This window comes from Myodes glareolus, chromosome 6, assembly GCF_982192425.1.
Source record: "Myodes glareolus chromosome 6, mMyoGla1.1, whole genome shotgun sequence".
Taxonomy (NCBI): Eukaryota; Metazoa; Chordata; class Mammalia; order Rodentia; family Cricetidae; genus Myodes; species Myodes glareolus.
The window spans coordinates 112906719-112976993 of record NC_142031.1 but is presented as its reverse complement, the minus strand read 5'-3'; the positions used below and the strand labels follow the sequence as shown (position 1 = coordinate 112976993).

Here is a 70275-nt window from a genome sequence, read left to right as displayed (position 1 = left end):
TTCAACTATGTTCTTGGCAGCATTATTTGTAATAGCTAGAACCTGGAAACAACCTAGATGCCCCTCAACTGAAGAATGGATAAAAAAATGTGGCACATTTACACATTAGAGTACTACTCAGTGGTAAGAAACAATGACATCTTGAATTTTGCATGCAAATGGATGGAATTAGAAAACACTATCCTGAGTGAGGTGACCCAGACCCCAAAAGATGAATTTGGTATGTACTCACTCATAAGTGGATACTAGCTATAAACAAAGGACATTGAGCCTATAGTTCATGATCCTAGAGAGGCTAAGTAATAAGGTGAACCCAAAGAAAAATGTATATAGACCCACCTGGAAATTGGAAACAGACAAGATTGCCTGACAAAATTGGGAGCATGGGAGTGGGGTGAGAAGGAAGGATAGAGGGGAAGGGATGGGGAGAAGAGGAGGGTTGAGGAGAACTTGAGGGAATGAGATAGTTGAGATGGAGGAAGGACAGATATGAGAGCAAGGAAAGAGACATTTTGATTGAGGGAGCTATTATAGGGTTAGCAAGAAATCTGGCTCTAGAAAAATTCTCAGGAATCTACAAGGACGACCCCAGCTAAGACCCTAAGCAATAAAGGAGGGGGTGCCCCAACTGGCCTTGCCCTGTGGTCAGGCTGATGATTATCTTAAATATCACCATAGAACCTTCGTCTAACAACAGATGAAAACAGAGGCAGAGACACACATCAGAGCACTGGACTGAGCTCCCAAGTTCCAGTTGAAGAGTGGAAAGAGAGAGAATATGAGCAAAGAGGTCAAGACCTGAAGAGTTCATCCACCGAAACAGTCTACCTGAGCTAATGGGAGCTCAACAACTCTAGCTGGACTGGGAAGGAACAAGCATTGGACCAAACTAGTCCCTCTGATTGTGGTTGACAGTTGTATGGCTGGGGCAAACTGAGGGATCACTGGCATTGGCACTGGGATTTATCTCTACTGCATGTACTGGCTTTGTGGGATCCTATTTTCTTGGAATACATCTTTGGATGTACTCCTTGCTCAGCCTAGATGTAGTAGGGAGGGCCTTGGACCTTCCACAAAGCAAAGTGCCTTACCCTCTCTCAGGATTAGATGGGGGTTGGGTGGGAAGGTGTGTGGAGGGAATGGGAGGAGGGGAGGGAGTGTGAATTTGGACTGACATTTTTTTTTAAAAAAATTAATAAATTAAAAAAAAGAAAGCCAACTGGTGACCTAGAATTAACGTCAGCTCCAGGAATGTGTTGTGATAGATGAACTTACAATGGATTACAATGGATAGTCAACAGGACAGCCAATTACAGTGTGAGGCAGTAAAAGTTAACAAGGACCAGATGTCTCCGAAGACATCCTGTCCCTGAAGATACCAGATTTATGGTTCTTTGTTAGGATTTTGTGTCCAAAATGTGACCAATGAATTCAGACATCTTCTTACACTACCTAAGCCTGAGTCACTAAGACATATATTACCTTAATTGTGACATTTCCCGTTTAAAAGCCTGTCTTTCTCTGAACTCTGGACTGTACTCTCTCCTGACCCACTGCATTGGTGTGTTGGAAGTTTGTGGTCTGAACTTAAGCTTGCTAAACAAAGACCCTCATGTAATTTGCACTGGAAATTGGCTTCGTGGATTCATTTGGGGTTCAGTAACGTGGGTACAAGAAGACATAGAAGTGTTTTACTAATGAGTCCAGGATGAATGTTGCTTTATGCTCCAGATCCAGCCAGCATTGCTTCATCAATATAATGAGTCAGTAACATCTTGTGGCAGCAGAAGGTGATTAGTTCCCTAAGGACTAAACTGTGACACCAGGCTAGAGAGGTGATAGATCCCCGAGGTTGAGTGGTGAAGGTATATCTGTTTTTGTCAACTGAAATTAAGTTGTCGGGTGGACATTGTGGGTAGAGATGACGAAAAAGGTGCTTGTCAGATCCACGGATGCATAAGCAAATACCTGGGGTTGTGTTCATCTGCTCAGGTGATGACATTGCATCTGGTACAACAGCTGCAATTGGAGTCGCTGCTTAGTTAAGCGTGCCATTGTCAGACTCAAGAGCTCATCAGTCTGTCTTTTGTACGAGCCAAGAGGGAACTGTATGGAGATGTGGTGTGAGTGTTTGAAAAGCTATGTGTTTATAAGTCCTTGAAGGTGATACTGACTCTACAACCTTGTCAAGAATTCATCTCCCATTCGGAGGCTGCTGTAAAGACTCTCTGGCCTTTGCCACAACAGCCCTTACTTCACAGCCTACAGAATCAGTATGGGGATCCTGTCAGCTGCTAAGGAAATCTATTCTGGTTATCCATTCCAGCACTGGAGAAGTGACCACAGAATGGGTCACGGACCCACTTTCCCCACTGTGAGTCGGCGGCTTAGCGGAAACTTCATGAACCACCTGACCTTCATAAGGCTCTCCACTGGGTGGGCACTCTATGATGCTTTGGGTCTCATGGAATCAGTGTTGGTCCAGAACCATTACTCCCCTAAGAGTCTGACTATTTCTTTGGCCCCAAATGCACAGTTACACTGGGGAACAAAACCACACAGTTTCCTTTGACAAAGCCTGGGAGAGAGATTAACAGTATAAATGCTTAGGTACTGTGTGGGACCACACTTCTCTAGGTTCTGGTAACTGACTGAGCACCACTGATCCTCTGTCTCTTTGACTGGAGATAGAGCATTGTGCAGCTGACGTGAAAACTTTCTGCTTGTCCCAGATGGAACATGAACCCTGGAGACATCTTATCTGTTTTTCCTCTAGGAACAGTACATTCAGCTCAGTTCCAGCGGTCTCCACAATTGAGCATGCTCTGATCATTGCCTTGTCTTTGATATCTATTTCCGTAATCATGTCCTCTGTGCCTTTTATTCTGGAGTGTCAACGCTTGGTCCCTATCATCCTCAGGTCAAATCATTCTCGTTTCATTTCCAACTGAGAGGCAGCAATCACAGTAAGATCTGGTCAACAGAGAAGAGTGTTCAGAGAGCTTTTCAAGGTGCTGTGGCTCTGTTCAAAAAGTATTGGTCAGAAGTATGTCTCATGAAACTTTCCAGTTTGTTGGAAGACACTGACTACTCCATGGTGGCATTGCAATTTCCCTATACCTTTGAATCCTTTCTATGCTAGCCCAAGATAAGACCTTTCTAACTTGCTCATACTGGCTCACCTTTTGGTCTATGTTTTAGCCAAGCAGTCAAAATGTTAGCCTCATCCTAAATCCCTGATCTACATTATTAAATGCATACTCACTGTCTTGGGGAGCATATCAACAACTTCAGCTAGACCCACACTTGTGTTCCTTCCACAACTATCTCATACCGTTACATCGGCAGGCCTATTCCCTGGGTTTGTGTTGGTACAAATTTAAAAACTCAGATAGTTCTTTTGGATCAGAACATATCTCCTCATGAGTCGGACTTTGTGTCTCACCTTGAGAGGCCCGTTTAACTTTAACTTGTAGGTCTAGAAACAGTGGTGTGTTGAGACTGGGTCCTAGAGAGTCTCAACACTGTTTCCACGGCAACTGCCTTGGGATGCCATTATGGTTTCCAAGGCAGTGCAGGCCTAACCCCTAGACACAGGTAGAAAAGCTGATCCCACTATGTCATAGGTCTTTGCTGATGGGATGCGAGGAGCAGTGGAGGCAGGTAAACCATTTCCATTCATAAGCAAGGCTTAACAGAATTCAGAAAATTCAGAAGTTTTGTCTCCAGCTTCTTCCAGATCTTTCCACACAACCCCACCCGAACTTGCACAATCTCAATTTTTCTCAACCAATGACCTCATCTGCACTGTAGATATGCTCAGAAGTTGAGCATCCAGTGTTCACTGTAACTCAGTAAACTACACAATAGATGTACACTTGGTTTTCAGAAGTCTCAGCCTGTGATGAGAAGGAGGGTTCAGCTCAGGGCACACCTAGAAGCTTTCAGGCTGTGTATGCTGAGCTGCAGGCAGGGCTACAACTTCATGGTCCCTCTTCTCCTTTCTCCCTCTGTCCTGTGGTGCTGGGAGCAGCCGGCGTTGCCATGTCCATTGGTTCTCTACCAAGGTTCACAAACTTCATAAGCCGACCCATCAACTTCTCTCATCCTATAAGTGACAGATCAGGGCACCCAGGACGTTTATTTTGCGTATATTTGCAAACACATCACAGACAATCAGTGCCATCTGCATTTAGAAGTGAAGTCCTCAACATTTTTAGGTCTAACGAGATTAAAGATGAGATTAAGTTTGCATGTCCTTGAATTTGTATCCACCTAGAACCATCCTTGTTTACAAAGCCTGTCTTAGTTGGGGTTTGACAGAGAGACAGAAAGCTGTGAGGAAGGACGTCTTAGACGGAATGACTTATGCAGTTACAGAGGTTGAGAAGTTCCCTGTCAAGTCAAAAGTAAACTGAAGACCCAGGGGTGCTGGCAGCCAGGCTCAGTTCAATTCCAAAGGGTTCAAGACCAGGGAACCAACATAAGCACTCAGTCTGAGGCTGAATGTCTAAAAACCTAGGTGGGCGGCTGGTATGTTTTGGATCCCAGAGGCTGGAGAGCCTGCTGTTCTGTGATTGATAAGAGACCAGCATCACTGAGGTGGAATCTTCCGGGGAGTATTTCCTCAGGGTCAGCATGCAGGGGATGTGATTCAGAGGGTGATAGCAGCCAAACTTGGTAAAGTAGAAGAATCTCCCACGTGGTCCTGAAAGCTGCAGGGTGGGAGGGGTGAGGGAGAGCAATTGAGACTTGGAATACAAGAGGCCAGGGAGGCCATAGAGGAAAGTGCAGGCTCAGCGGCAGTAGCCCTAGGGTTGAAGTGGTCATGGGGAGAAGATGCGCCTTGGCGCCATGGAGCAGGGTTGGAATCTCTGAAAGGAAAATCGCCACGGTGGAAGCACAAGTAGGGACTCCAACATCTGGCATTGTGGGGTGTGGACGTGAGAAGAGTATGGGGTGACCACTAAGTGTAGGGCGAGTGTGGAATCGACTCAGCCTGAGTCTACGAGACAAGCTGTGTGTGCATGCAGAGCTGTAGAGGTGTGGGGTCGGGGGCTGCCCAGCCCTTCAGACCCCAAAGGTTCATGAGTTCCAGGTGTTGCATTCTGAGCTATATACACTCTGGGGTTGAGGTTTGCTTTGATCTGATTGTAACTGTGCTCTGGTTCTTCCCTCTTGGACTGAAAAAGCATGTAACTCATTTTGAATTTAGAGGGATCCATGGTTAGATTTTAAAAGAGAACTTGGAGTTTTAAAGTGTTGAAAAATTAAAAGACTGTGAGGCTTCAAAGGGTGTGCTATGTTTTTATGCTGTGGTGCTCACATGAAATCTTGCTGGAGTTCAACAGCAATGTGTTCATGTGTCTAACTGACAAGTGAATTGTGCCAGTTAGCGCTTGTCAATTTGACACAAGCTAGAGTCATCCAGGAGGGGGACCCTCAGTTGTCTAGCCTTTAGACTGACATTTAGGCAAGTTTGTGGGGGCATATTCTAAGCGATGATTGAGATGGGTGGACCCACCCCTGGGCATGGGATCTTGGCTTATATAAAAAGTCAAGCTGAACGCACCATGGAGTACACAGCACACCTCCTCGTCCTCTGCTTCAACTCCTCACTCCAGGTTCCTGCCCTGCTGGAGCTCCTGCCTTGGCTTCCCTTGTCTGTAAAGTGTAAGACAAAATCAACCCTCTCACCCCCCCCCCCCCCCGTGGCTTTTGGCCACAGCACTGATCACAGCCACAGAAAGCAAAGTAGGACAAGGGCGGAGCGGGCTCACTCCCTGTCTGTCTCTCAGGCTCTTGTCAGTTTTTGAGACAAACGGGTCTCTCCATCCTTTAAGAACTGGCTTCATGGTCTGTGACCAACTTTATCTCCATTTTACAGTCCCCTCATCCGTGTCTTCCACAGACACTTGCTCTGTGTCTTGTGCTTCATGGGGACATTTTATTTATAACACATGAGGAGCATTGTGTTAACAATGAGAATGCTAGAATTAGTTTCAATTCGCCAGCTCTGTGACTTTTCCACGCTAGGCTTCCTCAGATATAAGGTAGAGTGAGAAAACCCTGGCTCTGCCCATTGCGGTGTGGGCTCAAGTAATAGGAGCCAGTACGACGCTCAAGGACGAAGACCCGAGTGTGTGCAGGGTAGGGAGGAGGGAGCAGTTCCCCTGAACTTAGGTGTGGCACTGATTTACAGTGTGTTTTCCAAAGACTCAGCCTTCATACTGGGTCTTGTGAGGCCTATGGGTGTGACTTTGTGCTAGGAACACAGGTCAGGGGTGAGGAGGTTATTATGGGCCAAGGGACAAGCAATGTCAGCAACAAAGATCATAATGCCATCGACAGAAGGGTGGCAGGGTAAGTTGACTAAGGTCTGTCCAGCTGGAATATTACTCAGCAAACCAAAGAAACAACCTGTCACTGCTAGGCACAGCCTGGACCAGTCCCAGTGACGCTTTGCTAAGGAAGGGAAGCCAGATTTAAAGGTTGAAGTGCTACTATTTCATTTCAGAAGGAAGCGTTTGCCTCTGGTGGGTACAGTGAGAGAAAACTTCCTGGGAAGGGGCCTGAGAGAACTTTCCCAGGGTGCCGAAGGATTCCGCATCCCGAGGGCAGTTTGGGATACCCAGTGTGAACATTTGTAAAAACTCATTAAATGATGTGGTGGAGGCGGAACAACGTGTGTGTGTGTGTGTGTGTGTGTGTGTGTGTGTGTGTGTGTATGTGTGTGTAATAAAGCAAACAGAGCAAAATGTAAAGTATTTAGTTGGTGTTTTCACTTGTCAGGGTGTAAGCTGCACCCCAGAATGGATTTTTTTTCCCATGCTTTTTACATTGTTGGGACAGGCTCTGGTTATATAATCCTGCCTGGCTTGGAGTTTGTTTTGTTGACCAGGCTGGCCTCAGACTTCTGGTAATTTCCCTGACCCTGTCTTCCAGGTGCTGGGGTCACAGGAGTGCAGCGTCATGCCCGGCTCCCACACCGAACTTGGTGATGATCACTTGGAATGTCATCAAGAGCTGCTTTTGACAGTCTCATTCTTTGGAGGTGAGAGAGAAGTTCAGAACTCCTGCAACAAATATGGACTTGAGAGACAGCAGGAGACAGGAAAAGCAGCGAATCTGAGTCTCCACTGTTAAGGCTCCTGTTCTGAAAGGGGAAATGAAGTCTCTGAACAGACAGTAACTGGACTGTTTGCTTGAGGGAAGGATTAAGGAACCTCCCAGGAGCTCGAGTTTTGGTGGTGTTTAGATTCCTACCTGTGAAGACATTTTCTAGGCGGTGGCCCGGGAGCAAGTGACTGAAGTCTCCTAAGTTGGAGGCTCATAGCGCTGCTGGGAACACTGTAACTAATGGGGTGGAATTATTCTCCAGAGTACCTGGTACAGTGCCTGATGGCTGACAGTGCTGCTGAGATGGTCGGTGTTGTGATTGTCTGCCGACTGCTTCTCAGTCAACAGCAGAGCACAGGCGCACGGGAAGCTTATCTGCACTCCTGGCTCATACTGTTCTGCAGGTCTTCAAAATGACCAGTAGGCGCCATATTCTGCCAGACAGCTCACTGGAGAGATGACTCAGCAGTTAAGATTACTGGCTGCTCTTTCGGAGGAGCCAGCACCCACAGGGTGACTCACAGATGTCTTTAACTCCAGTCCCGGGGGATCTGCAGCCCTTCTGACCTGCATGGGCACCGGGCACACAGGTGGTGCACACACACACACACACACACACACACACACACACACACAGAGGCAGAACACTCAGACACATAAAACAAATGAATGGTTTTAAAAGGAAGGAAACTCACAGGCGAGTCTAGACGGTTGGGCACTCAGCACCACAGCTCCGGCTCCCTAGCGGGGTTCCTTTCCTTTGCCCTTTGCCCATCCCAGAGGCTCCTGCCTCACGAGAACTGAATGGAATGCATTGCCTCTCTGGTGGTGGACGAAGGTTTCCAGACTTGCCCTTCTCCCCTTCCTACTCCCAATGTACTAGGAAGCCATGTTTGCTGTTGTTGATGGTGGTAGGGGTCGTGTGTGTGTGTGTGTGTGTGTGTGTGTGTGTGTGTCTGAGGACGGTTTTACTATGTAGCCCAGGCTGGCCTAGGACTCACAATGGAGCCTCCAGTCTCCAGATCCCACAGTGCTGGGATTGCAAGGGTGCCCAACAGCAGGTTTCTTGGAACTTCGTTTTTCTCTCCCACCAGCTACTCTCCTATTTTGTTCTGGTTTGTTTGTGTCTGCCTGTGTCCCAGAAGCATCCCCCACTGACCTCCTTGTTCCCAAGCTTACCACCCCTACCTCCTGTCCTGGGCAGAATGAGTTTTCTGCAGTGAAAACCCAACCCTCTGCTTCCAGACTCCGGCCCCCAACAGTGTCCCTGAGTGTACTGACTCTAGCTCGTCCCTGCAGTACTGACCACATGGCCTCCTTGAGTTCCCCACAGCTGCCTGGAATCCTCCCTGCCCCGTGCCTGGAGGTCTATGACTGGAATGCTTCACGTGTTCATTCCTCTCCATCAGCTGTCGACCTTCATCCTAGACTCGCCAGGCCTGGTGGTCAGCTGGTCCCCTTTGTGTCTCTCATCTCTGTGTCCCTGAGCTTAGCTCGGAGGCTGGCTCTAGGCGTTATGTTTATGTGTGTATAAGAAGTGGGATTGGTCTCATGTTCAAAAGAGAATAAAGGTGAAGGAAAAGAAACGTCAGTGTGTCCAGCGGGGTCCTATTAGGAGGCAGATGGCATTCTTGCAGGCAGAACAGAAATTTACAAAGAGGAGCAAGGTTGAGGAAATTGGCAAGGGCTGGTAGACTTCACCTCTAGCTGGACAGACGGGTTTTGCGGAGCAGAGTCACACTAGATGTTGGCCCGGCACAGAGGAAGCGACTGGAGCTTTTTCAGCTGCCATGCTACCTACAGGCCTAACCCCAAGTCAGTGCTGTGCCTGAATGGAGTCCCTAAAAGCCAGCCTTTGGGGTGCAGGGCAGAGAGAGCTGGCTGGAAGGCAGGTATGCCGAGAAACACCACCACCAAAAATCACTAGGAATCACCAGGAATACCTTTGTCTTCCTATCTAAGCGTGAATGAAGGCAACTGTACTCATGAGCAAGGACACGGCACCCCTCTTCTCCGGAGCCATGAGGGCAGATGACAAAGTCAAGATACACTTTCTCTGGAGTAGCAGTCACTAGGCTCCCAAGAGACATTTTCTAGTTTTACTTCCTGCCCTCAGTTTATCCCATGAAGAATCGTTCTGGTGTCCCAAAAGAAAGCTACAACTGAGTTTACTGGTCACAGGAATCTCAGGTGTGTCTATAGCCCGCAAACTCCAAACTTTTCTTTCTAAGAAGGTCCATGCACCAAGTCTCCAGGGCACACCCTGATTGGTGTTCATGACCACGAGCTGAAGACAAGTAAGTGTGGCAGAAAGCCTGGGACAAGAGTACCCGAGATCTGGCGTGGTGACTCACACCTGTAGCCCACCACTTGGGAAACTAAGGCTGGAAGCCAGCTGTGAAGCCTCAGCCAGCCTAGGACTAGAGTCAAAACCAACAAATAAAACACCACGCCTAAGGAAAGAACAGAGTCCAACAGGAATTCGTACCCCATGGTGCTGCGATCCAGCAACACTCTTTCTAGGGCGTTGGGGTGATGGAGAGTATTGAGGAAGCCGGTTAGATTTTAGAATGGCCTAATTTTCCAAGCCGGCTGGACATAGAAGTTAGTCAGGGTAGCACTGGATGACATCCACCAGCTAGGACAACTCAAGTGGGAACAACAGCCCGGAGGCAGGCTAGGCAGAGGGGTGAGGCTCAAGTCCCACAAGTCAGGGGAAGGGGAAGCGGCAACAGGAAGGGCCTTGGTCCTGCCTCAAAGGATGTGACAGACTTTGTCAACTCCCCATGGGAGGCCTCACCCTCTCTGAGGAGTGGATGGGAGGTGGGGTGGGAGGAAGGTGAGGGAGAGGGAACAGGGATCAATATGTAAAATAATAATAATTAAAAGAAAAAAGAAAGAAAGGAAGGAAGAAAGAAAAAGAAAGGAAGGGAAAAAGAGAAAGAGAGGGAGATAGGGAGGGAGGGAGGGAGGGAAGGAGGGAGGAAGGGAGGGAGGGAGGGAGGCAGGCAGGCAGGCTGGGCCGCCTGTTGGGCAAACACAGAAATCCTTGCGCCAGCAAGGGGCAGCCATAGAACACAGAGGGACCGCGTTGGCCCGGAGCCTCCTCTTTCCCTACCGCGGGTGGAGGTGCAGGCCCCTTCTCCAGCCCGGGCTTTGCGGAGAGAGGCTGGACGTCGGGAGAAGCTCTGCTGAGTTTGGGGTCCCCAGGGTTTCAGCTCTCTCTGTCGGGGCCCATATTTTCATAGCCAATCTGCCTGCCACTCACTCTGTAGCAGCCAACAGGCGCATCAGTCGCGCGGTAAAACCGGTTTTCTTCTGTATGAGGAGAGCAGCGCCCCCTTGTGTCCGAGCGGGGCAGATTAAAAGAATTTGACAACCTTACTGTTGGATTTGGGATTCCTACAAAATACTTAGCGCCCTACTGTGTGCAGGCTTAGTAGCAGGCACTGACTTTTCCATAGTAGGAACTGACAGGGTGTTTCTTAAGCTCTCTAGAACAGTACCGCTTTCCCAAATGCCTCTACTCGTTCACCTGCCAGGGGGCCAGGGAGCAGAGATGGGTTTTTATCTATTTTGAGACAGGTTCTCACTATATTGCCTAGGTTAGCCTTGAACTCAAATATGTACTCTAGGCAAGTCTTGGACTGGCTTACAATCCTCTTGCCCCAGTCTCCCGAGTAATGAAGCTCTCCTGGCTTATTTCGGATGTTCAATTGAGAGTACAATCTGTAAACTTCTACCCGACCTACTACGCTGCTCCAGTGGAATTTCCATCCTTTCGTCTGCAGGGTCTGTGCAGAAGCCTTTGACCCCCATAGAATCTTGTGTTCAATACCTTTTAATAATGAGATATACGTAAATGAAAAGTAAGCATAGATTTGAGGTCCTGTGGACAAACACAAAGCAAATCAAGAAATGGCGCATTGTTCCAGGTCTTCTTCCTCCTGCCACACCCGATCCACACGACCTGTATGTATTATCTCTTTCCCTTGCTCTGGACCAATTTCTGGATACATCCCCAGATATAGACTGGCTTTGCATGTGTTGAACCTCATACAAACAGAATCTTAGTGAAGGTAGCTGCTTGCATATCTTTTTATATTTTTTTATTGCTTTATAAATAATACCATTCAAAATTTTCACTTCCTCCCCTCCTCCCATTTCCCTTCTGTTCCCCTCTCACCCTCCCTCCTCCCCTCCAGTCCTAAGAGAGGGCAGGGTAGCCTGCCTTGTGGGAAGTCCAATGCCCTCCCCCCTCCATCCAGGCTTAGGAAGGTGTGCTTGTATATCTTTTATGTTTTGCTCAATTTCATGTGTCCACACACACTAATGTGTGTTTTTTCACTCTGGGAATCTACAACTGACATATCCATTTTACCAATGGTTTGATTCCGGATTGGGGGTATTGCCCACTGTGATCTATGATCACACTGGTGTGTGGGGGTTGGTGGGTTTGTTCCACAGCGTGTTGATGAAGTCGTCAGTGGCAGGTTGCAACTTTATACTAATGTGCAGTCACTTTTCAGTGTGACTACACCAGTTCCTGCCAGGGGCATGAGACTGTTCATTGCACCACCCTTACCATCTCTTGATAATCCCAGAAAGGGCGTTTTCTTTTGTTAAATATGGTAGATTTGGTTTATGTTTTCTTACTGTGGTTGTAATTTAACCCTATTCAGTGTCGATACTATTGAATATATTTCTTGTGTTTACTGGCCATTTGGATTCCTTCTGGTGTCCAGCGTCTATTTAGCATCTTGGCTATGTTTTCTGCAGCATCATCTGCCCTGATGAATCACATGAGCTCTCCCTATGAGATGGTCAGTGCTTTACCGTCTTGGTCTGACCCAAGTGGCAATTTCACACAGTTCCACTCACAGCGTCGGAATACCCGCCCATTGTTAATCACGTGCTTACAGACACCCTCTGACACTGGGTGGGATATCTCTTCATTTCCTTTGTTCATTTTGGGGTATCAGGCTTTTCTGCTTCCAGTGCAATGAACTTTAACAGCACCTCATTTTAGGGTTGGTGCCTTTGTGTCCTGGTTAGACCTGTGTCTCGAGGGTGGATGTGACCAGATGGGCACTTGACTTGTGTTCTCAAGGTCTTCTCTTGGCCTTTGTTCACGTTGCTTCCACTGGTGTGGGAACAGTTTCTCTGGCCTCTGTGTGGTGGGAGGGAGGTGACTATTTTCAGGAAGACGCTTCAGACTTGCACTTCCTTCTTTTGGGTGAAGGGTCCTCTCCATGAGATGCGGGTCTGGGTCAGAACAGGACTGGGCTGAGGCTCTGTGGATGCTGCAGAAGGGCGAGCTGTGGTGGGGTGACTCCTCCTTAGAGCTAGAGAACCCACTTCCTGAATTGTATATTCCAAGGTGAGTGGGTGGATTAGGAGGAAATGGGTGAAAGATAATGGAGCAATAGGAAAACTTTCCCTGCTCTCTAAATCTGGGACTGGGGGCTCAGCTCCAACAGCTGGCTGAGATACAATGGGTGCCCGGGAGGGGGAAGCCTTGCTTCTCAGCATCCACAGGGGCCAGCACAACCTATCCTTGAATTTCCAGGGCCGATGGGACCTTCTACACAGGAAGCATTAGGAGACGGTTGCTCAGTCGGGAAGTGAGCACTTTTGAAAGAGCTGCAGAGAAAAAAAAAATGACATCTTGAACTTTGCAGACAGATGGATGGAGCTAGAAAACATAATTTTGAGTGAGGTCACCCAGACCCAGAAAGACAATTATCACATGGACTCACTCATAAGTGGCTTTTAGACATAAAGCAAAAAAAAAAAAAAAAAACCAGCCCACAAATCACAATCCTAGAGAACCTAGATAACAATGAGGACCCTAAGTGAGACATACATAGATCTAATCTACATGGGAAGTAGAAAAAGGCAAGATCCCCTGAGTAAATTGGGAGCATGGGGACCTTGGGAGAGGATAGAAAGGGAGGGGTGAGGCAGGGAGGGAGCAGGGAAGAATGTAGAGCTCAATAAAAATTAATTAAAAAAAAGGAAGAAAGAGCTGCAGCTGGGGTTTTCAGTCAACTCCCCTTCGCAGGTTTTTGTTTTGTTTTGTTTTGTTTGTTTTGTTTGCTTATTTTTTAGTAGCCACTAGATGGCGGGTTTAGTCACATCTGGATGCTTGCAGCAAAGGGTTCAAGTAAGGGAAGGAGCCAGACATTGGGCTTTAAATTCAGCTTCAATTCTGTTTGTGAACACATCAGTCCCAGATCTTTAAGCACATATTTCCGTAACGAGCACTGCCCAGTGAAGCTGTGGCAGCCACTGGTGTAGTACCTCCTTTCCAGGCTTTTGAAAATGGTGTGGCTTTGGCTTCTGCATCCGCCCTTTTGTGGCCAGACAGTAAACATTCAGTTAAACAAACGTCAATCAAATTGTTCTGCTAGGAAGTGGCCTTTTACTGGCAGGATCTGGCAAGCTGCTTTGTTTAAGGCCTCTGGAGAGTTCAGACTTGGGGAGCGACTGGCCATATGCAGCCTGACCCTGCCTTCCATCTCCTGCCTCTCCTTGCTCCTCTTTGTTAGTCCCCTCCACTACCCTGCTTCTCCCCTGCAGCCCCAGAAATTCCTGGATCTCTGGTGTTCTTTTCTGTTAAATCACACCATGCCATTCTTATCTGGTATTGACAAGTAAATAAATCAAAAGCAATTTGTGCATTGGAAAATGCAGCCAAAACCTCAGCCCCGGGGTTCCTGTCTTGGTCTGGAAGGTGAGCACACACATTTGGGAAGAACTTGGAGTGTTGTATTGGTCTCTTTGCTTCACCATGTCTGACAGAACCATCTTGAAGGAGGAAAGAGTTCTTTGGGCTCATGGCTTCACAGGGTTTTAGTCATTGCACTGAGGAAAGTTTGTGGGGTGGCTCGGTTTACAGTGGGAGCAGTGTGTGTAGATCCGTCATATCGCGGTGGGCCAGGAAGCAGAGAGAGAGAGGGCCAGGGGCCAGCGACTGGGTGTAATCTGTAAAGACCTACCCCCAGGGACACACTTCTGCCAGACCCATCCCAAGAGTCTGCAACCTTTCAGTATGGCACGGCTAGCTGGGGAAGAAGTGCTCAAAAATTAGCTTGTGGGGACATTTGTGATTCCCACTATAATAGACATGGAGAGAGAGACAGGGCAACGATTTCATATGCATCAATGACTGTTTAGTAAAACTCACTTTTCCCTTCTTCTGTGTATAGGTCTGTGAATTTTAACAATGAATAGACTTGAGCCACGGGCCCAGGGCTATCCCATCATCCCCAATTCTCCCTGTGAAATCCTTCTGCAGTTACAGCCTCCTCCTCACCCCAGGAAGTCATTAGTTCCCCAGCATCACATGGAGCCATGCAATATGCATCCTTCCGGGATTGTCCCCTTCGGTAAAAAGACCTTAAGATGTGTTGTGCTTTGTGTCCTCAGTCGTTTGATTTAATTTTACACTGGGCTTTGCAGCCCAGACAAGGCTCAGACTCACGATCCTGCCTCAGCTTCCCAAGAGCAGAGATAACACCTGGCATCACACCCAGAGAGCTTCTCTCTTTATTTTTATTTACTTGCTTCATGTGTTTTGTGTGTGTAGGCATGTGTATATGGAGGACAGAGGCCAAGTATCTTCTTCAGTTGCCCTCCACACTTTAAAGAGAAAGTCTCTCATTGAGCACACAGTGTGCTGATGGGGCCAGCATCAGTTTGACTGGTTAGCCAGGAAGCCCCCAGATCTTTGCATCTCTGCCTCCCCAGCACTGGGGATGCAGGAATGCACTGCCACACTCACCATTGTATGTGGGTGCTGAGACTCAAGCTCAGCTTCCTGCTTACTCTGCAAACCCTTTACCAACAGAACCAACTCCTCTGCCCTATTCTCTCTCTCTCTCTCTTCTCTCTCTTTTTCTTTCTTAAGAATGATTTTTAAAATTTCAATATTCATATTTCCAGTTCTTGAATACAAAGTATTTTCCTTTTGTGTTCACTTGAAAATACAAAATAAAATTTAAAAAAATAAAAAAAAATTACCCATGTTGGAAATTGGTTGCCACTGTACTTAATATCCTTTGATAGAATACATTTTCTTTTCTCTAATTTATTCCCATTGTAATGTATTGTTTTTTCTTTTTTTAAATTGTTTTGAATTGAGCTATACATTTTTCTCCGCTCCTCTCCCTTCCTCCCCTCTTCCCGTCTACCCTCCCCCTTGACTCCCACACTTCCAATTTACCCAGGAGATCTTGTCTTTTTCTTTCAGTGTAGATCCATGTACGTCTCTCTTAGGGTCCTCTTTGTTGTCTAGGTTCTCTGGGGTTGTGAACGGTAGGCTGGCTTTTCTTTGTTTTATGTCTAAAAGCCACTTCTGAGTGAGTACATGTGATATTTGTCCTTCTCGGTCTGGGTTACCTCACTCAATACGGTTTTCTCTAGACTCACCCTGTTCTTTCTTTTCTGAGTAACACGTTAGTGAGCGACCGTCCGAGAGCTTGTTTGTAGTTTTTCTTATGGAAGGACATTTGGGTTGCTTCTAGTCTGAGGGCAATCACAAAGAGAGCTGCCATGAACACTCCCATGCAGGGTTATATAAGCTTTAGTCTTCTAGGATAAATGCTCAGGAGGGAAGCCGCTGAAATGTACGATGTGGGCTGAAGCTTAAGGAACTGCCAACCCGGCTTTTCCAGTCACTGTGCGACTTTGTGACCCACAGAGTGGGGTGCTCTGTCTCCGGTAACCTCTGGAGCTTCCCTAGCTCTCGCTCTTGCTTTCTTGCGGTTCACTGCCAACTCAGTGATCCTTTTCCTGTCCAGCTTCTCACAGCGTGGATTTCCCCCCATCTAATTTCCTGCTTTCTGTTCCACCTTTGCCTTTCTTCTGCCTCCCTCGGCTTCGTTTAGCTCTCTCCTGTTTCCATTTCCTGGCATGAAATTTTTATATTACTGATTTGAGAACTTTATTCTTTGGCCATGCAAACATTTTGCGACTTAAATTTCCTCCTCTGCACTTCTCACTGTATCTCACAGTTTTAGTTTTTAATATGTCAGTGTGTGCATGTGTGTGAGGGCGGGTGAGTTCCACAGGAGAACTTTTGGGAGTGGCCTTTGCCCTCCCATCTTGTTGAGGCAGGACTTCCCTTGCTGTTTCTGTTACTCCAGACTAGCTCTCCCTAGCGCTTCCATACCAATCTCCTGCCCCTGCCTGTATGTCATTAAGGAAAGCTGAGATTACCATGTGAGCCACCACTTCCAGTTTCTTGTGGATTCTGGCGAATCAAACTTAGATATCTCACAAATTTACAAAGATAGAATTTGTGTGTGTGTGTGTGTGTGTTTAAAATATTTCTTAATTCCCTTGAAATTTCTTTGATCCATGAATGACTTAGAAAAATATTAGTTTTCAAATGTTTGAAAATTTTCTTATTGTCTCTCAGCTGTTGCTTTCTAGGTCAGTTCCTTTATTCTCCAAGGAGATGCTCTGCCTGCTTTCAGTTCTCTTCAGCTTCTTGAGGTTTGGTCCTGGGACAAGTCTGATAATTCTCTTTTAACAAATATTGATTTACTGGGGTTTGGGGTATTCCATAGCACTTCTGTGGAAATCGGAAGACAATTTTTGAAAGTCAGTTCTATTCTTTACTTTCACCAGGTGTGACTGAGGAATTGAACCCGGGTCTTGAGACTTGGCTGCAAGTGCCTTACCCATTGAGCCATCTTACAGGCCTGTGTTAGTCATTTTCAGCGAACGCTGAAAGACTGTGTCGCCTGTGGTTGTTGAGTGTCCTGTGGGCTTATTAGGAACCAGTTGTTGACATGACTCCATTCCTCTGTGTCCTGCATTTCTGTACGCACATCCTTTTATCTGTAATTGCTCTTAGAGTGTTTGGTGCTGAAGCTCCTAGGCAAGCACTCCACTCTGGTGACTCACTCACCCCCTCTCATCCTGTCTGTGCTGAGAGGGGGATGCTGCAGTTTCCTACCCTAAGAATGGTTCCTCCCTTCAGTTGTATGCACACTGCTTCATCTGTTTCGAAGTCTGCTATTTGTTACATTTGTATTTAGTTCAGTATTTCTGTGTTGGTGAGCCCACCCTTTAAAAATATTCATTTTTAAATTTATTTTCTTTGTATGTGGGTGGGTGTTTTGCCAGCATCTATGTCTGTACATGCTTGATGCTTGTGGAGGCCAAGAGAAGGCATCCGATCTCCTGAACTGGAGTTACAGACAGTTTTTACCAACAGTGTGGGTGCTGGGGATTGAACTTGAATTGTCAGGAAGAGAAGTCAGTGTCCTTAACCTCTGAGCCATCTCTTCATTCCAAGATTTATTCTTAAGTGTGTGTGTGTGTGTGTGTGTGTGTGTGTGTGTGTGTGTGTGTGTGTCTTTCTCTTTGTGCATATGTATCTGTACATCTGTGTGAGTGTATATGTCTGTACAGGTGCCCCCGAGGTCAGCGAGTATGTTGGATTCCCTGGAGCTGGAGTTACTGGTGAATGTGGGCTGCCTAGCGTGGACCGAGGTCTGAACTTCTGGAAGAACAGAAAAGCTTTTAACAGCTGAGCCATTTCTCCGGCCAGGAGCCCTCTCATTAGTATGTAATGACTCTGCTTAACCCTGGAAATTTTCTTTGTTTTGAGGCCCACTTTGTGTGGTATTAAAAACACCTACTCCTAGTTCCTCTTGATTAATGTTCGTGTGATATATCTTTCCCACCCTTTTGCACATATTAAAATTTATGCTATTAAATTTTAAGTTAATTTTTTTGGATGAAATACAAGTTGGGCCACTTAAGAAAGTCACTGTGGACGGTCCGTCTTCTAATTGTGACTAGACTGTTTACGTGAATAGTGTAGGTTAGTTCTGGAGTTCATTATTTCTTGTGCTGCTTATTGTTCTCTCTCTCTCTCTCTCTCTCTCTCTCTCTCTCTCTCTCTCTCTCTCTCTTTTTTGAGACAGGGTTTCTCTGTGTAACAGTCCTGGTTATTCTGAAACTAACTCTTGTAGACCAGGCTGTCCTCGAACTCACAGAGATCCACCTGTCTCTGCCTCCCGAGTGCTGGGATTAAAGGTGTGCACCACCACAGTCTGTCTCTCTCACTCTCTTTCTTCCATGTCTCTTACCCCCTGTTCTTTTTCAGGTCACATGAACATTTTTAGCACTCCATTTGAATTTGTATAACATATTTATTTTAACTCTGTTTTTTTGGGGTATCATTACTTTCTACTGTAGGGATTACAATGTGCATGCTTAACATTTTATAGTTTGCCTGAAATCTATCTTTGGTTACTTCAGTAGAAGTAGAAGTGTTACCAATACACACCCCTTGCCCTGCCCCATTTATGTCCTGTTTGTCTTATATGTCACCTCTACATCCATGGAAGGTCCATCAGATATTTTCTTACTAGCTCTCAAGTGTATCTTACAGAACTCAAGAGAGCATATTAAAATCCACAGCTACCCTCCCCACAGCTATCCACCCATGCCCTCCCCACAGCTGTCCATCCACACCCTCCCCACAGCTGTCCACCCACACCCTCCCCACAGCTATCCACCCACACCCTCCCCACAGCTATCCTCCCACACCCTCCCCACAGCTATCCACCCACACCCTCCCCACAGCTATCCTCCCACACCCTCCCCACAGCTATCTACCCATGCCCTCCCCACAGCTGTCCACCCACACCCTCCCCACAGCTGTCCACCCACACCCTCCCCACAGCTATCCACTCACACCCTCCCCACAGCTATCCACCCACACCCTCCCCACAGCTGTCCACCCACACCCTCCCCACAGCTATCCACCCACACCCTCCCCACAGCTGTCCACCCATGCCCTCCCCACAGCTGTCCACCCACACCCTCCCCACAGCTATCCACCCACGCCCTCCCCACAGCTGTCCACCCATGCCCTCCCCACAGCTGTCCACCCACACCCTCCCCACAGCTGTCCACCCACACCCTCCCCACAGCTATCTACCTATACCCTCCCTGGGATGCATGTCCCAGTGGACATGGCCTCTGGTGTTGTGTCATTTCCCCTGACTTCATGGTTTTGCCAAGTGCTTGGATTACTCTCCCTGTCAGTGGTTGGCCACTTTCCGCTAGCTGAATCTTTAATTGTAGCCATGTGATTGAATGGTTAGCTCATATTTCTTTGACTTTCTTCCATTTGAGGTACAACAAGCACCTTCAGCCTTTAGACTTATGTCTTTAACCATACTTGGGAGTTGCTCAGCCATTGTTTCTACACAGAGAGAAAGGGCTGTAGACAATTGCTCCGGGCGCTGTCCATTCACCATAGTTGTTTCCTGCCTGTCTTCAGCTCCCCGTGTGTCCCCTTCCAGAGAACTCATCTTTGATTTCATATCCAAGGACCTCCTGTGGGGTCTTGTCAACAAGGACGTTCAGGATTGTCAGGGTGGTTTAGGTATTTGTCCCATGGGATCCTTTATTCCAAAGTCCTGTCAAGTTGGCTGTGCCTCCGCCAGCTCCTGTGACTTGAACAGCTATAAGCATGGGTGTGCAAGCATCTCCGTGATGTATATTTGAGTAAATACACAGAGTGCTATAGCTGGGTCATAAGGTAGACCTATTTTCAGATATTTGAGGAACCTTGACACTAATTTCCATAGTGGCTGAACTAATTTACATCCACACTGACAGCAAATAAGGTCCACCTTTCCCCTAGACATCCTGGTCATATTTTTTACTACTTGTCTCAGTAATTGCCATCATGGCTGGGGTGGGTTAGAACCTCAGTGTAGCTTTTTAAAAGATTCATTGTATCTTATTTTATGTGCATTGGTGTTTTGCCTGCATATGTGTAAGTGGCCAGAAGAGGGCATATGATTCCCTGGGACTGGAATTAAGAATGGTGGTGAACCTAAGGATGGATGTAGATTCTGGGAATCAAATTCAGATTTTCTGCAAGTACAATAAGTGTTCTTAATGGCCAAGAACACCTTGGTCCCTTTAATACAGTTTAATTGCATATCTCTGGTGCCTAAGGTATTGAACATTGACTTTCATTGATCATTTATATAGCATCTTTTGAGAACTCTGTTTAACCAGGAAGTGGTGGCATATGCCTTTAATCTCAGTCCTTGGGAGGCAGAGGCAGGTGGATCTCTGAGTTTGAAGCCATCCTGGTCTGCAGAGTGAGTTACAGGACAACCAGGGCTACTCAGAAAAATCCTGTCTCAATACGAGAGAAAGAGAGAGAGGAGAGAGAGATAGAGATAGAGATAGATAGATAGATAGATAGATAGATAGATAGATAGATAGATAGAGAACTGTCTGTTCATTCTACCAGTTGTTTGGGGGGTTTTGGCATTTTTCGGGGGATATGTATGTAGTCTAGATAGCAATCCAGATATTTATCTGACGGTCTTTTCTCCTATTCTGCAGGTTGTTTTGTTACTCAGATAACTCTTTTCTTTGTTATGAAAGAATCTTTTCAATTTCATGCAGTCTCAGTAGATTCTTGGTTTTAGTTCCAAAGCTATTCATAAGGCCCATAAAGTCATAATCTTTTAGAACTAAACCCCAAATTCCAAGTGTGCACACACTGTTCTTTCTCCTTTTTTTGTGGCTGTGATAACCAACCCAACTATAAACATCGTAGGGATTTGTATGTCTGGGAACCATTGTCATAACCTGCTTTATCTATCCGACATTCTCTGCTGAGGTTGGGAGTGACCATGGACTGCTCTGACGTGTTATTCCTGTGGTGAGAACGTTCATGTGATGATGTGTTAACTGACGCAATGAATGACTTTCCCACAAGCCCTTGCTTCTATAATTGTGGCATTAACTCAGCACAGGAAGCTGTGGTGTGTGGTTTGTGCTGCGATTATGATGTTCACGCAGTAGAGGGTATAAACGTGTGTACAGCTTCATTAGCAACACATATGCCCCTCCTGGGTTAAAAGTGAGGAGGTGACCATGACTGTAGACCCCTGTGTATTTTCACAGGCCAGTCTCTCCCTTGCCTTTCGCTGACCTATGCAGCAAGGAAACTGCTATTCTGATGTCCACATTACATCTCCTCCTGCCTTTGCCTTTGGGCTGTGAGATGTATGGTGGAAGCAACGTGTCCTTCGATTTAGAAGCAGTGAGAAGCAGCGCACAGCTGAGAGAGCTCAGAAATGTCACTATTTAGAGAGCTGTCCAGTTTTCCCGGGAGTTCCTGCAGGTGGAGAGGGAGAAGTACAAAGGAAGTGCAGGCCTGGGGAGCCAAGAACTGTTGAAGCTGTATCAGGGACTGCAAGGCATGTGGCCAGAGAGGCACCATGTCTGACCTCCCATTCATCACACTAGAAGAGACTAAAGAGCATTTCTGAGGGGCACTGTGAGCATCCTCTGCAGTGGCTGCAGTGGTTGCAGTGACTGCAGTGGCTGCAGTGGCTGCAGTGACTGCAGTGGAAGCTAGGGAGGGCTGTGCACGCATGGAGAGCAGTGAAGTGGAACACAAGCCCACATGTCTTCCTATGAGCTCTGTTCTGTCCACGCCTCACCTGTCAGTACCTTTCCCAGGGGTGCTGGCTACAGTCTGTACCCAGTTGCAGTGAGCTGTCATCAGGCATGCCTCACAGCTCCTTCTTGGGAAGACACTAATTTTTTTTTAATGTTTTAAATTTTATTTATTTTTATTTTGTGTGTGGGTTTGTCTGTGGGTACGTGTGTCCACCATGGGCATGCCTGATGCCTACAGGGGACAGAAGAGGGTCTCAGATCATTTAGAACTGTGAGTCATCATGTAGGCAGTGAAAATCAATCCTGGTCCTCTCAAAGAGCAGCGGAGCCATCTCTTCAGCCCTGATCTTCTTCATCGTCTTTTAAATGACGAATATTTGTCTACAGTGTGATGTCTGGACAAGCTCAGCTGCCACTCTTCATGAGGTGGAAATGGCTTCTGACAGAACACACAAATTAACACAAGTTTGCCTCTTGTACAGACATCTAACTAGACTCCTCAGGATCCACGTGTTGTGTGTGTGCTTTCCCTCTCCATTGTGACGTCACCCCAGTGTGCCTTGCTCCAAGGCCAGAAAGGCGAGCAGAGGGGATCTGCCTCCTATGTGCATCCAGGAGGTACACATAGGACTAATTCCTAATCCGCTTACTAGAATTGACTCACCAAACAACATTGGGAAACTCTGTCTTCATCCTGAACAATCAGTGTCCAGGGTGCATATTACAGGGACTAGAGAAAGAATGAAGATGAGGGAACAATGCCAGTTTCTGCCGGTGGCTCACTGATGGCGGTCCCTGTGCCTTGAAGGCACACTTTCTGCAGTGTTTGCATAGGTCAACCCTGCTGACCGTTCAGATGGGTTTCCTAGTGCCTGTTCTAGAAACTTGAAAGAAGAAGGTTATTTTAATTAGTGAACTCTGTCCTAGTAAGGAGAGGTCCTTGGAATGCTTGAAATAGGATTATTTTTGTCATTGTTTTACTTTTTGTTACTCAAGGAGGAAAAATCTGGGCCCCAGAGCTTCACCCATTGCTGCTTATCACTGGGACAGAACATCATGGCAGCAGGAGTGTGTGGCAGAAATGCGCTTTACTTCCTGATAGACAGGAAGGAGAAATAAAAGGGGTATTTAAAAAACTCTGTGTGTGTGTGTGTGTTTGTGTGGGTATTTGCATGTGAGTGCAGTACCCACAGAAGCCAGCAGATGGTGTCAGTTCACCGGAGTCAGAGCAGTAGTGAACTGCCTGACTTGGATGATTGAACAAAGCTCAAGAGCTGTACACACTTTCAACCATGGAGCCATCTCTCTGACCCGTAGGACTTTTTTTTTTTTTTTAAAGCAAGATCTTATTTTCCTTCTTTGAGAGTATAATGAACATGGTCACACTGTAGGTAAAGATGGTAAAGCTGTGGGGCACAGAATATTCTGAAAGCCAGTTTGGTCCCGAGTTGCGATCTCTAGCAATCTGTACGAACATACGAGAAACAGACGAAAAATGCCAAGTTCCCTTTAAAGTATTTTTAAGAATAGAAAAACAGGATCTTGGAAATTCTGGGTCTTTCCTTTCCTTCCCTGTTGCAAACTCTTGCTGCGGTGGTTGAGTTTGCACAGCATCTGCAGGTCAAGTGGGTTGGGTGAATCTTTGTGTTTGTGACCACATTTTGGTTCTGAGATGGGAAGTGGAGGGTGAAGAGGTCACAGTGACCTTCTGGTTTTGAAGTTTAATTTTGTTGGTTTTGCTGCTGTTCACCCTCATGGATTTCCTGCCTGCTGACGTTAGCCCCATCTTCAGAGCCCTCTTTGGCCTTGGCTTTCTCAGTCTCCTCTTCTCGACCACCCTCTTCATCATTGTGGGTGGCTTTGATTTTGTTTGGCTTTTAGAATGTTCTTTTGCTGATTTGGTGGGTTTGTATGCCCAGGCACCAAATTCCACAGTATGAGCTTGCCTAGCTTATGCAAGCAATGGGATTTTAAGAGAACACCTGCTCCCTCCTAGCTCCCAACCCAGGAGTCTGTTCTAGTGGAGAGAGAGGGCACCCCAGTGTCCAGCCTTCAGGAAAATCCATCTTCTAACCTTACAAGAGCTCCTCTGGCAGAAGCAGGCCTGCATCTGGGTGGCCTCTCACCAGAGGGGAATATCAGAAGCAATGTTGGGTTTCCCTAGAGCCCACCTAGAATGTCTTCCTGGCCTTAATTCTGGGGTATATCCTCTTGATGGTCTAGGTTATCCATGAATACAGACACATGCTGATCCCTTAGGCCCTTCGGGAGGAACCCCAAATGTGCAGGTGCTCATGGGACATTGACAGAAGACCACCTCAAGACTCAGCTCTCTGGATCCATCCCCCTGCCTTTATTATGGCCTTTGAGGTTGTTCTTATTATCTTTATACTATTTTTACACACACACACACACACACACACACACACACACACACACACACACACAATTTTTAAATATATGAGTCATACGCTGTCTAGTTTTAGGTATTTTTATGGGATAATTAATCTGGGGTTTATCTCACCATATCATTGGATCACTAGCTTGAAAAAAAAGTTTTCAGAGCCAGGATGGCAGTACACATCTGTGATCCCAGTACTCAGGAGACTGAGGCAGGAGAATCATGAATTCAAGTTCAGCCTGGGCTACATAGCAAGTCTCTATCTTAAACAGCCCAAAAATAAATAAATGAGATTTCTGAAATGTTTGTATCTTGGTTTTATGCTGTCTGTGTCTTGATTTTGCTCAACAGTGAAAATAAGAAGCCATCCATTCAACTGCCAGACACCCATCTTCTTATATCAGAATCTGGGGGACAGAGTCTCTTCTCCCACACCCAGCACCCCCAGTCAGTTGTTTTCAGGTTATGTGAGTCTAGACCTGAGTAGGAGGTTGCAGCTATGTGGGGCGCATTGTAGGCTTGCTGTCCTCACCTTGCCCTGCCTCCCAGCCAATGAGAACTTTCTGGAGTGACAACGCAAGAATCTGCAGCCAATGCCATGAGACTTTATTATCAAGCCACTGCCTGAGAAGGAACACGGGATGGTGAAGGTGGAGAGAAATGAGTGAGTGAGGGCTGCTGTGAGCGACAATGAAGCTGGGTGGAGCTAGGCAGGGGCACACCCTGTCAGTGGGGTAGGGTCTATTTGCTCTTGTCCGACTCTTCTTTCAGGCTTCAGAAGGAGGAAGGCCCAGAGCAAGGGAGAGGCAGGGCTAGATCACATTCGCACCCAGCAGTTTCTTCTCATCTGTTTTCTAAGGAAGAGGCCAGGGCAAGACGTTAGTGACAGGGAGAGAAGGGACAGCAGGGTCCTGTGTTCTAGGCTAGCTAGTTCTGGAGCCAGGCAGAGCCAATCTCAACTGTATGACAAAATCTCCACAGGCCTGGCATAGATGTGGCCTTCAATGGCTTCCTGGGGTCTTTGGATAGGGGCATTGGTTGCAAACGGACCTTGTGTAATGTGACAGAAAGACATGACTCTTCCTAGGACTCACATAATGGTCCCCTTCTTCCCTAAGCATTGATGTCTCATCTGAACATGCCACTGCCCCAAACACACAGCTCAGGGACTTACCGCCTTCGTGAGGAATCTTTTCCAGAGGTAAATACACACAGGGGTGAGAGAAGCCAGGAGCAGCAGCACCCAGACACCCAAGAGCATTGCCTGGAGACTGATGAGCAGGGGCTGGGAACACATGACAAAGACAAGGGTGCTGGGGTGATGGCCGTGGTCCTGCCCCTTTCCATTCTCTCTCCCGACAAGGGTCACTTTCTCACCCTCATCTCCAAGTCTACAGCTTCTGGACTACAGAGAGATCATGGGTCCAGGGGGCAGAATTCACCAGAAATGTTTACCACTCTCTCAGAAGCTGAGTTGTGAAATGAGTGACAACCTCAAGGAGGGCATACATTTACCACGTTGGTAACCCTTGCCCCACTTGCAGCCCTGGGTCACTTGTGACTTGTGGCTGGCAGTATTCCTTTCTGAACAGGATGTGACAGCCACAGCAGTGGGGACAGTTTCTGGCTGGCTCAGTCCTGCATCTTTAGGAACACTCACCAAGACTAGGGGGAGGGGTACCTTCTCTCACCCATCTTTGTCTCCCTGCCAGTGTCTGCAGTTGCCCTTCTCCATGGCCACTTACCTTTAGCATGCTTACGTAGAATATGCACAGGCTTATCCTATCAGTTTCCTCAGGAGATGGGGTGCTGGGGGGCCGGGTAGGCCAATAACCTGAAGATCTGGTTACACAGACATCATCTCGGAGATAGTATCGGTAAGTGTGGAACTTACGAGCTCCAAGAACAATGGCAGCCACAGCCATGCAGAAATTTGCCAGCACAAGAAGGGTCCTCAACAGGGCCTAGATAGAGGAAGAAATAGAGGAAGACCTTGAAGATTCAGAATTACCCAGCTTGTATATGATGGGGCAGGAGGGCTGGCATAGCCTTGAGGTTGAGTGTGGGTCTTGCCTGGTCCTAAACTCACCCAGCAGGTACCCCCACGTTTCTTGTGAAGGAAGGCAACAGCTCCAGCCAGCATAGCCTGGGGAGAGAATGAACAAGAGTCAGCATAGGAAAGGCAAATGTCCATTAATTCCCTGCCATATTTCCCCTGTGACTCTTATCTGTAGTGCCAGCCACATGGCCTATACCATTCTAACTGCATTGTCTGCGGTGGAGTAACTGCAGGGCGATGAGCCTGGAGCTCATCGATGAGGGCGTAGGACACTGTTTTAGTGACACCTAAGTGCACGTGGTTAAGCCATGTGTGAACCTTCTTGTCTCTTCCTACAGTCTTCTTTTGAAAGCACACCAGATTCCTGATGAAAGTTCCAAGGACCAGGGATCTTGGGGATCAAACTCTCAAGCTGTTAGAAAAGCTGTCAATGCAGGATGTGACTTTAGGCAGCCTCAGGTCCAGGCACCTGCACTAGCTGGTATTGGGCCCCTTTGGCAGAAGAACAGAAAGTCTGGTGCACACCATGGACACATGGGTCCTGACCCTATTTGACTATTCTAGAATTAATCCGTCTATTTCTGCCATTGGAAGGATTAGCACAGCCCCTTTCATCTCTGCTCTCAATGAATGTGTGTGTGTGTTTTGCTTTTCTGAGTGTGTGTGCTTGTCAGAAAGTTCTCTACCCTCCATGCCCAACCCAACCAGCTGTCATTAGAGATAACAGCATGTCGGATCCCATCGGATGAGTAAAGGGAGGTAGGAGATGCTCCCTGCCTGCCATGTTCCACTTCCCCCGTCTTGAGGCAGACATTAGAGATGGGTGAACCCTTAGAGCCCTAACTGATGACTGTCATTGATGACGAGGCGTGGCTGTCAGTGTGCTGGCAGCAGCATGGGGCAAGAGTCAGAGTTGGCCTGTGACCGCCCAGGTCACCATTTCCTCACTCCCGTCATCTACACAAGCACCAAACTGGCCTACGTCGTCAGGTCTGCTTGGCTACACACTCTTGACACCACATCAATGGTGGTGGCGTGAAGAAAGCGAAGAGAACTTCATCCCTCTGACAGCCGTGGAGCCTTCATGCTGCCACACTCACCACGATGCCTGTCCAGAAGGGCGCTCCTGAGGTATTCATGGCTAAATATTGGCAGATGCAGAGGGTTCCACCCAGAACCACACTCAGAACCCCCAGCACAATCTGCACCACCTGGAAGAGAGAAGACTTGAGAACACAGCTCTCGAGCAGTGGGTCCACCTGTTAATTTGCTACTGGTTGCTGAGTTTGGACCGATTTCTAATAAGATGATCAAACCAGCTCAATATCTTAGGCAGAGAGGAAAGGGTGGCAAGCAAGAAAAAAGATCGTTCCTTAGCCTGGCTGGCTGTCTCTCCCTAGCCCACGAAGCATGTAGCTACTCTCACCCAGGAGGCCACCAGAAACCTGCTGCTGTCCAGACCCCTGGACGAGGCAGATGCTGGGAGTTGTAGTGTTGACCATACGGCCAGCAGGAGTTTGGCCAGAACAGACTCCTGGGTGATGTGGACATCAATGTGGGTGGGCTGTGGGGCCTCGGGGGCCACCTCACCGACATCTTCAGTCTCCATGTCTGAGGACATCATCTGTGAGGGAGAAAATGAACAGCAGGAAGGAATATTTGACAAGTTTTCTGGCTTATTGGAGCCGGGAACTTCCCTGGCTATGGAGCTGTACCCCTGGTCTCTTTTAGGGAGTTGCCTGTCAGGGAAGCATGTTGCTGTTGGGCCTCTCTTCACCCCACATCTACTTTGTGCTCCCCCTCCCCTGCACAAAGGTCTGCAGGGACCTGATGTCTAGACCAAGCAGGGCCCGTCTGCCCTATCTCTCCACTTCCCTCCCGACTTGAGCCCAAGCCTCAGCAACAGTGCTTCCCAAGAGGCCCATTAAGCTTCGGTTTCAATATCCCTTCCTTATAGGGTCCCAGAGATCACCTCTGTCTCCTTGGGTGAGCACTTAGCACTGACTGACCCTGTCCCCACAGGACTGAGTGGCAGAGATAGAAGCCACACCTGTTCCTGGGGGCCTATCTCAGCGTGCCCATTCCCCTGGCAAGCTCTATGGGAGCTGGAATGGGAGGAGCTGGGTGCACAGGGAAAGGGGTTTATGCTGCATGACCCAGGATGGGCTGTCTTACCTGCTTTCCTCTGGGTCCAGGGGAGTATACAGCAGGGAAGGCCGGGGGAAACAGGGAGGAGCTGGCTGTAGTTGAGAATCTCAGCCCTGAGAGGAGGAAGAAATTGGGTGGGAGCCAGAAGGGGAGGGAGGATGACCAGACTTTAGCACTTCCTGGCAGGCAGCTGGGACTGAGGGGGCCCTTTAGGGCCTTGCAGCAGGGCTTTTCAGTTCCTCATTGGGCACAAGGGAGCCTGGGGCAGGTGGTGAGGTAGGCACTGAGTTGGGGCTGGCACTGATCAATCCTGTGGAATCTTTAATAGTTCCCTCTCTTCCAGTCCTATCAGGGCTCCAGCTTTCTAAGCGACCGTGGGTCTGTGCTCCCTGATGTGTGTGTGTGTGTGTGTGTGTGTGTGTTCCTCTGTCACCTGCATCCCTGCTGCAGTAGGCCTGATCATCTACTCCAAATGGAACCCCCCAAGTGGGGCCCCTTTATGTTAGCTACTTGCTGGGAAACCAAGAGTCTCTGGTAAGGCCCTCATCCCTCCAGGCCTTCTTCCTGCTCTCCCCCAGCTCCTCTACTGCGTGGGATCATTAGCTCCAAGTCAGCTCCTCCCAGACCTCTCTGCTCCAGCCCCACCTCTCCCAGAAGATAGCAGGTGAGACAGGGCCCTTCATAGCCCCAGGGTAGCCCCTCTTGGAGCACAGAGCCCCTTCTCTGGAGGACTCTCCAAGGCAACTCTTCAGTCTCTACCCTAGCCCAGGATGCTGCTTCTTTCTTGGCTCCTTTCCTGTGGGAGTTCAGGGAGGGAGGGACATGTTGGACAGAGCTTGTGACTCTGGAAACAGCTGAGGCTGGGAGCGGGGTGGGGGGGGGTGTGGTGGTGGGGGGAGACTCAGGGCCTGGCTTTGCCTCCACAATTACCACAGCCTCACCCCTGCACACCGAGAGAGTCGGGCCTTTGAGACTAAACAGAGGTGGGATGGCTGCGTAGTAAAGACACAGGGTGTTTCTTTTCTCTATTCCTGGGGACTGGGAGGAGGAATACCCGTGAGCCACTGGGGTGGTGGCAGCAGCGGTGAGCATACAGGTTTCTGAGTGGCCAGGGTGTGGTGCTACTGGGGACCTGGGGGGAGTCAGCATACAGACACAACTGAGATTTCACTCCTGACTCCTGGAACCTCAAGGGAAGGCGAGACCCTGGGGCCTTCACTTGTGTTTCGGTGAAGAAGTCCAAAGCCTCCTCCTCTCTCCTGAAGAGCTGTCAGACTCCATCCTTTCACCTCCGAGGTGCCCAGGTGAGTGGAGGTGAGACGTGCTCCAAGGTGTGGGACGAATACAATTGAATGTGATCGGCGGTGGAACTGGAGCGCTTAGCAATACCCAGTCGAAAAGGATACTTACTCAGATTGCTTAGTAGAGTCCACCTGGGCAGATTTCTTTTGGATCTAAGCAACTGACCAGAGGGGCTAAAATAGCTATGGCAGCTCTGAACGTGGCAGTAGAGAGCCAGGAAGCAGGCAGGATGTGTTCAACTCTATGCTGGTTAGAAGGGTAGCAGTAGTAAGGAGGCCATCGAACATTCAAGTAGGCAAAATATGAAGGCCTTGTGGACCCGAGGCCCTTTGGAAACTCAGGGCAATGTTTTTAGTCAGTGGGAGAAAGGTGATGCATAGCACAGTGGAAACTGTTCTTCAGAGGCTAATACATGGACCAGCACCATGGGTCCCTTGGTCCACATCCGGGTATTATGACGTAGATCCAAAGATCAGCGTTTCTTCTTAAAATGAGTTCATACCTGTCCATGTGGATGTGAGTGTGAGTGCATATTGGCGTTGGTAAATTTTCAAATATACAGAGAACTTTAATGAAAAAAATCAGGAAGTATGAAAATGAAGATCTCACAAAAGAAGGAATAAAAAATGCCTTTAAGAAATAAAAAGACAACCAAGCACATTATGAAAGAACACCAAAACAATTATAGAAACCAAAGTGGAAAAGTGATTTACTGGGGGAGGGAGAATTAGGGAATTTTTATTTTTATTTTCCGAGGTAAGATCTCATTGTGTGTCCTTGGTTGGCCTGGAACTTGCTATGTAGATCAGGTATCCTCCAACTCACAGAAATCTACCTTCCTCTACCTCCTGAGTTTGGGTTTAAAGGTATGTGCCATCACACCTGGAGGGAACTTTTGCAATACACATCTTGATTGTAGCTGTGCTTTCATCAAGATAAATATTGTCAAACTTCAAGAAAAGCAATGACAATTGAACAATTTATTGTATTAAATTAAAACATACAAGAGAATGCAATTTTTCTTATGTAAAACTGAAGAAATTGCTAGCACATTCAGGGTGTGGGGGAGAACTGGATGACACTCGTATATATATGGTCATTGCTACAACGTCTGCAGAGGGTGACAGACAACAGCCACTAGAAATACATTATTCCACCCTGGTCATGATGTAAAGGGATTGGAAATATCCTGAGTGTCTATCAATAGGAGACTATCCAAATATTCACACACACGTATGCACACGTGCACACACACACGCACACACACACACACACACACTCACACTGGAGTATTATGCAGTCATACAAATGGAAGCTTTTGATGTACTGATGTAGGATGATTCTAAACTATGTGAGCACATCAGCACCACGTTGCACAGGGCCGTGTATGGTAAGTGGCCATTTGTGAGGAAGGGAGAGAAGGAATACTTTACACACTCCTGTGTACAAAACATGGCACTGGAGGCTCTGAAGAAACTGGTCACGTTAGTTCCCATCTGGGAGGCAACTCAGCAACTGGGAGGAAGTAAAAAGAGGGATTTTAAAACTATATTTTTTATCATTTATACTTTTGTGTACTTTTGTATAGTGTGGTTATGCATGTGTGTTGATATGCGTATGGGCACAAATGTATGTGGGAAGGTGCACATACGTGTGAGATCATGCATGTGGAGGCCCAAAGTTGACATTGCATGTTTTCCTTGATCCATCTCCACTTCATTGAGGTGGGTTCTCTTAGTTAAATGCAGAGCTTAGCAGGCCAGCTTGCCCTGGGAATCCCGTCTCTACCTCCCAAGAGCTGGGGTCACAGGAAGCCGTAGCGCCTGCTCAGCTTTTACATGGGTTCTGGGATCTGAAGGCTGGTCCTCATATATAGCAATTTCCTATCCACTTAGTCACCTCCTAAGCCCTCTTCTGAATTTTTTAATGAGAAGGTATTGCATGTGTGTGTGTGTGTGTGTGTGTGTGTGTGAACTCAGACTCCTTCTCATTCCTCTAAGATCCAAGTCAAGCTGTGTTAGGCAGCCTTATGTTACTGTGATAAACATCCGAGTGAAACAACTTGAAGGAAGGCGGATTTATAGGTTTCTTTGGTGGCTTACTGTTGCAGACATTTTGAGCTGAGGACAGCCCATCACTCTGGGCCCAAGGCAAGGCAGAATATCAGGGTGGTGGGAGTTTGTAGTAGAGGCTGCTTACCTCATTGTGATCAGGAAGAAGTAGGAGAATGAGGAAGAGGTGGGGAGAGGGAGGAGGGAAAGGAGAGGGGGAAGTGAATTTGGGGTGGGGGGAGCTTAGATGCTCTTCAAAGGCACAGCCCTGTTGACTGACATCTTCCAACCAGTGCCCACCTAAGTCTCCATCTTCCCCCACAACACCATCAGCCAAGACCAAGCAGGCAATGGTCTCTGAGGACATTAACATTCGGACAATAACATTCCATTAATCCTTTGGGAAAGCCGCCCAGGACTGCGCAGGGTGAAAGGCTCTAGAAGTGGTTTGACTCTCAAACAAGGGCCACGGTGACATTGATATCTGCGTTTGGGGCATCTTCTTGACCTTGAGCCGCCATTACTCCACGTTACCGTTACCTTTCCTAGCTCCCGTACTTCATCCATTTCTGTCGTTTTCCCCACCAGGAAAGATGACTCAAACCACGGTGACAGTGAATGGAGCTGAAGTGGCCTCCACACTGCCCACGTCCCCTCATGTCAACATCCACATCCACCACCACTCGGCTCTGGAGCAGCTGCTGAGAGCCATGGGCTCCGTGAAGAAGTCTCTCTCTCGCCCTCAGGACACTGGGCCCTCCAAGGCCAGCATCCACCATGGGCTGCTGGCTCTAGGGGTGAGAGCTGGGTGGTAGGTAGGTTAATGAGGTGGCACAGAGGGCAAAGGAAAGCAGCTGGATTCCTCCGGGAAGAACGCAGGAGCCCACTTGCCCCTTCACATCTGGGGAGAGGTTCTGGACATTTCTCTGCAGGGATTTTCACAGAAAGGAGGAACCAACCCCCTCTTCTGTGCTGAGAGGGCTGTGTCAACTAGAGGCTGGGTGACAAGAGAGGAATTTCAGGGCTGAATTTGGTTGTTTCCTGGAGTTCGTGGGGCCTGAAGGCTGCAGGTGCAAGTCAAGATGAACCAACCCCCAGGGAGAGGCAGAAAGGACCCTTGTTAGATCTAGTGGCACAAGCATAGAGCACCCCCCACCCCCAGAGGAGCTGGTGTCTGAGCAAGGCCCCCAGTGGAGCAGGGAAGGGCGTGGACAGGGAGCAGCAGGATGCAAGAGGAAAGGACTTCCCTGGGAAAGGAGTATCAGGAACAAGGGCAGGCAGTGCTGTGACAGTGAAGAGGGAAGAGAAAGGGATTCTGGGATGATAAGGAGCCTTGAGTGACAGGATGAGGAGTTCCGGCCAGCTTCTGTGCATGAGCTTTGAGTGCCAACTGAGCTCAGGCTGCCTCGGAGCCAGGAGGGGCGCAGCAAAAACACACTTGTGTGTTAGAGTGAGGAGAGATAGGAGTCCAGATTGTTTGCATAGGGTCCCCCTAACTTGGATGGGTTTGGGGTGTAAGAAAGAGATAAGGCCAGAAACATCGGGAGGTTCCGTGGTGATAAGAACCCCGGAAGATAGGAGAGGCTGTCCTTGGGGAGTAGGGTTTGGCACAATCTAACAGTTGAGTCTAAGGTGCTGGGAGGACGTACAGGTGGGGTACAGGAATCAGCGACTGTTGAATTCTCTGGGAAGAAGACACTCAGAAGGCTAGGGCTGGCTGTGGTTTATTAGGGCTTACATTGGCGAGAAGAAAAGGCTAGGATAGTATTGAACAGTGGGGATCATCACACAGTGGTATAGCCTGTTGGGAAAGCTCCATAGTAAAGGGAAATGGGCCTTTACACGCCACCTTGCTTAGTCATTGGCTGGGATAATTCCTTAAAGAATTTCAGTTTGAAAGACTGGGGAATGTCCCTCATTATAGGCTATCTGTAACCTTCCCTTCCTTCCTTCCTTCCTTCCTTCCTTCCTTCCTTCCTTCCTTCCTTCCTTCCTTCCTTCCTTCCTCCCTTCCTCCCTTTATTTTTTGGTGTTATTTCAAAGCTATACATATTTTTAAATTAATTAATTAATTAATTTTACATCCAGACTATAGCCTCCTCTTCCTCATCTTCTCCTACTCCCTCCTCCACTTCCCCCTGTCCCCCATCCACCCTTTCTCTATAATTGCTCAAAAGGCCTTGGCTGTGGGTCTCTGAATTTGCCTCCATCAGTCACTGGATGAATGCTCTCTGGGGCAGCCAGCGGTCTGATCACGGGGATGGCCAGTTTAGGCTGTACATCTACTGCTGCAAGGAGTCTTAGCTGGGGCCATGCTTGTAGACACATGGAAGTTTCTCTTTCATAAGACTTCCCCAGAAAGCCTCCCTTTGCTGTCATGTCTCTCAGCACTGCTCTCCTTCACTCACCTCCCAACCCTTGAGTTCCCATGCCCACCCAACCCAAGTTCAACTAGAAGATCTCTATTTCCCCCTCCCAAGGAGATTGTCCTTGTTACCCAGCCTCTCTGAGCCTGTGGATGGTACTTGGGTATCATTTATTTTACAGTTATTATCTACTTCTGAGTGAATGCATACCATGTTTGTCTTTGTGGGTCTGGGCTACCTCACTCTGGATGATTTTTTTTGTTCTCTCCATTTGCTGCCAAATTTCCCGATGTCTTTATTTTTAACAGCTGAGGAATACTCCATTGTGTAAATGTATCACCTTTTATCTATCCATTCTTTGGTTGAGGGTTCTGTAATGTGGAATTCCCCTCTGTATGCTGTGAATGTTTTATTGCCATTGGTTAGTGAATAAAGCTGGTTTGGCCAGTGGCTTAGCAGAGTAAAGCCAGGCAGGAAATTTTAAAAGAGATATATAGAGAGGGAGTAGGAGGAGTCAAGGAGATGCCATGTAGCTGCCGAAGGAGAAAGATGCTGCCATTTGGAACCTTTCCAGTGAGCCACAGCCTCGTGGAAATACACAGATTAATAGACATGGGTTATTTTTAAGATGTACGAGTTAGTTAAGAAATCTGAGCTAATAATCCCAACAGTGTTGTAATTAATATAGTTTCTGTGTCATTATTCGGGTTGGAATGGCCAGGAAACAAAAGAACAGTCTTTGACTACAGTTATGGCTATTAACAAACAAAACTGCTACAAACATAGTTGAGCAAATGTCCTTGTGGTATGTGTAAGCATGTTTTGGGGATATGCCCAAGAGTGGTATTGCTGGGTCTGAATGTAGATTGGTTCCCAATCTCCTGAGACATATTGGTTTTCAAAGTGGCTGTATAAGTTTACACTCCCACCAGCAAAAGAGGAGTCTTTTCCTTGTTCCACATCCTCTCCAGCATAAGCTGTCATTTGTGTTTTCATTTTTAGCCATTCTGACAGGTGTGAGATGGAGTCTCAGAGATGTTTTGATTTGTATTTTCCTGATGGCTAAGGATGATAAACATTTCTTTAAAAAATTTCTCTGCTATTTGAGATTCTTCTGTTAAGAATTCTCTGTTTAGGTCAGTACCTCATTTTTATTTTTATTTTTCGTATGGACCTCTTTTCAATTGATTTTTATTGAGTTCTACATTTTTCTCTGCTCCCTTCCCTGCGTCTCCCCCCTCCCCTTCAACCCTCTCCCATGGTCCCCATGCTCCCAATTTACTCAGGAGATCTTGCATTTTTCTACTTCCCATGTAGATTAGATCTATTTATGTCTCTCTTAGGATCCTCATCTATTTATGTCTCTCTTAGGGTTCTCATTGTTGTCTAGGTTCTCTGGGATTGTGATTTGTAGGCTGATTTTCTTTGCTTTATGTTTAAAAACTGCTTATGAGTGACATGTGATAATTGTCTTTCTGTGTCTGGGTTTTCTCACTCAATATGATGTTTTCTAGATCCATCCTTTTGCCCACAAATTTCAAGATGTCATTATTTTTTTCTGCTATGTAGTACGCCATTGTGTAAATGCACCACATTTTCCTTACCCATTCTTTGGTCGAGAGACATTTAGGTTGTTTCCAGGTTCTGGTTATGACAAACAATGCTGCTGTGAACATAGTTGAGCACATGTCCTTGTGGCACGATTGAGCATCCTTTAGATACCCAAAAGTGGTATTGCTGGGTCTTGAAAAAGGTTGTTTCCTAATTTTCTGAGAAATTGCCATACTGACATCCAAAGGTACTGTACCAACTTTCACTCCCACCAACAATGCAGGAATGTTCCCTTTACCCCACATCCCCTCCAGCATAAGTTGTCATCAGTGTTTTTGATCTTGGTCATTCTTACAGGTATAAGATGGAATCTCAGAGTTGTTTTGATTTCCTTTTCTCTGATGACTAAGGATGTTGAGCATTTCCTTAAGTGTCTTTCAGCCATTTTAGATTCCTCTGTTGAGAGTTCTCTGTTTAGGTCTGTACTCCATTTTTTAAAAAAATGGATTATTTGTTCTTTTGATGATCAATTTTTTGAGCTCTTTGTATATTTTGGAGATCTGACCTCTGTCTGATGTGGGGTTGATAAAGATCTTCTCCCAATTTGTAGGCTGTCATTTTGTCTTGTTGACCATGTCCTTTGCTTTACAGAAGCTTCTCAGTTTCAGGAGGCCCCATTTATTAATTGTTTCTCTCAGTGTCTGTGCTACTGGGGTTATATTTAGGAAGTAGTCTCCTGTCCCAATGCATTCAAGTCAGCATCTCATTTTTAAATTGGGTTATTTAGTTTTTTAATGTCTAGTTTCTTGAGTTCTTTATATATTTTAGAGGTCAGCCCTCTGTCAGATGTGGGGTTTGTGAAGATCTTTTTTCATTCTATAGGCTGCTGTTTTGTCTTATTGACAGTGTCCTTTGCCTTACAGAAACTTCTTAGTTTCATGAGGTCCCATTTATTAATCGTTGATCTTAGGGTCTGTGGCATTGGTGTTCTATTCAGGAAGTTGCCTCCTGTGCAAAGGTGTTCAAGGTTATTCCCACTTTCAGGTTCAGTGTAACTGGCTTTATATTTAAGTCTTCGATCCTCTTGGACTTGAGTTTTGTACAGGATGACAGATATGCATCTATTTGCATTCTTCTACATGACAACATTCAGTTATGTCAGCACTGTTGAAGATGCTTTCTTTTCTCCATTTTATAGTTTTAGCTTCTTTGTCAAAAAATTAAGTGTCTATAAGTGTGTGGATTTGTGTCTGGGTCTTCTATTTGATTCCATTGATCCGTCTGTCTTTTTTAATGCTAATACTATGCTTTTTTTAAAAAATCACTATTGCTTTTTAGTTGAGATTGAGATTAGGGTTGATGATACCTCTCTGGCAATTGTAGAGGATAGTTTTAGCAATCATGTTTTTTTTCCATATAAAGTTGAAGATTGTTCTTTCAAGATCTGTAAAAAATTGTGTTGGAATTTTGATGGGAATTGCATTGAATTTGTAGATTGCTTTTGGTAGAATGGCCACTTTTACTATGTTAATCCAACCAATCCATGAGCATGGTAGATATTTCCATCTTTTGAAATCTTCTCCAATTTCTTTCTTCAAAGACTTAAAGTTCTTGTCATACAGGTTTTTCACTTGCTTGGTCAGAGTTATCCCAAGATATTTTATATTGTTTGTGGCTACTGTGAAGAGTGCTGTTTCCCTGATCTTTTTTTGGCTGTTTTATCATTTGTATATAAGAGGGCTACTGCTGTTTTTCAATTAATCTAGTATCTAGCTACTTCACTAAAAGTATTTATCAGCTGTAGGAATTTCCTAGTAGAATTTTTGGGTTGTTTGTGTATACTATCATTTAGGTGCAAATAGTGATACCTTGACGTTTTCTTTTCTAATTTGTAGCCCCTTAATTTCCTTCTGTTGTCTTATTGCTCTAACTAAAACTTTGGGTGCTACATTGAATAGATACAGTCTTGTCCTGTTCCTGATTTTAGTGGAATTTCTTTGAGTTTCTCTCCATTTAATTTGATGTTGACTCTCAACTTGTTGTATATTGCTTTTGTTATATTTAGGTATGTTCCTTGTATCCATAATCTCTCTAAGAATTTTACTATGAAGGACTGTTGGATTTTGTCACAGGCCTTTTCAGCATCTAATGAGGTGATCATGTGTTTTGTTTTCTTTCTGTTTGTTTGTATTTTGGATTACATTGACAGATTTTTGTATGTTGAACCATCATTCATGCATCTCTGGGATGAAGTTCACTTGATCATGGTGGTTAATCTTTTTGTTGTGTTCTTGGATCTAGTTTGCCAGTATTTTATTGAATATTTTTTGCATGTTCATGGGGAAAAGTGGTCTGTAATTCTCTTTCTTTGTTGGGTCTTTGTGTGGTTTGAGTATCAGGGTAACTGTGGTCTCATAAAAAGAATTTGACAATGTTCCTTTTGTTTTTATTTTATGGAATAATTTGAGGAGTATTGGCATTAACTTTTCTTTGAAATTATGGTAGAATTCTGCACTAAAACCATCTGGCCCTGTACTTTTCTTGGTTGGGGGACTTTTAACTACTGCTTCAATTTGCTTATGGGTTATTGATCTGTTTAAATTGTTTATCTGATCTTGGTTTAATTTTGGTATGTGGTATCTATAAAGAAATTTGTTCATTTCTTTTAGATTTTCCAATTTTGTAGAGTACAGGTTTTTAAAGTATGATCTAAAGATTGTCTGAATTTCTTCAGTGTTTATTATATTCCCCTTTTATTTAGATTATGTTAATTTGTATATTCTCCCTGCATCTTTTAGTTTGGGTAAGAGTTTGTCTACCTTATTGATTTTCTCAAAGAACCAAATCTTTGTTTCATTGAGTCATTGTATTTTTCTCTTTGTTTCTATTTTATTGATTTCTACCCTCAGTTTGATTATATCCGACAATTTACTCCTCCTGAGTGAGTTTGCTTCTTTTTGTTCTAGATCTTTTAGGTGTGCTGTGTGAGTCACTAGTGTGAGATTTCTCCAAATTCTTCAAGAAGTCACTTAGTGTAAAAACATTTCCTCTTAGTGCCAAACTTAGTTCCATAAGTTTGGGTATGGTGTGGATTCATCTTCATTGAATTCTAGGAAGTCTTTAATTTCTTTTTTTATTTTTTCCTTAACCCAGTGATAATTCGGATGAGAGTTGTTTGCTTCCATGAGTTTGTAGGCTTTCTGTGGTTTGTGTTGTTATTCAACTCCATCTTTGATCTAATAGGATACAGGGGGCTAGTCCAACTGTCTTGTATTTGCTAAGACTTGCTTTGTGGCTGAGGATGTGGTCAGTTTTGGAGTAGGTTCCATGAGGCGCTGAGAAGAAGGTATATTCTTTGGCATTTGGGTGAAATGTACTGTAGATATCTGCTAGGCCCATTTGAGTCATAACATCTGTGAGTTCCAACATTTTCTGTTTAGTTTCTGTTGGAATGACTCATCCATTGGTGAGACTATGGAGTTAAAATCTTCCATAATTAACGTGTGGGATTCAATATGTGATTTTAGCTTTAGTAATGTTTCTTTTACAAATGTGGGTGCCCTTGTATTTGGGGCATAGATGTTTAGATTTGAGATATCATCTTGGTGAATTTTTTTCCTTTGATAAATATATAATGTCCTTCTCCATCTTTTTTATTAATTCTAATTTCAAGTATAGTTTGTTAGCTATTTGAATTACTACACTAGTTTGCTTCTTTGGTCCATTTGATTGTAAAATCTTTTTATAATCCTTTACTCTGAAGTAATGTCTGCCTTTGATGTTGAGGTGTTTTTCTTGTATGTAGCAGAAGGATGGATTCTGTTTTTGTATCCTTTCTGTTAGCCTGCATTTGTTATTGGTGAATTGAGCCCATTGATATTGAAACATACTAATTACCAGTGATTGTTAATTCCTGTTGTTTGTTGCTACTGGTGGTGTTGGTGGTATGTGCTTGCTTTCATGCTTGTATGTGTGTGTGTGCATATGTTTCCCTTCTGTGTGGGATTATCTATTGCCTGTGTTTTTGTGGGAGTAGCTAAATTCCTTGGGTTGGAGTTTTCCTTCTAATATCTTCTGTAGAGCTGGGTTTGTGGATAGATGTTGATTAAATTTGACATTTTCATGAAATACCTTGTTTTCTCCGTCTTTGGTGATTGAAAATTTTGCTGGGTATAGTAGTTTGGGTTGGCATCCATGGTCTCTGAGAGTCTTGCAGTTGGTTGTTTTCGACTTTTGGCTTTTTGGGGGGGCATCGCTAGCTCCCCCCAAAAAATCACATGTAGAGTTTTATTCTTTCTTAAAAACGAACTTGGCTCATTTCTTGCCAGCTTTTCTTGATCTTATATTACCACCTCTACCTTTTACCTCTGAGACTTTTCCATTTCTTACTTCTGTAATCTTCCTTTCATTCTTACTCCATGGCTGGCTGGGTGGCTGGTTCCCCAATTTTTTCTTTCTCCTTGTTCTCTTTCTTTCTTTCTTTCTTTCTTTCTTTCTTTCTTTCTTTCTTTCTTTCTTTCTTTCTCTCTCTCTCTCTCTCTCTCTCTCTCTCTTTCTTTCTTTCTTTCTTTCTTTCTTTCTTTCTCTCCTTCTATTTATTCTCTCTGCCTGCCAGCCCCACCTATCCTTTCTCCTGTCTTACTATTGGCCATTCAATTCTTTCTTAGACCAATCAGATGTTTTAGACAGGCAAAGTAACACAGCTTCACAGAGTTAAACAAATGCAACATAAAGTAATGCAACATATTTTTGCATCATTAAGCAAATATTTCACAACATAAACAAGGGTAACACATCTTAAAATAATATTCTATGGCAGAGTCTGTAAAGGATCTGTTCAGGTGTGGCATTGGGAGTCTTCATGGAGAAAGATTGGTCTTTCTCCATGATTGGTCTACCATTATTTGTTACTTGGCCTTTTTCCTTAGTCTTTCTTTATTCTGTATATTTAGTGTTTTGATTGTTACATGGTGAGGGGACTATTTTTTCGGGTCCATTCTATGTGGCGTTCTGTAAGCTTCTTATATTTTTATAGATATGTCCTTCTTTAGATTGGGAAAATTTTCTTCTATGATTTTGTTGAATATATTTTCTGGGTCTTTGAGCAGCGATTTCTCCCCTTCTGTTCCTATTGTTCTTGCTTTGGTCTTTCATGGTGTTCCAGGTTTCCTGGTGCTTTTTTTGTTTGTTTTTTGTTTGTTGGTTTGTTTTTTTGAGACAGGGCTTCTTTGTGTAACTTTAGAGCCTGTCCTGGAACTAGCTCTTGTAGACCAGGCTGGCCTCGAATTCACAGAGATTTGCCTGCCTCTGCCTTCCGAGTGCTGGGATTAAAGGTGTGTGCCACCACCGCGCGGCTGTCCTGGGTACTTTGTGTTAGGAAGTTTTAGATTTAACATTTGACCAATGAATTTATTTTCTCTATGGCACCTTCAATGCCTGAGGGTCTCTCTTCCATCTCTTGTATTCTGTTGGTAATGCTTGCATCTATAGTTCCTGTTTGCTTACCCAAGTTTTCCAGTTTGTGTTTTTTTTTAAATTCTATTTCCATTTTTCAGGTTTTGAAGAGTTTTATTTTTTTTCTGTCAACTGTTTGTTTTTTCTTGGTTTTCTTGGCATTCTTTAAGATATTTATTCATTTCCTTGGTTATCTTTCCTACCACTTCTTTGAGGGATTTTCTCAGTTCCTCTTTAAAGAACCTCTATTATACTCATAAAGTTATGTTTAAGGTCATTTTCTTGTGCTTCATCTGTGTTGGATTGTTTAGGTCTTACTGTCATAGTATAGGTGGGCTTTGGTGATGCCATATTGCCTTTGCTGTTATTGATTGTGTTCTTACACTGGCATTTAGGCATCTGGATTTGGGGTGATTATAGGTTTAGGTATTGATTCCTGTGCTTGTCTTTGTTGGATGGGTGTTTTGTTCCTTGTTTCTTATCTTCTGTCCTAATTGGCCAAGGGTTCTGGTGACTGATGAGTCTTCAGGTCCAGTAGGATGTTTTTTGCTGGGATTTTGGGGCCTTGAGTCCCTTACTCCGATCTGGCCTCCTATAGAATTCTTGGATCTCTAGATCTGGCCTGGTCTTGAGTAGAGCCTGTGTTTTCTTCTGGGGTACCTAGGGTACCTGCCTGACTTCTGATAGGGCTGCTAGGGCTGTTCTTTTGGGTAGGGTAGATGGTATGTGGGCCTAAGGCATCTATTCTTTCAACTAGTGTGGACTCTGTCTGGGTATATGGAGTATCCTGAAGTTTCATTCTGGCTTGTGTGACTTGGGCCTTCATTAGCTAGTGTAGTCTGTGCCTCAGTGACAGAAACCCACTGGGATTGAGTTTGGGGACTCAGCAGCAGCAGGGCCAGGAATGAGTTGGGATGGCATTGGCCTGGGGCAGGGTCTTTACAGACTGAGTCCAAGGAGGGGCACAGTTCTGTTGCTAGGCAGGTCACTCACCTGTTCTGGCTGGTGTGGCCTGGGTCTGATTGGTGGAAGTCTTCTGGGGTTGTGAGGAAGGCCCAGTTGTGGGGTTAGGGACTATCTGGGAAGGCTGAACTTGGGGACTGGTTGAGGGGGTCCGAATCCAGGTGGGAATGCAGTTCTGCTGGTAGGCATGTCACTCACCCATTCTGGCTGGACCAAACCTCTTTCCAAAGCATGGTCTCACTGGTATATCTTTTTATTTTTCTGAGACAGGGTCTCATGTAGTCTAGGATGACCTCAAATTAGTTATGTAGTCAAGGATGGTCTTGAACTTCTGAATTTTCTGCCTCTACTTTCTAAATGCTGAGCTTATAGGCATGAATTGCCCCATCCAGTCTTATCTGGCCCTGGGGATCGCATCCGAGGGCTCACGTCTTTCTCTTTATGCTCCTCTCCAGCCTTTCAGCCCTACATCCTGTGTGTACCAGAGTGGTCTATGTCGTGCTTGTATATGAGGCGTTAGGGTGGAGTGAGATGCTGAGTGGAGATCGGGAGCAGGATTTGTCAGGATGATAGTCTTGAGGGAGAACGGGATGAAATGGGAAGAACTGGCATAAAGTGCTGGTGTTAGGAACAGGTAATGGGAGAGCCTGAGGGGATGCAGAGAAAAGCTGACCATTATGCCTCAATGAATGTTAGTATAGAACCTTCCAGAATCAGGGCTGCAGGGAGGCCAAAGCAGAGGAAATGGTTTAGCCCACCCCTGGCTTGGAGCTGTACAGTTATCGTTGGGGTGTGAAGGGAGTTGACTTTTTCCCTCCTGTCTTGCAGGTGACCCAGATATTGCTGGGGCTTGTGAGCTGTGTTCTCGGAGTGTGTATCTACTTTGGGCCCTGGACTGAGCTGCATACCTTTGGCTATGCCTTCTGGTCAGGGTCTGTGGTAAGTAAGGAATTATCAGGAGTTCAGTGGAGACAAATAGGAAACAGTTGCCTCAGGACTGGAGGAAACCTTCTGATGCCTAGTGTTTTGGTTTGGTTTTAAGGGCAGGACATTGGTGATAAGTGTCTGCCCATGTCCTGATTTTTTTTTTCTTTTTGGCTTGCTTGTCATTTGAACCCTGCTTCAATTAGGCTGTCCTGGGAGCTGTAAATGGAAGGGCACTGGAAAACCTAGCCAGGAGTAAACTAGAGGCCATTTTATTTATTTATTTTTTATTTTTAATTTATGTTGGTGTCTTCTCCAGGCAGTTGTTGCCGGAACTGGCACCATTGTCAATGAGAAGCGACATGGAAAACTAACTGTGAGTCTTGGGTTTCTTCTTTATCAACCCTGTCCATCTTCACCCTCCATAGTAAATGGCGAACATTTCAGCACTCTTCTACCATTTGTCCTTAGTTACCAATAAAACGTGTCTTTCCTGGAGGGTTGGGAGGGGCTTCCTGTCATAGCGGCAGGGGAAGATGGGTAGGTCTGAGGCTGCAGTTCATGACTCTGCCAGTGGCAGCGGAATCTCCATCTGACCTTCTCTCCTCCAGGGCCACATATCCTGCCTGCTTATCCTGGCTTGCACGGCTACAGCTGTGGTTGCGACGGTTCTGGGTGTGAACAGCTTAATCTGGCAAACGAGCGGTGCCTACCGGTACAAGATCAGTTCCACATGTGACTCCTTACAGACTAGCACGGACAGTGGGGATGGGCTAGTGCGATTCACTGACAACACAAGCTGGGAGACGGAGAGGTGCCGAGAGTACCTGGGCATGATGATGGTGAGAACGGAGGAACGGAAGGCTTTCCTGGGACCCAGCACCACCCTTGCTCTTAGGGTTTGGAGCCCTGGAGGGCAGGGATGAAGGCTCTGTGAGCTTGGCCCTCACCCTAGTCCTTTGGTTAGGAAGCTGCCATTCAAGCTGAAGGTGTTTTCAGACCTTTGTACATAAAGATTCCCCGAATTGGAGGTGGTGGAGGAACAGACAGTAGATCACCCACTCTGACTTCTCTAATGAATGGTCATTCTGGCTATCTACTTACAGATGTATAAGAAGTCACCCCCAAATACAGTGGCTTTAACACCCCTTACTCATAATTCTCACACTTCTCTGGGTTTGGCTGGGTTTGGACAGACTGTTCACCCTTGGGTTTTCCTATGTAGCTGCAGGCAGAGATAGTGGGTGTGGTCATCCAAGGCCTCACTGGGGCTGGGCATTCACACCTAGGCACGAGTGTATTCAGCTGGCAGATGGTGTGGCTCTTGGCTGGGAGCTCACTGGGCTTTCAGGGCTGAGAACCTATAGCAGCTTCTCCATGTGCCTCTGGCTTCTCAGTATAGCAATCAGGTCCCAGGTAGGGAGTTATGGTAAGGTTGTCAAGAGGCAGGAATAGAAGCTACAGAGCCAGTGAAGGGCCATCTCTGGCACGAGTGCCATTTCACCAGCCAAGCAAGTGGGTGAGAAGGTGGCTATATCATCACCAGCAGACACCACCTGCTTGGTGGCTAGACAGGGTCCGGACTGAGTGTGGCTTTGGGAAGGTCGCCATGTGACTCAGAGGTGCCGACTCTTGACTGGGTCTGTTCCTCTTCTGCCTCTAGAACGTGTTCCTAGCTCTGTGCACCATGCTCACAGTTGTCTGTGTCCTGAAGATCCTTGTGTCTTTGGCTTCCCTGGGACTGAGTCTCCGAAGTATGTGTGGCCGGAGCTCCCAGGCCCTGGTGAGTACTCAGGAAGAGAATTGCTGGACAGCAGGAGTCTGGGCATTGAAAACAGAGATGAGTGTCCATCTCGGACGTCCCTGGTTCTCACTCATCCTTCACTATCTGGGGACTGTGACTCCCCTCATGTCCTGTCTGACTTCTGCCTCTCCATGCCTTGCTTTGCCCTCGTTTCCCACTCTCTCCAGGTTCATGTCTTGCTCCCCCTACTCTGCCTCCTCATCCTTCTTGCTGCTTGTACTTTCCTCTGTTGTTTCCTGCCCCTCCTTCCCTCTGCTGCTTTCCAGTGCGGATGCTAACCTTGTCCTCATGTTTTTCTCCATCCATCAGTGAAGCTAAACTTCGTGCTCCATCTTCATGCTTTTCTTCCATCCATTGACTTCTTCCTCCTATTTTATTTTCAGGATAAGGAAGAGGCAGAGAAGAAGCTTCTTGGGGGAGATTCAACACCTCCCTCCCCAACCAAGGCAATTCCTGTTATTCTGTGAGCTGCTACGAAGACCCTGCCTGAGCCCACGAGTGTCCACGAGCAGAGGAATCCAGGGAGGGCAGCGCCTGTTCCCAGGGCCTCTGCTGACCCCGCAGCACACAGCTACTTCTGATGCGGCCACTGTCCAGCCCTCTTTCTCTCCCTCTCTCCCCACTGTCCTCACGCCAATGTCTTTTGTTCCCTGAACAGATATTGTGTCATTTTTTCCCAATGCTAATTAAGCAGAAATAACCAGAAAAAATAGCTTCTTGCGGAAAGGTGTGAACTCTTCATCACTACAGACGGGGTTCTGGGAAAGGCTGTCCCTTGAGCTGGTGTGTGTGGAGACGGAAGAGTGGCCATGACGCGTGGCTGCAGTTGTATATCTCTGCCGTCACACTCTTCTTCAGGATTTGCCTCCATTCTGCTATGTAAATTGAACATAACTCATGGGCTTAGAATCTTCTTGGCCACTGCTTAGCCTTCTTTCCTGATGCTGGGATAAGTTCTCTGGCAAAAACAACTTATGGGAGAAAGATTTTTTTTCTTATTATGCTGTCCATCCTGGCAGGGGGAGGTCACAGCAGCTGGTCACATCCCATTTGCAACCTGAAACAGAGAGGGACAAATGCACACACTCTGTGCTTGGCGCACTTTCCCCACTCTTAGTTCAAGATTCCCTACCTAGGGAAGGGTGGCTCCCATAGTGGGTGTGTCTTTCCCCTCAGTGAACTTAATCAAAATAATCCCCCACATCTGTGCTCAGAAGCCCCATCTTTTAAGGGATTCTAATCAAGCTGATTCTCCCAGAACCCAGTCCATTGTGTGTTCAGGGGGCAACTGCTATAGGCAGACCTGTGGGTTTGGGTCTTAGGGAATTAAGGACATTTTAATTTGTTTAGAAGGTGAAGTGTCAAGACTATCCCATAAAGAATGTTGTGTACCAGGCTAGAAAGTAGTGTGAAGTGTTTGCTGAGTATCTGCCAGAGGTGAGGCTCGAACAGGGAGTTATAGAGATGGCCCTCAGAGGAGAGGCTCTGAGATTGCCAGTGGTGCTTAACTGGCTGGGGCCATGCAAAGTACTCAGCATCCACCCGTCTCAGTGTGCACTGGCATCTTTGGTAGTGCCCAGTTACCTGGTCATCAGCCCAGTCTCAAGAAACGGTGGCGCATTTGGGCAGAACTGCTTCTTAGTTGTCACTCATATAGATACCCAGGATTCCACCTGCCAAAATCTCAGCCCACAGTAGTCTTTGGTGCCTGGCAAACCCTGGAGGCCAAGAGAAAGCACCATGTCACCAACTTCTGGGGTAGAGTGGGAGGTTATGGGATTATGGGTTATGTTGACTATGTTCCCTTCAAATGTGAGTTTGTAACTCCCAGTGGCTCAGAAGGTGACCATGTTTGTAGATAGTCTTTTTGTATAATCCAGTTTGAAGAGGGGCCAACAGGGTGGGTCCAAATCCATCATGACTATAGGTGTCCCTATAGGAAGAGAGCATTGTGAAGTCACAGAGGGAAAGGCGGCCATTTGTGAGCTAAGAAGTCTCGAGAGAAAACTGTCAGCACCTTAATCTCAGGCATATTTTCATCAAGGGCTTAGCTACATTGTCTAAAGAGGAAGTGGGGTGTTTGGGGAAAAGGAACTGATAATGTTTCTGTCAGCAAGCTGATCTGTCCTGTGGCCCTCACTATCCTGAGAGGACAGCATTTCTGTGCCCACCACAGATCAGGAAGTAACACAGACCAAAGTAAGGATAGCGGCAAAGTTCAACTTGAACCAGTGAGTTTGCTGAGGTTACTTACAGGAGTATGGGTGAGGGGGATGCTTTCAGGAACACAAAGGCAATAATCATCCTCTAAATCCCACCCAAGCATGAGTGCCAACTTGTAAGACCCAGGATCCTGGAGAGCTCTACATGACCAACAGGCGGCTTGATGGGTTGGAGAATCTTCTCTAGGCAGTCAGTTAGGCTGGTCTAAGCCTTCTCAGCAATCCTCCCTGCTTATAGAATCTTAGGAAGAGTGGGACCTTCTAAGTTTCTGGAACTCCCCAAGACTCTTGAGTTTTTTATTTCTCTATTCTTAGCAAGCCTCCCTTTAGGAATTTTTGGGTCTTAATGAGTTACCTTCCAGAATGGAATGTCCAATTCAGAGGAATTTTCTCTGTAACTGTCATGATGCTGTCACCCCGAGGGCAGCTGGACTTCCTATTCTTCTGAGCATCCTCCCTCCTCTGGAGCAGAGCGTTGCCTCCCTCACCTGAGATGTTGCCATTTCTGTTTCCACTTACAGTAGATGACTTTGGTGTACCACAGGACAGTGCTATAGGGGTGCCCCAACCTCCAGTTTGGCACATGTACCACCTGGGGGTGGCTTTGGGCATGATGAAGCAGAGGAGGGAGAAATTCCTGTCAGGGAGGGTAAAGACTTAATAGAAACCACACCTTGCTCTTTGAAATCATGAAGCTGCTAGGGGAAGATGAGGTGCACTGTGAGGTTACACCCCAGGATGCCATGATGCTAGCATGTTAAAAATATGAGGAAATCTGGGGGTTCATAGACAGGAAGGTGAGGCAAAGTACTCTTCCGAGAAGCTTGATTAAGGGAGTCACGGGATTATAGCCACAGGTAGCCATGATGAGTGGGAGGGCGTTAGGAGAGACAGCTGCCGTATATGGCATGATGGGAATCCTGAAAGAAGATGGCCGCCAACTCCCATCAGTTCGTGGACTGAGAGGCTCACAGTGCCCTCCGATAACTGCCCGAAGAACCTGGAAGGAAGAGACAAACTTTCACTTCCGTAGGACTAAGGGAATTCCTTGTACTTACAGGTTTTCAGGTGTGGGAGTTAGTTCTGTACCATGTGACCTGGCTTTATGCCAGGAGTCATAATGTATGAAGGCTGTACATACAAGTCAAGGGTGTCTCAGGTCTGGGCGTCAGGGCTAGCTGGGTTTGCCCTCAGCAGCGTGAGGGAGGGAGAAGACTCAACTCTTTGGAGGGATGCCAAGGTATGGCAGTTCTCTGTAGTTGTCGGGGTTGGGGGTTAATTGCAGGTGGTAAGGCTTGGTTTTTGGTTAGAGGATGTGTAACCTAACAGTATATAGATCTAAAGTAGATGATGGCCCCATGAAAGGAATTCAGATATGCAACAGGGCCGCTTACATTCTTTAGCTTGTTTGACTTTGTTGTTGCTGCTTTTTAAAATTATGTCTCTGTGTGAACAAGCATGTATAAGTGAAGGCAGAGGTCAGAAGAAGGTATCAGAGTCCCTGAGACTGGAGCTACAGGTTGTTGTGAGCTGTCATTTGGGTGTTGGCAACCAAACTTTGAAAATGCAGTGAGCACTCTTAACCATCGAGCCACCTCTCCAGCCCGTTTTACTCCTTTCCACTCAGCGCCAGGCTGAGGAAACAGGCTGTCTGAGGCAATGGCAAGGTCAGAGGAAGCATTATTTCCTTCCTTGGCTCCAGTGGCATTCATTTTTGTCCCGGTATTTTTACCCCAGCCTTATGCAGCCAGATCAGATAACGCCTCTTGGCTTTTCCGTTATGGAAAGAAAGCAAGTGTCAGCGTGTTTGGTTTCTGTTTCAGTTGCTTTTGCAAACAGTGGTCTGTGTCAGACTTCGGCAACCCCCCACCCCTAGCTTCAGAGGGAGACTGGCTTCCTTCCTCTGGCTCCTTCACCCCATGTTCTCTGTGACTGTTTTACTGTAGGCTCCCACCCCCACCCCATGAAGAGTCTGGAAGCTTCTTTGGATATGTTTTTCTTTTCTGTAGACTATCAGATGTCACCATCCGCCTTCTTCTTTTTGTTTAGTTGGGAAAGCCAACATCCATCTCTCTTCCCAGAGCTCTGCCTTGTTGTTAAAACTGTGTATACAGACGGGAATGACGTCAGGTCCCTGATGGAGTCCTGAAAATTATCTCCAGCCTGTTTATATATAATGTCTCTAACGGAATATTTAAATCCACAAAGCATAAACAAGGCTTCGTCATTCACTTCCTGTCCTCCTATCCTCCTCCCCCCATCGGTTTTCCTTCCGTGTTGTTTGTTTTTAAGTCCTGTAACATCAGGATCAGATTCTAGCTTGCACAGATTGGCTATTAAAGGGTGTGCTAGTTGGTGTTCTTGTTAACTTGACACACGCCAGGGTCATTTGGGAAGCGGGACCCTCAATTGAGAATATTCTCCATCAGATGGACCTGTAGGCAAATCTATGGGGACATTTTCTTGATTAATGGTTCGTGTGGGAGGGCCCCACTTACTGTCGGCTGTGCCACCCATGGGCAGGTGGTCCTGGGTTGTGAAAGAAAGCAGACAGAGCAAGCTATGGGGAGCAGGCCAGTAAACAGCACCCTCTGTGGCCTCTGCATCAGTTCCTGTCCCTAGGTTCCCTTCCATGAATCTCTGTCCTGACTTCACTTCATGAGGGATAGGCAGGCTGTAAGATAAAATAATTCCTTTCTTCCCCAAGTTCATTTCAGTAAGTGTTTGCCACAATGGTAGAAAGCAAGCAAAAACAAAGGGAGTCCCTTTTGGTTTCTAGGCCAAGATCTATTCATTAAAAGCTAAACCAAACCAAAGCTTGGGTCTCTATGTCCCCACTCCTCCAGGTCGCAGGACTGGAGAGCTGGGGGTGGGAGGGAAGCGTCTTCTCTCCCTTCCTTCTACAGTCTTTCTCCTGCACAATTAGGCTAGGGAGAGAAGATGAAGGGCAGGGTAGGTTTTTGTTTTATAGTTTGTTTTTTAATCGACCAGCTGTAGAATGGCCATGAGTGGATGAGGGACAGGATTTATTGATTCAGTCTAAATCCAACTGATGTTCTTGGCTTTTGTTTAGAAGCACTGGGTAATGGGCTCATATATTCTTACTGCTTAGTCTGGGAAGTACTTGGGAATTTCCCTGCCCTCTACTGCATTAGCTGTCTGGGTTTTTCTAACTGCCTGGAAAGGCACATTTAAAGGAGAGAAATCTGAGCTGAAGGGAGGAAGTCACTCCCTTGTGACAGGATCTTTTTAGATAAATAAATAAATAAATAAATAAATAAGTTTGTGCTTTTTTTTTTTAAAGCAGAAATACCCAAAGAGACATACCATGTAAGTGAAAGAGCGAGTATTAAACAAACCTTGTCACATCTATGCAGAGTGCATAGGTCAGTCCCATGCAGGCCTGCTGATCTATCTATCTGTCTTTTTGTCTATCTATCTATCTATCTATCTATCTATCTATCTATCTATCTATCTATCTATCATCTATGTATCTATCATTTATCTATCTATCTATCTATCTATCTATCTATCTATCTATCTATCTATCTATCTATTATTTATCTTATTTATTTAGCCTCCTGGCTGCAGTTTCCCCTTTCTCCCCTTCTTCCAGTCCCTCTGCCCCATTTCCCCTTTCTGGTTCCACCTCCTCCTTTTCTGTTGAGGGAATGGCAGGTCTTCCATGAGTATAAACAAAACGGTATATCAAGTTGCAGTAAGACTAAGCACCTCCCCATGTATTAAGGCTGGGCAAGGCGATCCAGTGTGAGGAGTAGGGTCCCAAAAGACTGTAAACGTGTCAGAGACAGGCCCTGTTCCCACAGTTTGGAGTCCCACAAGAGGACCATGGGGATGGGAACATGAGTGATCAGGTTTGGAGGGGACCAAGGGGGGGAATGAGACTACCAGAAAGGGGGTGCATTTCAGGGTCAGGTAAACACCTGACAGAAGAGAATCTCCCAAGATTCTACAAGGATGAGCCCAGATAAGACTCCTAGAATAGTGGGTAGGTGGCCTGAATTGGCCATATCCTGTGACCAGACTGGTATCTAGTCCAATTGTCATCAGAGAGGTGTCATCCACCAACTGACCGAAATGGATGCAGACCCAAACATTAGGTGAGTTTGGGGAATCCTGCAGAAGAGGGAAAAACGGTTGTATGAGCCAGAGGAGTCAAGGACACCACAAGAAAACTCACAGGATCAACTAACCTGGGCTCATAGGGGCTCACAGAAACTGAACCGACAACCAGGGAGCCTGCATAGGACTGACCTATGAAGTCTGCATAGATGTGGTAAGGTTTTTAAGACTATCTCTTACACTTATACGGTATGTTTTTTTGGGTATTTCTGGCTTAAAAAGAAAAAGAACAAAACCTCCTGCCTTCAACTCCTCAGAGATTCCAGACTTTCAGATCCAAAGAACAGATTGCAGAAAGAAATGCAACGAAGGTTTGGGAAAACCATCTGAAGTAGGAAGGTAGTCGCTAGGTAGACACTTCCAGGAACAAGCTGCTATACTTAGCTAAAATCTGCTGCTCTTTAAATCTCTCTCAAAATGCCTTTAGAGCCATGTTCTGTTCTCACTTGTCGTGATACGGCCTTCAGAGAGACAGCCACGGATCAGCCAAAGCTCCGCGCAGCCATTCTCCCGTTTCCTTCGGAGATGTTCTCATTATAATGCAAAATTCTCCCAGGGGTGTTTGCAGTCACACTGTTTGTTTATTTTTCAAATACATAACATTTGAAGTTGAACTGAACATGAAATGTGCCCCTGTGGCACACGAGGCTTCTCTACCCAAACAAGTGTGAGTTCCCAAGTCAAAGCCGCTTTCTTAGGGAAAACCACTGCTTTGATGATGGCCTCGGGGGTTGCCCTTGCTTGCTGTATAAAGTGACCCTCTCTGTTCTTATGTCCCCTTGTGCTGGTCATCTTTGACCTCACCAAGAGATAAAGCATCGCACCCATCCCATCACCAGAATAAGACACTAACTCTTCATCTGCACTTGGAACATCTTCCAGCTTGCCACCCAGACGTCTCTCTGCTCCACCATTATCTTCTCTGCTTTCTCCTTGTCTCCTCCTCTTCCTTCCTTATCCCCACCCAGGAAACATTCTGTTATCGACTCATGTCCCGAGAAATTTCTACTTAAAAATGCGTGCATGTATCAGTCAACTGTCATCAAAGAAGCTTTGTATTGCGGTAGATGGCAACAAACACAGAAAGCACAGCTGGGGAAGGTTTAGAGACTTAGACGCCGGGGTGTTTAGCCACGAAAGGGACCTCTATATCACGTGCCTCCTCCCAAGGCTCAGGGACCTTTTCAGCAGAGCAGACAGAAAGATTCTAAGAGCCAGAGGCAATGGACAATGTAAGAAAGCAGTGTTTTCTAGATATGGCTGGGCAGTTGCACAAATGAATTTACAGCCATTGAGACAGAATAAGCAAGACATGTACATGGTCAGGCCAGACAAAGTTCTGGCATGGAGAGGGGGAGGTGGCCATCAACTCCCATCCCTCGTCAAGAGGTTCTCAGCAATTGCTAGCTGCTGGAATCTGGAGAGAGTCAGTTTCGTTAAGGGTGTGGCTCCTGGTGAATTGACTGTGCTCTAAGTGAGGGGCACATGTCCAAGAGGATTATGCGCAGCACACCCTGTACTTGGTGGAAAGAAGGAGGAGGAGGAAGATGAGGAGAAGGAGGAGTTGAAGAAGAAGAAAAAGAAGAAGGTGGCATCAAGTTGGGTACTCAGAGAAATGGAGATGGGTCTGGGAGGGGTGGGGAGAGGGCGTGAATATGATCAAAATGCATTGTTTTTTCATTTAAAGACGTTAAGATAATAAATTAAAATGTACTTATATAATAAAATTTTACAATAATTAATATCTTACTCCTCTGTCTGAAAAAAATGTACTACTATGAAAAGGCAGAGAACTCCTGTCTTGAATTTCAGTTCTACCTTGATTTATTTTAATATTATTAATTAGATGTTTTAATGCATTTGGCATTTGTGTGGATTTACTTAAGGAAAAGACGTCAAGCTCTACATTTTTCTCTGCTCCCTTTCCTGCCTCTCCCCTCCCCTTCAACCCTCTCCCATGGTCCCCATGTTCCCAATTTACTCAGGAGAACTTGTCTTTTTCTACTTCCCATGTAGATTAGATCCATGTTTATCTCTCTTAGGGTCTTCTTTGTTGTCTAGGTTCTCTGGGATTGTGACTTGTAAGCTTGTTTTTCTTTGCTTTATGTCTAGAAGCCACTTATGAGTGATTACATATGATAATTATTTTTCTGTGTCTGGGTTATCTCACTCAATATGATGTTTTCTAGATCCATCCTTTTGCCCACAAATTTCAAGATGTCATTTTTTCTGCTGTGTAGTACTCCATTGTGTAAATGTATCATATTTTTCTTATCCATTCTTTGGTCAAGGGGCACTTAGGTTGTTTCTAGGTTCTGACTATGACAAATAATGCTGCTTTGAACATAGCTGAGCACATATCCTTGTGATATGATTGAGCATCCTTTGGATATATGCCCAAAAGTGGCATTACTGGGTCTTGAGGAAGGTTGTTTCCTAATTTTCTGAGAAATCGCCACACTGACATCCAAAGGGGCTGTACCAGCTTGCATTCCCACCAGCAATGCAGAAGTGTTCCCTTTCCCCCACAACCTCTCCAGCATAAGTTGTCATCAGTGTTTTTGATCTTGGTCATTCTTACAGGTGTAAGATGGAACCTCGGAGTTGTTTTGATTTGTATTTCTCTAATGGCTAAGGATGTTGAGCAATTCCTTAAGTGTCTTTCAGCCATTTTACATTCCTCTGTTGAGAGTTTTCTGTTTAGGTCCACACCCCATTTTTTGTTGGGTTATTTGCTGTTTTGATGACCAATTAATTTCTTGAGTTCTTTATATATTTTGGAGATCAGTCTTCTGTCCAATGTGGGGTTCGTGAAGACCTTTTCCAATTCTATAGGCTGCTGTTTTGTCTCGTTGACTGTGTCCTTTGCTTTAGAGAAGCTTCTCAGTTTTAGGAGGTCCCATTTATTATTTGTTTCTCTCAATGTCGGTGCTACTGAGGTTATATTTAGGAAGTCCTGTGCCAATGCGTTCAAGTGTACTTTCCATTTTCTCTTCTATGAGGTTCAGTGTGATTGGTTTTATGTTGAGTTTTGTGCATGACAATAGATATGGATTTATTTTCATTCTTATACATGTTGATGTCCAGTTATGCCATTTGTTGAATATACATTCTTTTTCCCATTTTATAATTTTTGCTTCTTTGTCAAAAATCAAGTGTTTATGGTGTGTGGATTGATATCTGGGTCTTTGATCTGGTTCCATTGGTCCTCCTGTCTGTGTTTATGCCAATACCAAGCTGTTTTCAGTATTGTAGCTTTGTAGTAGAGTCTGAAGTCAGGGATTGTGATGCTTCCAGAAGTTCCTTTATTGTGCAGGATTGTTTTGGCTATCCTGGATTTTTTTTTGTTTTTCCTAAGAAGTTGAGTATTGTTCTTTTGAGGTCTGTGAAGAATTTTTCTGGGATTTTGCTTTGAATCTGTAGATTGTTTTTGGTAAGACTGCCATTTTTACTATGCTAATTCTACCTACCCAAGAGCATGGAAGATCTTTCCATTTTCTGTCTTCAAAGGTTTAAAGTTCTTGTCATACAGAGCTTCCACTTGTTTGGTTAGAGTTATTCAGAGATATTTTATGTTATTTGTGGCAATTGTGAAGGGTGATGTTTCTCTAATTCCTTTATCAGCCCATTTATCATCTGTGTAAAGGAGGGCTACTGATTTTTTTCAAGTTAATCTTGTATCCTGCTATATTATTGAAGGTGTTTATGGGTTAGTTGTAGAAGTCACACTCACTAGTTTTGATGAAGTCATGGCTAATATGTCTCTAAATGTTCTATTATAATTAAAATGCATTTACATTTTTCTGGTATAATATTATGTTGCTGTTCACACCATTGTCTGTCTCTGAATCAGATCACTAACAGTCTAGTTTATTTATGCAAGCTTATTTCAATGTCTATTTTTATATTAAATTATATCAAAACTTGAAATCTGTGCAGCTTTTCTACAATTTTTTTCTCATTGTTTATTTTACCTCTATTACATTGTTACTGTTATTTACCAGTCTATTTCTAAGCCTAGAAATGGTTCTGTGGCAGCATTTTGTACATTCACACTGCTGTGCAACCCTGACCACGCTCCATCACAAGTCACGCTATGAATTCGAACAGGAGCTCAGTTTGTAATGCACTGACTTATTTCCTCTCCTTCTAGCCCTGGGTAGCCATTGTTCAGCATTTGCCTCTATAACATCTCCTGCTAGAGTTAACGTGCACAAGCAGAGGTGTGTGCTGTTTGTCTCTTGTGCCTGGCTTCTTCGACTTTGCGCATCGTTTTCAAGTTTTGTCTGTTTAGTGGCAGAGGTCAGGTTCCCCTAATTTTTCAGTTTTCCTCCCATATTTTGTCCATCTTTATTCAGTTGATATTCACTCCATTTTTTTCTTTCTCTTGTCTGTCACAAACAGCTGTTATGAGCACGGGTGAATTAAGAGCCACCCAAGCCCCTTCTTCGGGGGAACGTACTCAGCTATCTAATGCTGAATGGTGCAGTAACTCCAAGTGTGAGTTTTTGCGGCTCCACTGCACTGTTTTCCATAGCAGCTGCATCCTTTAGCGGCCCTTCTAGCTGTGCTCAGGTATTCCAGTTTTGCTACATCCCTGCCTGTCACTTGTTACATTCAGTGTTTTGGTCTCTGTGTGTGTGCCTGTGTGTGTCTGTGTTTGTGTGGCTGTGTGTGTGTACCTGTGTGTGTCTCTGTGTCTGTGAGTGTGTGTATGCACATGTGTTACTAAGAAGATATATGAGTGACAATATTTTCTCTGAATCTGCAACTTGATCTTGTTCACTGTTAACATTGTTCTTTGACGCACAGACCTTTTAAATTCTCATTAAGTCCAATTGTCCTGTCTCATCCTTTATTGCCCATGATTTTAATGTCATTTCTGCTGTTTTGTTCCCACATATTCATGTAGTAACTAGAGGATGCGCATTCCTTTCCCAGCCTTCCAGTCCCAAGTAATCACACAGAAATTTATATTAAGTACAAAATGTTTGGCCTATTACCTCATGCTGTGGGAGTTCCTTCAGCTCCTTCAGCCAATCGCCGCTGAGTTACCAGCCCATTGGGGCGTGGTCTCTCCCTTTAAAAAAAGCAGCGGCTGTCCTCCACTCTCCTTTAGTCTTCCGGCTCCGTTTCCGGCCCCTGGACTCCTTTCCTGTTCGCGCGGAGGGGCTGTTGTCTGGGACGGTAATCTGTAAGTTTTTTCCCCTTTGAATAAATAACCATTCTATTAATCATAATTCCAAACTGGTGTGGGATTGTCTGTGACTTACGCCTTCATCTGGCGCCCCACGTTTGGTTGTAGAACCCCCCCTTCCCCCCCACTCAACTGCTTGCTACCAGCTCGGCTAGTCACGAGACCTCCCTCAGCTGCGGCCTGTGCCCTGTGTGTGGAGCCAGCAGTTCAGTTAAACCCCACGCCTCCCAAGCTCCACAGGCTCGGGACAGTCTCTGCCTGCCTGGTTTGCTCTTTTCTGAGTTGTTTTTAAATTTCCCTTGTAAGTGCGGTGCTTTAGTGGCGTGAATCAGAACGACTCGGTCACGTGGAGGCATACGCGGCTTCCGGGTTGCTCTTTTCTACCCCTGGATTCTGGGTTTCTGGTTCCGTGTATGGAATTGATTTAATTAAACTTTCTTTCTTGAGCAACTTATATTTCCTAGTTTTTAACAAATACTAAGGCAGACACTGAAACAGGACCTGTTTAAGTCACCTTTGCAGTGGTTCTAGTCGCAACTTGGCAACAGTGCCGCCAACTAGACAAGAGGTAATATGGCAGTTTTTGTTTCCAACGCCAATTTTACTGTTTTCTTTATTAATACAATGGATTATGTCATGCAAGGTTTATATGACTATGGGAATATATTAATTTACTTGTTGCTAGGTTTCAGTTTTCTTTTCAATATTTTATCATTAAGAAAGATACGATTTTTACGGACTAATATTGAACAACTAGTTGAAAGGATTAAAATTATTGAAAATCAGGGGTTATCTGAACAAGTGGATACTATGATAGACAAAATTGACTCCATGTCCAAGGGTACTAGGAAGTTACCTGAAAGGGTACAGGCTGTTGAATTTGACGTTCAGATGTTACCACAAAGTTTTGATAAGGTAACAGATAGAATGAACCTCCAGAATGGGAACCAAAAAACTGATACCTTAGTGAAATTACTAGAAACACGGGTAGGTCAGGAGATTCAGGATTTAAGGGATACAATGATAAAAAGATTAGAAATGATTGAAGAAACTATTGGAGCTGGTGAACAGAGTAAGAAGGCACAAGGACAGGATACAATGCCACCACCAGCTGTTAGAACTGGCTTACCCAGGGTCCTAACAACATACCCTGTAATTTATTCTGACAAAGGGTTAACTTCCAAAGGCTCAAAGGGAGTTAAAGAAGCTAGATGGACACCAATAGCAATGAATGATTTAAAAGAAATTAAGCAAGCTGTCGTTAACTTTGGCTTGCACTCTGCATTTGTTAAGGAAATGATAAGGACTTGGGCTTCTAATGTCAGAGCTACCCCCCATGATTTCTCTCAGCTAGTGTCTGCAGTTTTAGATGATGGGCCTTCCTTGATGTTTGGAATTTATTTCAGAGAAGAATCCAAACATATGGAACAGCAAGGAAGAGCAAAAGGTGTGGAGGTTTCCCAAGATCAAATTCTTGGTGTAGGAGCATATGCTGATCCACAGGTCCAAGCTCTTTATGATGAAGAAGTGCTGTCCTTATGTCACAAAGCAGCCTTGAATGCTTTGAATAGAATACAAGATCCAGCAAAAAGGGTCGAATCATATACCAGGGTTAGGCAGGGACAGAGAGAACCCTTTACTGACTTTGTGCAAAGATTAATTAAGGCTCTGGACATAGGGGTAACAGACCCAGAAGCTAGACGAATACTTCTTGAATCTCTAGCTTTTGAAAATGCAAATACTGAATGTAAAAAGATAATTGGGCCTTTAAGATCTAGATCAGCACCAATGGAAGAATGGATACAGCATACAATGAATGTTGAGATGTTTAGCTATAACGATGAATCCTGGGTAGGAGAAGCGATTTCCAAAGCTATGAGGAGACATCAAACTACCAGGTGTTTTAATTGTGGTAAATTAGGACATCTGAAAAGGGATTGCAGGCAAAGAAATCCTAGGAATAATATCTCCTCTGGGAATGACAAAAGTAGGAGATCTCAGCCTTCAGGTATATGCAGAAGATGCGGTAAAGGCCGACATTGGTCCAACGAATGCAGGTCAACAACAGACAGACAAGGCAACCCGATACCATCGGGAAACTCCTTGAGGGGCCTCTCGCAGGCCCCCAAGCCAAAAGTGGCCCAGTCATTCCCAGTTACAGTCGAAAATGTGTCTCACCAAGAAAATTAAAAACTCCAATGTCTGCCGTAAAAAGTAATACTGGTCTAAATGATGAATTACATGTGGAGAATGAGTCAAAAAATTCAGGAGGACAGAGTAAACGTATATTTTGGCAAACGTATATTAACGATCAAAGACCAAAGCTAAGAGTCTGTATAAATGGCATTTTTATTGAAGGCTTATTAGACACAGGTGCGGATGTAAGTATAATTACTCCAGAATCCTGGCATCCAAATTGGCCTCTTCATGAGGTAGATGTTCAGTTCCTGGGAATTGGAACCCTATCTCGTGTAAAACAAAGCACAAGATGGGTGGAATGCATAGGGCCTGAAGGGCAAATAGGAAGATTAAGGCCATATATAGCAAATATTGCAATAAATTTATGGGGCCGTGACCTGCTACAGCAATGGAATACCCAGATTAACATTCCTGTAGTTCCAGGAACTCACAATTCTGGGAAGGATATAATGAGGTATTATGGAAAAAGGTCACCAGCCATTCAGGCTGTACAAGAACATACAGCCAATAGCAAACCTTTAGAGGTACCAACAGCCCTACCTTTAAAATGGCTAACTGAGAAGCCAATATGGATCAAGCAGTGGCCTCTAGCTGAAGATAAGTTACAGGCTTTGGAACAGCTGGTACAAGAGCAACTAGATGCTAACCATATTGAAGAATCAACCAGCCCTTGGAATTCTCCTGTGTTTGTTGTAAAAAAGAAATCTGGTAAATGGAGAATGGTGACAGATTTAAGAGCTGTCAACAAGGTAATTCAGCCTATGGGTCCGCTACAATCTGGAATTCCTTTGCCTTCTCTATTACCAAGAGGATGGCCTCTTATAGTTATTGATTTGAAAGATTGTTTTTTCACTATACCTTTGCAAAAAAAGGATAGAGAAAAATTTGCCTTCACAGTGCCTACTTATAATAATTCTCAGCCTACTAGGAGATATCAATGGACTGTCCTCCCACAGGGGATGCTCAATAGTCCCACATTGTGTCAATATTTTGTTAATAAGCCACTGGAAATAATTCGTAAGCAATTTCCCAAGTCCATAATTTATCATTACATGGATGACATTTTATTATCTGATTCAAATAAAGATATTTTGGAAAGTATGTTTGAAGAAGTAAAGAAAGTTTTGCCTAGGTGGGGATTACAAATTGCCCCTGAAAAGATTCAAAGAGGAGATTCTATTAATTACCTAGGCTACAGAATAGGGTTAGAGAAAATTCGAACACAAAAGGCACAAATTAGGAGAGACCGGTTACGGACTCTTAATGACTTCCAAAGATTGTTAGGAGATATTTCCAGTCTACGACCAGCTGTTGGGATAACACCTGATCTAATAGTTCATTTAAACAAAACCTTAGATGGTGATAAGGATTTGAATAGTCCCAGAAAATTGACAGTTGAAGCAGAAAAGGAACTGACAATGATTGAGGAAAAATTACAGGAGGCACATGTGGATAGGGTCAACCCGAATCTTAGTTCCATCCTAGTCATACTGCCTTCCAGAATTTCTCCTACAGGGATTTTAATGCAGAGGGAAGATATTATTTTAGAGTGGATATTTATACCTCATAAACCAAGTAAAAAATTAAAAACTTATGTAGAAAAGGTTTCAGAATTAATTATAAAAGGTAAACTGAGACTTCGTCAACTAGCAGGTATAGACCCAGCAGAAATTATAGTGCCTTTTACTACTGAGGAAATAAGAAAGTTATGGGAAGATAATGAACCATGGCAAAGAGCTTGTGCTAATTTTTTGGGAGAAATTAGCAGCAACTATCCCAAAAGTGATAGACTTAACCTCATAAAGAGAACTTCTTGGATTCTTCCTAGAATTGTACGTGATGCTCCAATAACTGGAGCTCGGACATTTTATACCGATGCAAATAAATCAGGGAAAGCAGGTTATAAATCAGAAGAATTGAGTAAGGTGGAACAAAGCCCTTATAATTCTGTCCAGAAGGCAGAATTATATGCCATTCTTATGGTGCTAAGGGATTTTAAAGAACCTCTTAATATAGTTACAGATTCACAATATGCAGAAAGAGTTATCTTGCATATTGAAACCGCTGAATTCATACCAGATGACACAGAGTTGACTTCATTGTTTATCGAGGTACAGGACATAATTAGGAATAGGCTTTGTCCAATGTACATAACACACATCCGGTCCCATACCGGTCTGCCTGGGCCTCTAGCACAAGGTAACGCTGAAATTGACCAATTATTGATTGGAAGCGTTCTGCAGGCCTCAGAATTTCATAAAAAACATCATGTCAATAGTAAAGGCTTAAAGAAAGAGTTTTCCATTACATGGCAACAAGCTAAGGACATTATAAAGAGATGTCCTACTTGTTCTTTCTATAATCAAACACCATTGCCTGCAGGGAGTAACCCAAAGGGTACTCAAAGGAATGAAATCTGGCAGATGGATGTGTTCCACTTTATGGAATTTGGTAAATTAAAATATGTACACCACACCATAGACACGTATTCAGGTTTTCAATGGGCAACTGCCCTGAGCTCAGAAAAGGCTGATTCGGTAATCACACATTTATTGGAAGTTATGGCCATCATGGGTATACCTGCACAAATAAAGACAGACAATGGTCCAGCATATGTATCTAAGAAAATGAAACGCTTCTTTGCTTATTATAATATAAAACATGTTACAGGTATACCAAATAATCCTACAGGTCAGGCAGTTATAGAAAGATCAAATCGTACTATAAAGGATATGCTAAACAAACAGAAAGGGATGAAAGATACCCCCAGAAATAGATTGCATAATGCTTTATTAACCTTGAATTTTCTTAATGCTAATGAGAAAGGAACAACAGCAGCAGAGAGGCATTGGATAATGGAAAAAACTTCTGAACTAAACCAACCTGTTTATTTCAAAGACGTGCTGACCTCTCAATGGAAGCCAGGAGATGTGCTACGTTGGGGAAGGGGTTTTGCTCTTGTTTCCACAGGAGAAGAAAAATTGTGGATACCATCAAAATTAATAAAGGTTCGATTTGAAGAGGAGAAACCTCTTGGAAAGGAGAAATGACAGCATCTACAATGATGATAACCATACAGGTGGTAAGAAAAGCATATAGAATGGGGGCAGGGTTCTGTTCTTATCTCCACAGGAAAACACTGATCTTTGAAAAGTTCAAGGGACCCTGGATATTTGAATACTGACAGATGGAAAATAACGGCCCAATAGGGACTATCAAGAAAACTGAATAGGTTCTGTAAGTACCATATACTAAATCATATTTCTAAATTTATAGAGCTGGTTTTAGAGTTGGACTCTGGCTCAGTCCCTCTCTAATTCCAAGCCTGTTGTTTAAAGAAAAACCCAGAGTTTCTGGAGTTTCTGTCTCATGTCAAGAGCCATGATATGGGACAGAAAGAAATATGAGTTTAGAAAACATCTTTACTTTTCTTCATATCTATCATACCTTCATTAAATATATCTATCATGTCTCTCATTGAATATAGGTATTCATGTATATGTCTATATAATTAATGTTTAAGTTTTCCACAATGAACAATGAGTTTTTCCTACAGTGACATTTGAAGTTTCCAGGAAGAAGATGGGGCCCCATAACAACAACTCCACCTGGTTGATATGACGTCATGATACTGATAGCGCTACTACAAGACCTGTTTTGGGTACCAGCTGCACAAGACGGTTCCAACGTGCTGAAATGGTGCACATCTTGTACAACATTCTGGCCAGACCTCCACAAAATACTCAGAGACTATTTGCAATTTTAAAAGACATTGATCTTGAAATTTAACCATCATTTTACTTTCACAGGATCCCCCAGAAAGAACGTCGCCCCCATGACAGCTGGAAGTAATTCTAGAGAACGACGTCCCCTCTCCCAATAAAGTTTGTCCTTGGGTTTAGGGACATCATTTAGGGGTTGGTTATAATTAGTATACGGTTGAGGGTTGGGGGAGGAATTTTATAAGCACAGGAATCTTAAAAAAAAAAAAAAAAAGGAGGGATAATTGGATTATGGGATAAATAGATTTGTACTTGTGAGTTATTGCTTTTAGACAAACATATTGGTATCGATTCTTATATATTGATACAAAGTTAAATTATGTTGACTATTTTATGCATGCATGCTTCATGCTTCTACTTCTGTTTAAAACATTTTTATGTATTTGTATATATATATTGTATTGATATATGTATATTTACCATATTGCATTGTACACTTCTACCTCTGATTAAGATACTTATATATTGTTTATGTATTGATATATATTTACCATATTGCAATGTATACTTGCACATTGTTTATATTTGGAGGTCTCATTGTCCTCATTTATTGCACACTTGTTTATTATCTCAGTCTTTAAGTTAGATAGATATTGAGAATTATATAGATCAACAGTCATCTAAGTTTGTCATTTATAATTAGACTAATCAGGTTCTTTAGATATATAGAGATTATATTCAGTATAGATAGATAATCTTCAACCTCTTCAAAGAGCTGTAGAAAATGGCCTTTAATCTAATTCAGAGTTCTATGGTAGGGAGACACAATCACTCCTGGCAACACTGATCTATGCCCGAGAGAATGTTGAGCACCAAAGACACTCCACCTGGAGCCTTTCTTCTTGGCAGAACTGGCCTTTGGGTAAAGAAATGCTCATACCTCAACTACTGACAGAGTTACAGAATATCCGTAAATGGATAAAACAAGACTGTCATATCCTGCCAAGACAGGGTAAGATAGTTTTGAAGTTTCTTGCCTTTGAAAATGGTATGTCAGTTACATCAGGCCTTAGCCAAAGTTGGTTGCTTCAACGCTGCAAATGTGACTTTGGGTGTTTGTCCAGGTAGCCAGTTGTCTCTGCGATTTGGTACATGTTCTGGAAGTTGTTTGATTGCACTTCCTAATTACTCAGATAACATTATTTCCCTTCTCAGATCTTCGATGGGATTGAAGATTATATAAATGTAGTTACTTTCCTTTCATGACTTGGCCAAGTTATTTGTTATACAAGACTTAAGCTAGTTAGAATAGGATATTTGTATTTATTGTATATAATTTTGTAGGTTTGTACTTATTGTATATAATTGCGTAGTAGGCTTAGAACTCTCTTACTTAAACAAAAGGGGGAGATGCTGTGGGAGTTCCTTCAGCTCCTTCAGCCAATCGCCGCTGAGTTACCAGCCCATTGGGGCGTGGTCTCTCCCTTTAAAAAAAGCAGCGGCTGTCCTCCACTCTCCTTTAGTCTTCCGGCTCCGTTTCCGGCCCCTGGACTCCTTTCCTGTTCGCGCGGAGGGGCTGTTGTCTGGGACGGTAATCTGTAAGTTTTTTCCCCTTTGAATAAATAACCATTCTATTAATCATAATTCCAAACTGGTGTGGGATTGTCTGTGACTTACGCCTTCAACCTCAGGCTTATTTTAACTAGTTTTTATAACTTAAATTAACCCATTTCTATTATTCTATATTTTACCATGAGTTCGTGGCTTGTTACCTCACATCTTGCTTCTCCCATGTGACAGACAGGGACACTCATCACTATACTAACAAGGTTATCTGGTGAAATCTTCCTGGTCATTGTCCTCGCTGTGGCAGTCTTCACACTGGGAAGGAGAACATGCATCACCTATGGCCAATCCAAGCACTAAGATGTGAAGAAAAGCACGCTCAGACGTCATGCACTTGACATTTGGTCCCCAAAATATGATGTTGAGAAGTGGTGGGGCACCATGGCATTGTGATTGGGCACACGTTTGTGACTCATTACACTTTTGTGACTGTCCCTTGTAATCAGTGACATCTGACTTTACAGGCTCACTTTGAACAGGGTCTGTCTAGAGTCTCAGACTTTTTTGACATACTGGGACAAGCTGAGATTTTGGGACTGCTGGGTGTGGGATGGCTATATCTTGCTTTGTGAGAAGGATGTGAACTTTTGGGGTTGGAGCTGCAGCACTGAGGCTTGGTTATGCTTTAATTACTTCCTCCAAAATTTCATGCACTGGATTCTTCGCCCCTGCTGTTGTGATGCTGAAAAGCCTTTACGATATGGGGTATAATGGAAGGCAAGTAGGTCTCAAGGGTTCTTCCTTCAAGTTGTTAATGCTTCCCCTCCAGGGTGTGCTCTGTGTCTGGCGCTTCCCTTGAATTCTTTTCTTGCCATCAAGATTTCTGTACCCATAGCATATGCTGAATAGTTTTATATCAACTTGACACAAACTAATTTGAGGGAAGGGAATTTTAGCTGAGGAAATACCCCCATAAGATTGGGCTATGGGCAAGCCTGTAGAGTATTTATTAATTGGTAATTGATGGGAGAGGGCCCAGCCCACTGTGGGTGGTGCCATTCCTGGGCTGGTGGTCCTGAGTTCTACATCCTTAGTCATCAGAGAAATGCAAATCAAAACAACTCTGAGGTTCCATCTTACACCTGTAAGAATGACCAAGATCAAAAACACTGATGACAACTTATGCTGGAGAGGTTGTTGGGAAAAGGGAACACTTCTTCATTGCTGGTTGGAGTGTAAACTGGTCCAGTCCCTTTGGATATTAGTGTGGTGATTTCTCAGAAAATTAGGAAACAACCTTCCTCAAGACCCAGCAATACCACTTTTGGGTATATATCCAAAGGATGCTCAATCGTGCCACAAGGACATGTGCTCAACTATGTTCATAGCAGCATTATTTGTCATAGCCAGAATCTGGAAACAACCTAAATGCCCCTTGACCAAAGAATGGATAAGAAAAAATGATACATTTACACAATGGAGTACTACACAGCAGAAAAAAATAATGACAGCTTGAATTTTGCAGACAAATGGATGGAGCTGGAAAACATTGAGTGAGGTAACCCAGATACAGAAAGACAACTATCACATGTACTCACTCATAGGTGGTTTTTAAACATAAAGCAAAGAAAATCAGCCTACAAATCCCAATCCGAGAACTTAGACAATAATGAGGACACTAAGAGAGACATACATGGATCTAATCTACATGGGAAGTAGAAAAAGACAAGATCTCCTGAGTAAATTGGGAGCATGGGGACCTTGGAGGAGGGTTGAAAGGGGAAGGAGAGAGACAGGGAGGGAAGCAGAGAAAAACGTAGAGTAATAATAATAATAATAAGAAGAAGAAATCAGGCTAACCATGCCAATAAGCAGCAGTCCTCTAAGGCTTCCACATCAGCTTCTGATTCTAGGTTCCTGCTCCGACTTACTTCGATGAATACTTCATGGAAGTGCAAGCTGAACAAACCCTTTCCTCCCTAAGTTTCTTTGGCCACAGTGTTTCATCACAGCTTAGTAATCCTAACTAAGATGTGGCTCCGCCATGAGGCCCTTGTGAGAGCCCAGCAGAAGCTCTGGAGTCCACCATCATGCTCTGGAGTGTCTAGATAGGTGAGATAAAACCTCCCACCCTTGCAAAATGTCCAGCCTTGGCTACTGCTGTACAGCAACACGAGACGGTCTAGGAGACCCTGCGCTGGGCATTGCTAAATCCTACATAACGGTGTTTTGGCTCTCAGTTTTCTTAAAGAACTTTCAGTTTGGGCCCTTGTATTTAGCACTTTGATCCATTTTGAATTTTGAATTAAATTATGTAAAAGGCATGGGGTACAGTTCACCCCTTGGCATGTGGATACACAGCTTCCCCAGCACATTTGGCTGAAAGATTCTTTTCCCCATTCAGTGTGTTCGGCTCACTTTCCAGAAATCATTTGTGCATGCACCAGAGGGCTCGTGTCTGGGTGAAATCATTTGTGCATGCACCAGAGGGCTCGTGTCTGGGTGAAATGATTTGTACATGCACCAGAGGGCTCGTGTCTGGGTGAAATCATTTGTGCATGCACCAGAGGGCTCGTGTCTGGGTGAAATCATTTGTGCATGCACCAGAGGGCTCGTGTCTGGGTGAAATCATTTGTACATGCACCAGAGGGCTCATGTCTGGGTGAAATGATTTGTACATGCACCAGAGGGCTCGTGTCTGGGTTCTCTACACCACACTCTGTGTCAGCACCACACGGTGATGGTATTAAGTTTCAAAGTCGGAAAGCAAACACCCTTGATTTTTTGTCACTATAACTGGCTATCTAATGTTTCTTGTTACGTCCTGTGTTTTAAACATTTGCTCCCTTCCAGATGCTTCAGCACGTGACTGTGCATGAGAGCCCTGAGCCCATTTATTGCTGAATTAATGCCATCTCTTCACCTAGCCCTTGAGGAATTTAACCTCTGCTTTATTTACCGCCCCACGTACCAGCCATTCTTGAAGTCTCTCTAGATGTAGAGAAAACTCACCGAGTGTCAGGATCGCAAGCCTGGGTATTAGTATCCTGTGGTTCTACATGGTCCATTTGATAATCTCTCCCATAGTTCAGAGAGTTTCCCTGTGGGGCCACCAGGGCCTGAGGATCTAGAGGGCATGTGTCTATTCATAAAGCTGAAAAGAGACTGCGCACACAGGGCAGACGCAATGGGGAGGGGTGTGGAGGGCGGTGCATGGGCAGCTCTATGACGCAGAGGAAAACATGAGATAGGACAACTGGGATACCCATAGTCACTGTCTGGTGTCACGAGCATGACGTCAGAGTCAAATGCGGGGACATGAGGCCAAACAAAGCTTTCAGTAGTGCGGATTTGTCCTTCTTCCTGAAAGGCAGCGCTGGGTGTAAGTGGGGGTGTATGCGAAGGGAGACCACATGCAGAGCAGTGAGCTGGAGCTACAGGGCAAAGACCAGTGGTCCCCGGGAAAAGGTAGGCAAACATTGGTGGGACTTTGGACCTTAACAGTGGCAAAGAGGAAACGATAGGAGCAGTATCTGTGTGTCACAAACTTTCCTTGATGTGTTTTTAAAAGAACGTGAAGTTGAGAGGGTAGGGAAGTGGGGAGAATTGGGGAGGAGTTGGGGGAGGGGAGAGAATATGACTAAAATACATGAAAAAGTTTTAGAGAGAACACAAAGTGGACTCCCTCATAAGTGGATATTAGGAGTGAAATACAGGATAATCAGCCTACAATCCACAGCCCCAGAGAGGCTAGACACAAAGGGGGCTCAAAGAGGGATGCATGGATTCCCCTGGGAAGGGGAAATAGAGGAGGTCTATTCCCCTGGGTAATCTGGGGGTGGGAGGATGGGGGCTGAGAACCCAAGCGAGCAGTTTGGGGGCAAGATGGAGGGGAAGAGTAACAAAAGAGACATCTTGTTGGGGGGCGTTTTGGGGTTAGGGAGAAACCTGGTGCTTAGGGAGACTCCCAGGAATCCACAAGGATGTCCCCAGCTAAGACTCCTAGCAATAGTGGAGAGGGGGCCTGAACTGGCCTTCTCCTGTAATCAGATACCCGAATTTTTGTCTAGAACCTTTATTCAGTAACTGATGGAAGCAGATGCAGAGATCCAGCAGGGATTGTATGAGTCAGGTGGGTCAAAACCATGAAGGAGGAACCCACAGAGACATCTGACCTGAGCTCCTGGGAGCACATGGACTCTGGATCAACAGTTAGGGAGCCTGCACATGCGACTCACCTAGGCCCTCTGCATGTGTGTGACAGTTGTGTAGCTTGGTCTGTTTGGAAGGTTCCTAGAAGTGTGATAAGTAGATGTCCCTGGCGCTTAGCTGGCTCTTGGGAACCTGTTCCCTATGCTTGATAACCTTAATGCAAGGGGAGGGGCTAGGTCGGTCCTACCTTAACTTGTTGTACTGGCTTTGTTCAAGCCCATGGGAAGCCTGCCCCTTTCTGAATGGAGACTGAGAAGTGAGTGGGGAGGGGGTAGATGGGAGTCGGGAGAGGAAACAGGAGGGGAGGAGGGAAGGGAAACTGCGGTTGGTATGTAAAATAAATGCAAAATATGATAATTAAATAACAAGTTTTTTTTTAAAAAAAGAGAGTACACAAAGTTGGGTGGTTATGGAAGGGGATAGATCTTGGAGGAGTTGGGGGCGTGGGCTGAACATGATCAAAATACACTATGAAATTCTCAAAGAATTGCTAAAAATGAGGGGAAAGAAGCAGTTATGTCTTCAGGGCAATGTATAACATTCTCAGTCATGTGGGTGTGGGCTGTAGAAGAGTGGCTGTCACGGTTTCTCCCTAAAACCCTGCCCATTGCCAAGATGTAAAAGACTATGGGAGAAATATTCTTTAAAAGTTTATTCTATTATTTTTAAGTATATTTAGATCTCTCTCTCTCTCTCTCTCTCTCTCTCTCTCTCTCTTTCTCTGTGTGTGTGTGTATGTGTGTGTGTGTACCATGTGCCTGCAGAGTCCAGAGGCACTGGATCCCCTAGAGATGGATTTACAGGTTGTTGTATACTGACCATGTGCAGTATGCGCTATTAACTGCTGAGCCATCTCTCCGACCACAGAAGAAAGATGTATTATGGGGCTCACCAAGAATTTCACTTGTAGCACGTTAAGTTTGCGAGGCTTATTAGAGATCAAGTTGAGGTATTGAGAAGACAGGTGGACACATTGGTTTGGAGTTCAGAATCATTTGCCATCCCCCCCCCTTTTTTTTCTTTGTCACACAAATTAAAATTAACAAAGATTCAAGGTTGGACAGCAGCCTGAACCAGTAAAAGTTAGAGAGGACCGCCAAGTAACTGTCTGCCCAAGTTGACAACAGCAGTAGCAGCAGCAGCAGCAACAGCAACAACAACAACAACAACAACAACAACAACAACAACAGGATGGTTCCGGCTCAGCCTTCACCTCTCAAGGCTGTCTTGGCAGTTTGACTCCTCTGCTGAAAGCCTGGCTGCTCTTAGACTCAGGTTCTGAGACTCTGAGACTCAGGTTCTTACCACAAGGCTGCACTTGCAACTCAGGTGAGGGGTTGCCTGCCCCGTAAGCTACAGTGTGCTGTAGGCAGATGCAGCTTTAGGACAACATAAAATTTGCTTTACAAGTCTGTAAATATGAATCTGGGAGTGGGCAACAAACTTCAATAGGAACAACTCTGTCTGCCTTGTGCACACAACAGCGACATTATCAGAGGGCCGGCGGGGAGGCAGTCTCTAAATATTTGTTGGGTGAATCAATAAATGGCATGCACTATTTTTTCTAGCTGTGTAATTTGAGCCTGACGTACTTAACAGTTTGTATAATGGCCAGCGTGAAATAGCTGGGTGGTAGCTGACTTTGGTGGTGCTCTTCAGCAAGTATTGGGAAAACATCCCTATCAAGACGGAGAAAGAGCTTGGGATTTTTCTAGTTCTTGCACCATTCTTGGCTGTGACTTACAACGGGAGGAACTTTATGAGCCACAGGGTTGGTGTTAATGTCGAATCTCAAGACAAACGGCCTCAGCAACCCTCACCCCTTTTCTATTAGCCGTCCCATATTCCACTGGGGGGAGGAGTCCATTTTTTGCTTTCTGTCAGGCTAAGCATCCTGATGGGACAATGTCTTCAGAGTCAAGAATAAAGCACATGACTTAAACTTACCTTAAACTGCAGATCATATGCCCAGCCATGCTGTTTCAGGCATGGGCGTCTGGCCAGAGTTAGTCACATCAGTCAGAAAAGGCTTTGTCTGCTGAACTTGAAACCTGAAGGCTGCAAAGCAGGGGCTATGGCTGCTGTTTGCTAACTCCCATCCCCTACCTTCCCACCCTCCCACCCTGCCTGGAGCTGCCAAAGATCACCTTGAGCTCGAAGATGAAGACCATGTGCTGGAGTCAGACCCCAGAGGTGGGGAAAGTTTCCCCTAATGATGCCTGAGTTCTGAGCTCAGCCATGCCTGAAGACCCCTGCTGCTGACTGACTCCTGCTTCCTACATAAAATGCTAGGATGCAGTAGGGCACAGCAACTGATGTCTGACTGATTCCCTCTGAATATCTAAGTTCTGGCACTAAGGGGCAGCACCTAAGGTCTCCTGGACAAGGCTGCTCTTTCTGGGAGATTCC

The 70275-nt window shown here is 45.1% G+C and overlaps 2 protein-coding genes and 3 long non-coding RNA genes across 10 annotated transcripts; 3 read left to right on the top strand and 2 right to left on the bottom strand.

Moving 5' to 3' along the window:
- Positions 1-6250: 6250 nt before the first annotated feature.
- LOC146894405 (uncharacterized) lies at positions 6251-8705 on the top strand. The gene is made up of 2 exons (XR_015002473.2): positions 6251-6536; positions 6946-8705. It is a non-coding gene; the product is annotated as an uncharacterized LOC146894405 (long non-coding RNA).
- Positions 8706-24568: 15863 nt separating this feature from the next.
- On the bottom strand, positions 24569-28365 carry Tmem176a (transmembrane protein 176A). Its single transcript, XM_048440287.3, has 7 exons — positions 28218-28365; positions 27469-27666; positions 27143-27253; positions 26073-26129; positions 25729-25947; positions 25158-25268; positions 24569-24837 (listed from the first exon to the last, which is right to left on the bottom strand). Exons 2-7 carry the CDS (start codon positions 27664-27666, stop codon positions 24796-24798), a joined length of 738 nt encoding a protein of 245 aa, XP_048296244.2. The 5' UTR covers positions 28218-28365; the 3' UTR covers positions 24569-24795.
- On the top strand, positions 28365-45331 carry Tmem176b (transmembrane protein 176B). 6 transcript variants are annotated; one of them, XM_048440282.3, is made up of 9 exons: positions 28395-28466; positions 28769-28854; positions 29384-29494; positions 32132-32340; positions 42706-42816; positions 43121-43177; positions 43413-43643; positions 44465-44584; positions 44989-45331. In XM_048440282.3, the coding sequence occupies exons 4-9, from the start codon at positions 32137-32139 to the stop codon at positions 45070-45072; spliced, it is 807 nt and encodes a 268-aa protein (XP_048296239.2). In that variant the 5' UTR covers positions 28395-28466; positions 28769-28854; positions 29384-29494; positions 32132-32136; the 3' UTR covers positions 45073-45331. The 6 variants fall into 6 exon arrangements, with proteins under 6 accessions (XP_048296243.2, XP_048296239.2, XP_048296240.2 ...); XM_048440286.3 differs by lacking the exon at positions 29384-29494 and having other exon boundaries at positions 28365-28466; XM_048440283.3 differs by lacking the exon at positions 28769-28854 and having other exon boundaries at positions 28435-28466.
- A 1480-nt stretch (positions 45332-46811) lies between these two features.
- On the bottom strand, positions 46812-66805 carry LOC146894406 (uncharacterized). The gene is made up of 2 exons (XR_015002474.2): positions 66667-66805; positions 46812-47827 (listed from the first exon to the last, which is right to left on the bottom strand). It is a non-coding gene; the product is annotated as an uncharacterized LOC146894406 (long non-coding RNA).
- Positions 66806-67001: 196 nt separating this feature from the next.
- LOC146894407 (uncharacterized) lies at positions 67002-69426 on the top strand. Its single transcript, XR_015002084.2, has 2 exons — positions 67002-67122; positions 68631-69426. It is a non-coding gene; the product is annotated as an uncharacterized LOC146894407 (long non-coding RNA).
- The last annotated feature ends 849 nt before the right edge of the window (positions 69427-70275 follow it).

What these genes read in the sequence shown, in the direction of transcription:
- Tmem176a (XM_048440287.3), bottom strand. Translation starts at nt 27,666, where the DNA reads ATGATGTCCTCAGACATGGAGACTGAAGATGTCGGTGAGGTGGCCCCC. An exon ending in AACGTGGGGGTACCTGCTGG is followed by an intron (nt 25,948 to 26,072) that starts GTGAGTTTAGGA and finishes TCCTCTATCTAG; the next exon opens with GCCCTGTTGAGGACCCTTCT. An exon ending in AAAGATTCCTCACGAAGGCG is followed by an intron (nt 24,838 to 25,157) that starts GTAAGTCCCTGA and finishes CCTCTTCCTTAG; the next exon opens with AAAACAGATGAGAAGAAACT.
- Tmem176b (XM_048440286.3), top strand. Translation starts at nt 32,137, where the DNA reads ATGACTCAAACCACGGTGACAGTGAATGGAGCTGAAGTGGCCTCCACA. An exon ending in AGTACCTGGGCATGATGATG is followed by an intron (nt 43,644 to 44,464) that starts GTGAGAACGGAG and finishes TTCTGCCTCTAG; the next exon opens with AACGTGTTCCTAGCTCTGTG. An exon ending in GCCGGAGCTCCCAGGCCCTG is followed by an intron (nt 44,585 to 44,988) that starts GTGAGTACTCAG and finishes TTTTATTTTCAG; the next exon opens with GATAAGGAAGAGGCAGAGAA.